The following is a 72,089-nucleotide window of genomic DNA, read 5'->3' as shown; positions in this document are numbered from 1 at the left end:
CATCTTCTTTATCCATTCATCCGATGATGGACACTTAGGTTGCTTCCATGTCCTAGCTATTGTAAATAGAGCTGCAATGAACATTTTGGTACATGACTCTTTTTGAATTATGGTTTTCTCAGGGTATATGCCCAGTAGTGGGATTGCTGGGTCGTATGGTAGTTCTATTTTTAGTTTTTTAAGGAACCTCCATACTGTTCTCCATAGTGGCTGTATCAATTTACATTCCCACCAACAGTGCAAGAGTGTTCCCTTTTCTCCACACCCTCTCCAGCATTTATTGTTTGTAGATTTTTTGATGATGGCCATTCTGACCGGTGTGAGATGATACCTCATTGTAGTTTTGATTTGCATTTCTCTAATGATTAATGATGTTGAGCATTCTTTCATGTGTCTGTTGGCCATCTGTATATCTTCTTTGGAGAAATGTCTGTTTAGGTCTTCTGCCCATTTTTGGATTGGGTTGTTTGTTTTTTTGTTATTGAGCTGCATGAGCTGCTTGTAAATCTTGGAGATTAATCCTTTGTCAGTTGCTTCATTTGCAAATATTTTCTCCCATTCTGAGGGTTGTCTTTTCATCTTGTTTATGGTTTCCTTTGCTGTGCAAAAGCTTTGAAGTTTCATTAGGTCCCATTTGTTTGTGTTTTTATTTCCGTTTCTCTAGGAGGTGGGTCAAAAAGGATCTTGTTATGATTTATGTCATGGAGTGTTCTGCCTATGTTTTCCTCTAAGAGTTTTATAGTGTCTGGCCTTACATTTAGGTCTTTAATCCATTTTGAGTTTATTTTTGTGTACGGTGTTAGGGAGTGTTCTAATTTCATTCTTTTACATGTAGCTGTCCAGTTTTCCCAGCACCACTTATTGAAGAGGCTGTCTTTTCTCCACTGTATATTCTTGCCTCCTTTATCAAAGATAAGGTGACCATATGTGCGTGGGTTTATCTCTGGGCTTTCTATCCTGTTCCATTGATCTATATTTTTGCTTTTGTGCCAGTACCATACTGTCTTGATTACTGTAGCTTTGTAGTATAGTCTGAAGTCAGGGAGCTTGATTCCGCCAGCTCCGTTTTTGTTTCTCAAGATTGCTTTGGCTATTCGGGGTCTTTTGTGTTTCCATACAAATTGTGAGATTTTTTTGTTCTAGTTCTGTGAAAAATGCCAGTGGTAGCTTGATAGGGATTGCAATGAATCTGTAGATTGCTTTGGGTAGTATAGTCATTTCACAATGTTGATTCTTCCAATCCAAGAACATGGTATATCTCTCCATCTATTTGTATCATCTTTAATTTCTTTCATCAGTGTCTTATAATTTTCTGCATACAGGTCTTTTGTCTCCTTAGGTAGGTTTATTCCTAGATATTATATTCTTTTTGTTGCAACGGTAAATGGGAGTGTTTTCTTAATTTCACTTTCAGATTTTTCATCATTAGTGTATAGGAATGCAAGAGATTTCTGTGCATTAATTTTGTATCCTGAAACTTTACCAAATTCATTGATTAGCTCTAGTAGTTTTCTGGTAGCATCTTTAGGATTCTCTATGTTGAACTATGGTGCATCTTTAGCTGGAGGTGAATCCTAATATCTCAGATTGTGGAGGCATTGGAGATGGCTCTATTCATCCACTATTAGACATAACAGTGAAGATTTCTAGGTATATAACATGGTCCTTTTGATCTCTCCCTTACATATATGTGATTATTTGATATTTATGCAATTCTAGTCACCTAATTTACTTACTTTTCAAGAAGCTATATATGTGTATATATATGTCTGTGTATGTGTATAAAGTTTAAAAAAGAGAGTGGTTAAATGGTAAAATAACTTATGATAAATTTATACTATTGAATATGATATAGTTATTAAAATGAATGAGATATGTCTGTAGGTATTAATATGGAAATAGCTCCAAGACATTTTGTTAAGTGACAAAATCAAGACCAGAACAAAAAAATATAGAATCAAATAGTCTGTATATCTGTAATCATCAAGAGTAGCCTGGGGAGTGTGTGTGTACCAAATCACAGACAGGGACTGCCTTGGGAGAATGGAGGGCTTGGGAGAATGATGCTTTCACATTTTGTTCTCTATACTTAATGTATTGTAAAGGATTCTTGTGTATCTATCGCAACATGTGTTTTGTGTTCATCTATGCTTTCTCCTAAAACCTCACCCAAATGACAGTAAAGACATACAGAGATAATACAGGGCCAATAGACAAGAGAGAGCACCATAGAGGATTAGAGACATCGACAAAACTTTGGAAGGTTAAAAGTGGAGAATAAGTGGTAACTAAGTTACCAGAATAGGGAAAACTGAAGCTTATGTTTCTGCAGAGGTAGTTTCCAATGAGAAGCAAACTGATTCACGACCCAGAACACCTGAGAGACTCAGAAATTAGAGACACCATGTACTTTCAGGAGGGGTAAGATGTGAGATGAACATAGGAAAATTAGCTGAGAGTTTGCATAAGGAGCAAGTAGACCCCTTGAACTTCTACCCCACCCCATGATGTCCAGTGATTACACCCCCAACCTCAGCAGGAAATGGGAGGTTTGGTCCATGGAGAGATGATGTTGAAGAGATGGTGAACTCAGGGATGATGACAGGCACAACTGAAGGGGATAAGGCACCAGACAGAAAACAGTGGGATTGAGTGAAAGGCTACACACTGCACATTGACACCCAGGCCTTCTCCCCTTCTCAGCCCCCAGAATGCTGGCAGGGAAGCTTATATGCCTCAGTCAGCAGACTGGATAATTTTTCCTTGGAGAATTTCCAAGAAGAAAGACCTATTGACATTTAGCGTTGTCCAGTAAAATGTCCATGTTCCACTTGATTACCCTACAGTGAAACTCACCATTCAACAAACCCCATTCATATTCCTAGAGCTTCCAATCAGCCTTTTAGCACCTCACATTTAATATGAACTGGCAGACTTTTTGAGGAAAGCCTCTGACATGAAAAAAAACAGGAAAAAAAACGACAGATAAAAGGAACTCAGAAGAATCAAAGACAGTACAAGGAACGGAAGGAAACTTCAAACAAATGACTAATATCCTCTGAAAGATAAGTGATGATATTACATCCTTGAGAAAAAAACAGAATGATGAGACAATGGAATAATTAACAAGAAAAAGCTTTAGAAATTAAAAATATGTTGATTTAAGTAAAAAATTCAATAGAAGGTTTAAAAGACAAAGTTGAAGAATCCCTGAAAAGTAGAACAAAAAACTAGAAAAGGAAAGAAAAGTAGGGCAGTTCAAGAGGTTCAATATCTGATTAATAGGGATTTCAGAAAGAAAACAAAAGAAGGAAGCAGAAATTGTCAGCTATTATATTAGTCTGGGTTCTCCAGAGGAACAAAACCAATGGTGTATATATTTATATTTATATAAATTTAATATATTTATTATAAGGAATCGGCTTACTTGATTATGGAGGCCAACAAGTCCCCAGATCTGCAATCAGCAAGCTGAAGACCCAGCAAAGTCAATGGTATATTTCCAGTTCAAGCCTAGTCCAAAGGCGGGGGAAGACTGATCTCCCATATGGAAGACAGTCAGGCAGAGAGAGCGAATTCTCTCTTACTCAGCCTTTTTTTTTTCTATTCAGGGTTTCAATAAATTGAATGAGGCTTACCCACATTGGAGGGCAATTTGCTTTACTCACTGATTCAAATGTTAATCTCATCTAGAAACACTCATAGGCACACCCAGAATAATGTTTAACCAACGATCTGGGCACCTTGTGGCCCAGTCAAGCTGACACATAAAATTAACCATCGCAGACATGATGCAGGAACATATCCCAGAATAAAGAATGTGACAGGTCCAAATGAGAATGAGAAATGAAAACGATCCATACCAAGGCACATCACTGTAAAATCCTCCATCATCAGGGATAATAAGAATCTAAAAGCTTCCAGAAAGGAAATAGAATGGCATTAGACCCTCAGCAACACCAGTAGCTAAAAGCTAATGCAGCAATGTCTCCAAAATTCTGTGAGAAAAAATTTCCAACCCGATTCTCTGCTCAAACTATAAAAATATGAAGGTAGCAAAAAAAAAAAAAAAAAAAAAGATGTTTTCAAGCAGGCAAATCTCAAAAACTTTGCTTTCTTTGTATCTCTTTTTCCAAGAAGCTTCTGGAGCATGTGTGTTACCAAAAGAAGGGACTAAACCAAGAAAGAGGAAGATCTGATTGAGAAAACAAGGATTCCAACAAGGAAAGAGGCAAGTTGAATTTCTAGAACGATGATGAAGAAATGTCCTAAGGTAACAAACTGGTTCTAGAGACAAACCGGTTCAGGCAGAAACTGAAGGATGGAAGGATCCAGGAGAGATGTCTCTATCAAAAAAAAAAAAATGAAGAATAACTGTTAGAATACTTAAGGTGCTTGACCATGTTGCTGGAAAGAGAATTGGAGAAGTATAAGCAAAGTATTTTATATCTGTATCTTCACTAACACAAATGCATAAAACAAAACAAAATGAATAAGTAAGCAATATTTAATTCCAGGAAAAACAAAAAATGCATAAGAAAAGAAATGTAAACAAAGTATTGCCTACTCATGAGCAATATTTGCATTATATTATAAAAACTATTCATTTAATTAAAAAATTGCAATTAAAATACATAGGGAGGGACTTCCTTGGCAGCGCAGTGGTTAAGAATCTGCCTGCCAGTGCAGGGGACACGGGTTCGAGCCCTGGTCTGGGAAGATCCCACATGCTGTGGAGCCACTAAGCCCATGAGCCACAACTACTGAGCCTGTGCCCTAGAGCCCGCGAGCCACAACTACTGAGACCATGTGCCACAGCTACTGAAGCCCACGTGCCTAGAGCTGGTGCTCTGCAACAAGAGAAGCCACTGCAATGAGAAGCCCATGCACCGCAAGGAAGAGTAGCCCCCGCTTGCTGCAACTAGAGAAAGCCTGCGCACAGCAAAGACCCAACACAGCCAAAAATAAAAAAATAAATAAATAAAAATACATAGGGAGGGAGAAGTTTATATGTGTGTAGGGGTGGTGAAAGGATGGTAAGTCCTTATCTTCCATAGTAAGAAGTGAGTAGATAATGTCTACAATTGCATAAAGTTATTAGTAAAAATACGGAGTTAAATATAAGAGGAGAAGCAGCTAACTGGATTAGAAGTTGCCTCTGCCTTTGGGGAATCTATTGTACTACTGGGGCTGAGTACTGTTTTGTTGCTGTTTGATTGTTATTTTAAATTTTGTAAGTAGTAGTTGACCTTTCAAACCTTTTCTGGGTACTTTTTGATTGCCAAAAATATTTTTATGACCTAAAGAAATTGTATATAAGGTGATATAAAACATTCGTCTTGGGCTTCCATGGTGACGCAGTAGTTGGGAATCTGCCTGCTAATGCAGGGGACACGGGTTCGAGCCCTGGTCTGGGAAGATCCCACATGCCGCGGAGCAACTAGGCCCGTGAGCCACAACTACTGAGCCTGCGCGTCTGGAGCCTGTGCTCCGCAACAAGAGAGGCCACGATAGTGAGAGGCCCGCGCATCGCGATGAAGAGTGGCCCCCGCTTGCCGCAACTAGAGAAAGCCCTAGCACAGAAACGAAGACCCAACATAGCAATCAATCAATCAATCAATCAATAAATCTTAAAAAAAACACACTAACATTCATCTTAAAGGTTTTCTTAATCTTTTTGGAATAGGCTGGGTCTAGACAAACAAGATATCTTGATGTTAATTACCTCTAGTTATTAATTACTATTTTTCCTTAATTCAAATACCTAATTCAAATGGCTAAATGCATTAGGGCTTGTACTTTATTATATTATTTAGAAAGTATTTCTATCAGAGTAAAATATTTTCTATTATAAGGGATGAAAAAATTTTTTTTCCTTCTACCCTTTCTAGGTTCTTGGTTGGGGCTCTGCAACAAAAGGCAGAGATGAACAAGAGAAAGCATTCAAATTTATTCAATATAAGTTTTCTGTGACACAAGAAGGAAATGAAGACCCCAAGAAACAGTTAAACCTGAATGTTTTTATACTAGGTTTGATGAAGAATGGAAAGTCACAGAAAAATGTGATAGGACAAAAGGGCATGAGCCGAGAGTACTGAACTGCGGACAGCTTAGCGAGGAGGCCTGTTTGTTTGGACTCCTCTCAGTGTCCCTCCTTTTCTCTGGGTAGAGGGAGAGCACTTGCCACATGAGGGTCTTTTCACCTGCTTCCAGCGAGAAAGGAAGAGCAGAGACTCCTTCCTACACCTGCCATTTCTCAAAGTCCTTCAGCTTAAAATATTCAGTATGCCAAGGTACCACCTTTGGGGGTAGCGTGTTCTTAACCCTGTTACTATCATAAATTAAATGTATTAACTCTTTGTGAAATATTGTTGCTAAGAGTCTTTATGTAGAATCAGACAATTCTGTAATTTTATTTTACTCTTTTTACATACACCTTCTATCACATTCTCACAGTAACCGTTGAAGGGAATAGCCCTAGATTAATACTTTAAAAGTTAATGAATTATTTAGACATATCCTTTTGAGATATTTAGATATATCCTCTCATATGATTTCCTCCTTCTAATCAGGGTAGAAGTATTAATATCCAATCTGTATATCTTGGCTTGAATTTCTTTAAATTATCTTTGTATAAGCAATTCTCTTAAACACGTAGTTCTATAGAAAACAATCTAGAGGAACATATAATAAAAAACTAACAGTGGATATCTGGGAAGTAGAATTGGGGAGGATTTTCTAAAATGTTTTACAGCCTTTGTGTGTTATTTTTATAATCACAATATATTTGTGAATGTGTATGTGTATATGTATATATGTAGGATAAAATAAGAGGTTTTACATAGTAGTTTTGGGCTCTATTGCAATTCTTTATTGTTTTCACCTTCATCATAAAGGGATTTCACTAGCACAAACCTGAGAGGATATCCTGTTGAACTTCACCTGACATTCTATGATCTGGTTTAGCTACTTTAACCAAATGACTCTGAACTGAGGTGACCAAAGGCAACTGCCCTGCTCTAGACTGTTTAGATCCAAATTGCGTTCAGCATGTTAGTGGTACAGCCAGGAATATCCAAGCTAGGCTAGAGGGCAATCACTTGTCAGTCCACAATCAGCCACAGAAAATACATGTGCAAGCACTGGAAATGAACTTTACAGATTAAAAAAAAAACCAAACAAATAAATTATAATGATTGTTTATTAATTAATAAATGGAGTACATTTCAGCCAGTTGTTTTTCCTCCTTTCCTTGTTAGGCCATTTTATGTTGACCAGAAAACACAAGTAATGGAGTTTCATCTTTTTGCTATTGTCCTTCAGGAGTGGGAAGCATCTTCTCTCAAAGTAGCCCTTCTTACCTGAGAAGACCCTGACCGGATTAGTTCTTTGTTTTTTAATTTCTAGGATTCTCGGTCTCATGTTCTCCAGATTTTATATTATTATTATTCCAGTCCTTAGCATGCATTTAGAGATGCTGCAGGAGGTTCTATAGGTAATTCATAGTAGAATTAGGAATAGAACTGTTTGACAGTCTTTGCTCTATGCCTGCCTCAAATGGCATAATGCTACAGACGGCATGTTTTTGTGTTCCTGCAATTCCTATGTTGAAACCTAATCCCCAATGTGATGGTATTTGGAAGTGTGGCCTTTGGGAAGTGAGGTGATTAGGCCATGAGGATGGAGCCCTCCTGAATGGGATTAGTGCCCTTATAAAAGAGACCCCAGAAAGATCCCTTGCTCCTTCTCTCACTTGAGGACACAGCAAGAGGACAGCTACCTAAGAACAAGGAAGCAGACCTTCATGAGACATCCAATCTTCTGGTACCTTGATCTTGGACTTCCCAGCCCCAGAACTGAGAAATAAATGGGGTGTTTAAGCCAGCCTGTTGGTGGTATTTTTGGTATAGCAGCCTGACCGGACTAAGGCACATGGGAAATTTTAAAATCTTTGAAGTGCCCTTTGACAACTGTAGGTCTCTCCTGACCCATGTCCTGTCCATTAGCAAGTCTTCCCAATTCTCACTCCAAAATATGTCTCTGATGGACCCACTTCTCCCCATCTTCAGCATCCCCACCTGGTCCTGGCTATCAGGAGATACGTCTGATGGAACCACTGTCACACCTGCAAACCGGTTTTTACTCTTGCTCCCTTCAGTCTTTCTACCATGTAGCAACACAGAGTGACCTTTCCAAAACAGAAGTTTGACCACGTTATTATAGTTTTTTTTTTAAAAAGGTCAGGTTGGTTGAGGTATAATTTACATAAAGTAAAATTCATCCCTTTAAGGTATATAATTCTATGACTTCTTTTTTTTTTTTTTTTGACCATGCTGTGCACCTTGTGGGACCTTAGTTTCCCGACCAGGGATCAAACCCGTGCCCCCTGCAGTGGAAGCTCGGAGTCCTAACCACTGGATTGCCAGGGAATTCCCAATAATTCTATGAATTTTAACAAACACACTCTGTTGTGTTACCTCTCACCATAATCAAGATATAGAACAATTCTATGCTTCCAAAAGTTCCCTAGAGCGCCTTTGTAGGCAAACCTTTCTCCACCTACAGCTCCTGGCCACTGATCTGTTTTCTGTCTCTATACCATTACCTTTTTCACAGTGTCACATAAATGGAACCATACACTATGTAGCCTTTTGAGTCTGGTTTCCTTCACTTAACGGAATGCATTTGAAATTTATTCATGTTGTTGCTTGTGTCAGTAGTTCATTCCTTTTTATTGCTAAGTGGTATTCCAGCAACATAACTCTTTATCTATCCACCAGTTGGTAGACATTTGCATTGTTTCCAGTTTTTGGTGACTATAATAGAAGCTATTATAAACATTTGCATACAGGTTTGTTGGATTTTTGGGGGCGGTGAGGGAGTTCATAGGTATCCACTTCTCTTGGTTAAATATGTAGGAGTTGGATTACTGGATAATACGGTAAATGTATATTAAACATTATAGGAAACCGATGCCCTGTCTTCCAAAGTGGCCGTACCATTTTGCGTTCCCACCAGCAGTGTATGAATTCCAGTTGCTCCACATTCCCCTCAGCACTTGGTATTATTGGGGTTTTTATTTGAGCCATTCTGGCTTTAATTTGCGTTTCTCTAATGACTAATGACATTGAGCATCTTTTTATGTGCTTAGTTACTATCCATATTTTTTCTTTGGTGAAGTGTTCAAATTTGTTGCCCATTAAAAAAAATTGGGTTGTTTTATTACTGAGTTTTATTATCATTGTTCTAAATAAAAAATTCTGAATAGGTAAAACATTCACATGGTTGAAAATCACCAAAAGTGATTTAAAAAATCATTCCTCAAGAAATGCCCAACTCTCTCCCCATTAACCTGACTGTTAGAGAATACTTTCATTAATTTGTGTTTCCTTCCAGAGCTTCTTTCTGTAAATATAAATACATATTCCTATGTCCTCTCCATTCTTACACTAGAAATAACATAATATATACACTGTTCAGCACCAATATATCCTGGAGAGCATTCTCAGACAGAATTTTTTTACAGTCACGTGGTTCTATTGTGGGGGTGAGGAGCAGCTTATTTAGACAGTTCCCTATTGAGGGGCACTGAGTTGTTTCCAATTATTTCTGCATAAACAACATGACAATTAATAACCTTGTACACAGGTCCTTTGTGTGCAGTTCTCTGCAGACAAAGATATATATATTCCAGAATATATCTCTTCTGAGATATATTCCAGAAGTGATCTTCAGATTACTATTTCTTAAAGCACAGACTTCCTTAACGCCTACGTAAACCTCCTCTGTTCATTTCAACTAAACTCGAGGGGCTTGTGTAAACCCTATTTATGAAAAAAGAAAATTGGTGTGTGTGAGATGTGTGGGTGTAGGATGGTGTGTGTGTGTGTGTGGGTGATATATGTGTGTGGGGGTGGTGTGTGTATAGGGAGGGTGGTATGCGTGTGTGTAGTGTTGTGTTTGTGTGTGTGATGTGTGTGGAGGTGTTCTGTGCGGGTATAGGTGTTGTGTGTATGTGGGGTGTTGTATGGGGTGTTGTTTATGTGTGTGTGTGAGGTGGTGTGTGTGTGGTAGTGTTAGGTCTGAGGGGGTGTTGTGTGTGGGTGTAGGTGTGTGTATGTGGGGGGTTGTGTGTGGTGTTGTGTTTGTGTGTGTGCGAGGTGGTATATGTGTGCTGTGTTGTGTGTGGATGTAGGTGTTGTGTGTATGTGGGGGGTTGTGTGTAGTGTTGTGTTTGTGTGTGTGATGTTGTGTGTGGAGGTGTTATGTGAGGGTATAGGTATTGTGTGGATGTGGGGTGTTGTGTTGTGTGACGTGGTGTTTATGTGGGTGTTGTGTGTGTGGGTGTAGGGTGTTTAGAGGAATGGGCAGGGGGTGAGGCTACAAACTGGGAGCTCTACCTGCCAGGAAAGGTACAGGAAGAGGGCTGTGAGGAGCTGCTGAGAACCACAAAGTCCTCCCATGATTGTGACTAAACCCTGCTTGCTGTTTTCTCTCTATTTATAGCAGCTATCTCGTGATTATATCTGTGCCTTTTGCTTCTGATCTCTGACTAAAGAAAGGTTTTTTTCTGATCTGTGTTTCAGTCTCACCAGCAATTTATGGCGTTGGCCCTTCATGAGTTTTTCTTTTGATCATCATTTGCCCTCAGTTAATTTGCTCTAGCGAACAGCATACTCTCGGGAGGAGATTAGCGGGGAGAAGGACACATTTAGTTTTACCAAATGAAGTGTTTCTGAATTTGATCACTCACTTCTCACTCAAGAGGAAATTTAGGAAGTAGTAGTAACCTCTTTGATATTTAACAATCTCATTGATGGTCTCTGTTATTTATGTCTTAAAGGCCCACACTGACTTTAAATACTGATTATTCATTTAAACCCTAGTCACAGGCTAAAAACAGAAGTTGAATGCAAAGCACAACCACTAACCAGACTGCCTTCTGGTTAGTTCTAAATTTAACTCGCAGCTTACCTTTAGTGTTAAAGAGACCTTCTAATTTTGGCTTTCTTATGTGCACACAGGTATTGCAGTAACTGGTGGGCTGGTTGTTGATTAGAAAGAGGCGATTGTAAAAGTGAGGTCAGAGAGCTTTCCTCAGGCATGTGCCACTAGGTCACCTCAACCGCACAGTTATTTTCAGAACAAAATGCTGCAAATAGAGACCGTAATATTTTTCTTTCCACATTGTTTATTTCAAGAGACATGGGAACCATCATGAAGAAGATTCATAGGCTTAAAATGTAAACCCTGCAAGGCTGCCTTGTTTGAGTTAATGAAGATGTGATTTTGGCGTCTCCTCTTCCCCGATCTCACCTCTGCCCTGAGAAAATGGCAGGCCCTGAAATTTATGGGAATTCTGACCTAAAGGGCCAGGAAGTGCAGGAGACTGGAGAAGGTGGGTAGAAAGGGGACTGGCCCCCCGTGGGGCACATTTCCCAGGAGAGAAAACAATATTACCCGCAGCTCTAGATTTTTAAACTTGCAGAGATTTGTTACTCCTCTTAAAATAGCCGCAGGCATGTGGAATTCACTAGATGTCATTTAATAGATTTCCCTTCCTTTCCAAGTTTGAAGGCTGATAGCCTGTCATTTTACCCAGGGAAAAAAATATTCTTGAAGCAATTAGAAAATCCCTAGCCCCAAAATTATAGACACAACCTGCACATACGTAGCCCAAACGAAGTTTTAGGGGAAAATGATTAGTTTTAATTTTAAATTTACTGTGAAAAATTTTATTTCAAAAGATCAATGTTTGCCAGTTCTATTAAGCTAACAGGGACAAGGCTAAAGGCTGAAAGAAGCCTTAGAGTAAGTCATGAAAGCTCCAGATTAAAAAATATTTTTTAAATGGTCTCATTGAGAAAATTTTCAAATGAGAGTCACACTTGAATGAATGAATGCTGTATCAAATTATCTGGAGACAAAGAAGAGAAGCCATTCTACCAGAACAAATGCAGCCTGCTTTGTCTAGAGGACAAACCATTCTTGCAGCCCGTTTGGAAATGTCACTTTTAAGTCAATGAGAGTTGTGTTCAAATAAGAGGGGGATGCAAGACCCTATTATATTCAGTAGGATGTGATGTTTTGCCTCTGAATGGTTTCTGCAGTGCATGAAAATTCCTTTTTGGGGGGAGGGGAGGGGAGTCGTCTATCTTGTTAATGTCTTAAACTGTTTTCAGGTTTTACAAAGTGCTTTAGTTTTTACACTGAAAGGGCAGACATGATTATGCTGGAACACCAGTTGTCCGGCTACATAAGTTCTGACTTTTGGGGCAAGTCTTCTGAACTTTTAACTTGGCTCGCATGAGGAAGTTGTCTTCTGGAAGTGATCCAGGGCTTAGAATAGTCCAACCCAGCCATTTTCTCTGTCCTTCCAAGATATCACCACTGGAGTGCTGTCCATAACGCGGTTGATTTGACCAGTGATGGTGTTCAGTGAAACAGGAAGTTCAGAACTGAGACTGAGCAGAACTGACAGGGAAGTCAATTCACTGCCTTACACTGACCAGATTGCCTGGCATCTTCAGGATTTATAGGCCAGCCAAAGCAGTTTGGCCTTCTTGGTTCATTTTGACCAACTATAAATCTTCTAATACTATTGGTAAGCTCATGAAATCAATTCATTTTTGTTGCTTTCTTTTCTTCCTTTTTTTTTTGATTACTAAAAGAGACTATATGCTGGGACTTCCCTGGCGGCCCAGTGGTTAAGACTCTGCGCTTCCAGTGCAGGGGATGTGGGTTCGATCCCTAGTCAGGGAACTAAGATCCCACATGCTGCATGCTGTGGCCAAAAAAAAAAAAAAAAAAAAAAAGAGAGACTATATGCTAAGCAACAGTCCAAATTCTTCTGGCAGATATAATAAAATACTTAAAATGACTGATGATGTATTTGTATCATTTTGATGTATGATTTTTTTAAAAGACAAGTTTCTCCATGGAGATAGAAGGATGTAAATAAGCTGGGCTGCCAATGTTGAGCCACCCTTGTTCAATGACAGCAAAGACCCCCAGCAGACACCAGCTTAGGGAAAAAGCAGATGCTCACTTTGATCTGTAAAATTTCTCCAGAAATACACAAGGGCTGACACCTTGTACAGAAACTCAAAGTTTTTGAATGATCCAAAGAAAATATCTCCTTCCGAAAAGAAAGCAGGTTTTAAAGGGCACACACTATCCACACTGTTGACAAAGATCAAATTCTCCACTTAATTGCACAATTTTCCATTTGGTTTTCTGGTAGAGGCAAAGCTTTAGAACAGTGATGAAGTAGTCTGTGGTCAGGAGTGTGCCTAACTTCAGCAAGAATCAGGAAATGTTCTCCGTGATGCTATTTCTCAAATATGAACAAAGACCAGTACCAAATTTTTCATTACAAGTCTAACAATAATATTGTTAGTAGTCATAAAAAGAATATTAAAAGTAATACTAACAATAAGCATATATTACATTTTACTATACGCCAGGCATTGTACTAAGTGCAGATGTGCATTTAGTCCTCAAGCAGTTTTCCTGGGGTTCGTGTTATTAGCCCATTATACAGATAAGGACACTGAGGTTAAGAAAAATAATTTGCCCAAAGTTAGCAAGTTATTTATTTAGCTTGGTAGAGCGGGTATTTGAATCCAGGCGGTGTAACTCCAGAGCCTGAGAGCTTAACACCCAATAAGAGCTAACACTGTGCACCAGGCAGGCACTGTTCTAACCTCATTATTACTATCATTTTACAGATAAGGCAATAAAGAGGTAAAAAAAAGCTTTCCCGAGGTCACGTTGCTATTAAGGGTGGAGGTCAGATTTAAAATCAGTCACTGCAACCCTAGACTCTGAGCACTTAGTGTCTAAGTTTGTCTAACTGGTTAGAATATACGTATTTCTTACGGGAATTAGTAAAAGTATTTTCATTTTGGATTGTTAAAAAAATGGGACCTGAATTGTTTTGCCTAAATCAGTTATTCTAATGAAATAGCTGTTGATCCCTGCTTAGGTAGTCTCAGGGCTATTCTGCAGCAGGCTGTGTGGTTGAACTTTTTGTTGGTTTATACTACCCTCTAGTGGTTAATAGAAAATTCTGATGATGTGGCTATTTGGTGACAAAGAGAATGTTGTCTGTTAAGAGGACTAAGTCCTGAACCTGGATTGATAATATTTGTACTTTTAGTATCTTTTGAATGTGGAGGTGGGGGGCCGGGGGGATACATAAAGACAAAAAGCTACTATGAATTCAGTACCTCTTTTATGTGGGTATATTTTATTAATGTCAAGACTATACATACACATTGCAAACAAGATATATACATATACGTGTGTGTATATGCACCATCTTGTTTCCAATGTACACATATATACACACACACATATACATTCACATACATACATATATACATATACATGTGTGTGATTTATTTATAATTTATGTGTAAGTCTTAGCTATAGACAATGCGTGGGGTACACTGATGGATTTGAAAGCCTCACAGCAGACTTCCCTCCAAGCCTCTTTGGCTATAATTTCAACAGATACCCATGCCTAAACCAATCACAGACAAGGGGAACAGAATAAACACAAAATCTTAGATTAATCAGCATATTCTCCTGAATTGGGCATAGGGACCCCTTCCCTGGTATTCTGTTTAGGAGGAAGAAGTCCTGCTACATGAGTACATCACAGTCTTACTTAAGTCTCTCGTCCCCCAATCTCCATCCCTGGCTGACTTTAGGAGGTGCTGGCCTACAGATGGGAGGGCAGTGGGAACAATCTTTCTCTTGAAGTAATGAGGTGCATTGTCTAAAGGGAATTTAAAAACAACAATAAAACCAACCTAAAACGTGTCTGCTTTTTATTATCTCCATCAGTGGGCAATTCTAAACAATGACAACGATAAAATAATTCTCCCTGAAAATTTTTTTGCTGGTCTAAATTCTAAACAACTATGGTTTCTGCTTAGTTTTAATAACACACTAACACATTAACATTTAATATGTTTCTAATTAACACATTTGTGTTACTTATCCTTTCATGAACATTGTGTTCTGTGACATAGAAGGTAATTTGGAGAACTTCTGGTTAATACAGTTGGCCTGTGACACATGCAGGCTCAGCTATAAGCATTTTTTTTTCAGGAGTAAGTTCATGATAAACTGGAATCATTAGACCTCACTTTGAACTTAGTTGAACCACATATTTCTGAGTCTAAACTACAGATTTGAAAGAATCAGTGATAACACAGTGATTATAAAGACTAACAGAATTTGAGTAACTTTCATTCTGTCATTCCCTGTAACCATACAAACATATTTGCAAACAGCCATAATCAACCTAGGACAACGTACAGTGAATGCTAAGCTTTAGAATTGTTCATTGAAGACTGGCACATAGAAAATGTGGAAAATACTATTAACTCTGCAAAAACAAAGCATAAGGAAAATGGACATTTCGAAGAAGAATGTCAGGAGAAGCAGCAAAAGATGCTGGTCTTACACTGCCAGAAGTAATCAAGAAGACTATGTTTGAATGCTTCAATCATTTTCACCAAGAAGGGTATAAAATATCAAATACAATCAATATTAACTATCACTCAGCCACTTTCTCTGATTTCTGTAAAACAAAAATTTAGGAAGTTTTAAACCAAATACAGTAGAAATTTATGATGAAGTTTTTGATGAAGATATTTTAGGGAATTTTCTTTGTGGGGGGGACTGCAGAGATATTTGAAAACTGCTACTATTCATCCTGAGGAAACAAAGACATAGACAATATTGCAATCTCTGAGATTTGTTGTGAAATAGGATTGCTATAATCTCTGCCAATCTCATCCTATGGTTAAGTCTTTTGCTAACTCTTTGTATATGTATTGCTTCATTTGAAAGAGGACCATCAAAATTAAAATAATTAAAAGGGTTCTTTGTTTAATATAAGTGGAGACAGCTATGCTGTCTATTAAACATGTGAAGAAGGTTGACTTTGACAATCATTGACAAATTTGCAGACGTGAAGGCTCAAAAATAGAAACTAATGCTATTCATTTCTGCAACACACCAAATGTAGGTATAAGTTTTAGCTCCCTTTTCAAAAATCCATTACATGTTTTCTTTTGTGTCCTGTGATATTTATTTTGTTTTTTATTAAAATTTTTTTTACTGACTTCGTTATATCGATGACTGCTGATGCCTGTGGAGGTCACTACCTTGACAAAGTCTTCACAGTGTCTCCGAAGAGGGAGGTCAGACATGGGATATTTATAAGGTATCGGAGTCTGGTCTAAGGTGGGTCTTTCAGTGTCAGGCTTGATTGGTATTGGGCAAAGTTCATGATATAATAATTTTAATATAATTTAGTATAATTTAGGATTTTGAAGTGAGTCTTCAAAAACTAAACAATCAGTTGCTAAGTACAGTTGAGTTAACTATTGCTTTGAGAAGTAGCTCAGTAGCTATTTACCCAGTGTTATGGACCGAGTGTGTCCTCCCAAAATTCATATGTTAACATCCTAATCCCCAATGTGATGGTATTAGGAGGTGGGGTTTGGTTTAAATGAGGTCATGAGAGTAGAGCCCCCATAACGGGATCAGTGTCCTTATAAGGAGAGGAAGAGACACCAGAATTTTCTCTTTCTCGTGCGCATGCACTGAGGAAAGGCCACATGAGTGCACAGCGAGAAAGTGGGTGTCTACAAGCCAGGAAGAGGGCCCTCACTGAGAACCTAAATCTGTCAGCACCTTGGTCTTGGACTTCCCATCCTCCAGAACTGGGAGAAAACACATGTCTTCTGTTTCAGCCACCCAGTCTACAGTATTTTTTTTACAGCAGCCCAAACTAAGACACCCACTAAGGGCAAATTGATGGTCTGTTGCTTGGATAAATTAAATTTTCAGGAAATTCAACTTGACCTTCCTGATCAAGAATCTTCTGGTAAATTAACAAGAGTAAAGTTGTGTTAATGCAGATAGTAAACTGTGGGGCTGTAGATGATTTCGTTTCTCAACATATGCAAAAAGTTCAATAAAGTAAAATGAATACTGTCTGCATTTCTCTTCTGGCTATCACTATTATTTATTTTATTTCATAATTATTTCCGAAAATAATTTTGTTGTTTAGAAGAGTGGTGTTAAAAATGTTCTGTTCTGGTTGCCGGTTACGCTAGGGAGGCCTGCTAGAGGGATTATATAAAAAGTCCCTGCAGTATGTGGGGTGGGAGCAGTAGCATCTTGGCCTCATACCCACAAAAGGAAATGAGGTTTATACAAGTAATCCCAGAGGTGCTCTCAAAGGCCCAAGCGAGTTACTTATCACGTAACACTTTTGGTGTGTTAAAAATATTAATTTGTACACTTATGTTCATACCAGCATTATTCAAGGTAGTCAAAAGGTGGAGGCAACCCAAGCTTCCGCCAACATATAAATGGATAAACAAAATCTGGTATACACATACAAGGACATATTACCCAGCCTTAAAAAGGAGGGAAATCCTGTCACATGCTGCAACATGGAGGAACCCTGAGGACGTTATACTAAGTGAAATAGGTCAGTCACGAAAAGGCAAATGCTGTATGATTCCACTTATATGAGGCTCCTAGAGTAGTCAAGTTCATAGGGACAGGAAGTAGAATGGTGGTTGTCAGGGGCTGGGGGAGGTACTAGTGGGGATTGTTGCTAAATAGGTAGAGAATTTTAGTTTTGCAAGATGAAAAGAGTTCTGGGCATTGGTGGTACAACAGTGTGACTGCATTCAACACTACTGAACTTAAATGACTACTGAATTTAACACTTAAAAATGGTTATGAAGGCACATTTTATATTTTAGCATAATTTAAAAAATACTATTTTGTGACTTGGAAACATTGATGATCTACTACAATTTGCATAACGCTATTTTGGCATAGCTTCCTTTAAAAAAAAAAGGGTAGCAAACCTCCAAAGCACCTTTGTGCGAGTAAGAAAAGGCACCTTTTCCTCAGACACCTTGCTGCCATCTGCCAGAAAGTTATTCTCATGCAGGTACAAGTCCACAAGGATCTCTGCACGAAAGGTGCCCCCCTCTAGAGTTGTGCAATGTGCTACCCTTGTGTCGTTCAAAGAATCCCTGACTAAGAGCTCTGCAAAATGCAAGGGCCCTGGCTTCCACACTTCTGAGAGGCTCTGCAAACAGTCCATGGTGTGAGTTGTGGCTTTTTGAAACTTTGGGAGATGGGAAAACACAAGAAATGTTTGATATGGAGAGTTTGGACTATACAGGTTGCAGTAGCTGAAAATGCTGTCATATCAATGTGAATAAGCCAAAAATGAAGGCTCCCAAGGGGCCCAGCTGGCAACTCAGGAGGCAGTTTTGAATCCGAAGTGGTGGGTGGTGATATGCCAGGATAGAAAGACGTCACCAGAGTTGGCCTCATTCACAGATAAACGCACAGATGGATGTTATACAGGACACTGGAAAGGCCCTCTGCACAGAACAAATCGTCCCATTAGTTGGGAATGCCTAGAATCCCAGTTACTTCCTTTATGACTTATAGATTGTCAGAACTACAGATAATCTTAGACATCACCTGTTCAAACCTCCCATTTCTCAGATGAGGGCCTGCTGTCTAGAATGTTAAATGACTCGCTCACAGCTGCACACTAATGGGGTTTAGTTTTGCTCTCCCTCTGGGCATCTGGAGAGGGAGAGAGTTCTCAAGGGGAGTGGGGAAACATCAGAAAAGAGCAGGTAGAAGTTTCCAGAGACATGGGTGTCCCACTTCACAGTCATCATAATTTCCCTTTTCCTATAACCCCTAAGCCCCAAGAAGCGGTAAATGGGGAGGGAAAAAGGGGAAGCACAAGGATACTGATAGTATTGAGAAGCCTCTTAAAGCTTAAGAAGAAACTGTAAGTACATAGTGTGAATTAGACTTTTCATAATTTATTCATTAAATATATTGAACATCAAATTATGACAGGGATTCTGTATCTGAGGATCTTACAGCCTAGTGGGGGAGAGAGATGTAAACAGATAACTTATAATAAAACCTGAAATATGTGGTATTAGACGTATGAATCCAGTGCTAAGAGAACTCTGAAGAGGCAACAGCTATCTTTCCACAGATGCCTTTGGGAAAGCTTTCCAGAGTAAGGGATATTAGAGTGGGTATTGAAGGGTGAATAGGAGTTTGGCTGGTGGGATGAATGTGAAAGAAGGTTCTAGGAATTCTGGGAGGAAGAAATTGCCTGGGGCAGAGCCTAGAGAGTGGCTGCAGCTATAATAACTTTAGGAATGACGGGAGGGTCATGTGACAGGAGCACTCTGTGATTAGTGGAGAATAGGCAGAACTAAGAAGTCGGCATTTATCCTGGAGCCTACCAAATCAACAAAGGCTGTGGAGCAGAGTGTGACAGGACCCTTTGCTGAAGAGGAGGATGCTGGCTTCAGTGCAGGACAAAAGGCAGTGGGAGAGCGCGGAGGTGGCTGGTGCCATAGCCAGGCTGTGCTAGTCAGTGAACTTGCCAGGACAAGCCAGGCAGGGCGTGGAGAGCGGCTGGGCCCCCGCCCCCTTGCAGCCATCTGTTCCTTCACACACAGGCTGGGCCTCCCCCTACTCGTGAGGCAGCAGAACTCCTGCCACTGACATGTGAAACAGTGGGGACAGCTCAGAACAAGGGAGGCCTGTGGTGAATGTCCCCCACCCCCACTCCCGCCTCGGGGAAGTAAGGGTCTGCATGTGTGGGGAAGGGTCTGCATGTGCGTACGATGTGATGTCTGTGGCTTCCATATGCAGTACAGGACTTGAGTAGTAAGCAGGTAAACAAGGAATGTCACTTTAGCCTTTCCAGGGAAACCAACAGCCTCTAATCCTGAGAAAAGCAGGAGGGACCAGGCATTTGGGTGCAAAGCAAAGAAGACTGCCTGTGGAAGAGAAATGCTTTAATCTGGTAGTGGCTGGATACCAGAATATATCAGAGCCAGCCCTAAGGTTGCCGCCAACTGCTGTAGGAACAGGCAGAGGGCCAGGGAGTCGGCTGAACCCCAGAGGCCGAGATGACCTATTGGGCCCTCAGCCTTTGGGCTTGTGTAGCATTAGTCTTACTAGCTGAGGACACTTAAAAAAAATTTTTTTTAACATCTTTATTGGAGTATAATTGCTTTACAATGGTGTGTTAGTTTCTGCTTTGTAACAAAGTGAATCAGCTATACATATATCCCCATATCTCTTCCCTCTTGCGTTGAGGACACTTTCTAGTTGAGCATGTAAGAACGGTCCCTTGTTTGGGAGCCCCCAGCTCAGCAAAACACTGGCTCTGTTGAATGATTCCTAAATGGAATTAAACTCAAGTGATTCACTTAACGAGAGTCTTTCCTTATAACTGTGTACATCTGAATATAGCCCTATGGCCTGTAGCAACATTTTTTGAAAAGCTGCACATTATTAATATTGGGAGAGGAAGGAACAAAAGGGTGTATGGGCTGAAACCAGGAGCAGAGGCAGGGAGTAGAGAGAGAGCTGGGCTGAGCAGGGTCTGGAGCCCTTTCTGGAAGCCCAGTAAAAGCGCTTACCCTTCAGCTGCTTGACAGGGAAAATTAAGTGTCCCAAGGGAGAGGTGGTGGGGAAGGAGGCACGTGTACACTAGAATGGAAGTTTCTCAGTATTTTAAATAATTATTATGGCCATCCTGGTGCACCTGGTTACTGAGGGTGAGAGGTGAGGGGCAGGAGACCTGGGGCAAGTGCCGGAGAAGGACTTGCCAGGATACGTTCGTGGCATAACAGATGGCTGCGGGGTCAGGGCTGGAGAAAAGAGATCATGATGATCGTTTTCAAGCTCTTCATAGTTACATAACTCTTTTAATTCTCACAACAATTCCATGGGGTAAGTATGTTTTTTATCCCTATTTTCCAAATGAGGAAATCAAGGAGTGCACTGGATCATAAACTTAATAGAATGAAAACAGAGAATAGAATGTAAAAACATCCTACTCTCACGCAGGAATTTCAGAAACAATAGCCCCCCCCATCACAACCTGCTCTCATGGCCCAAGGTCTCCAGCAGCTACAACTTACACTAAAATTTTGTTTTGTGATTGATGGATCTGAAGGCAGGAGATTAAAGTAGAATATGTGAGAAATTGCTTTAAAATTTGACAAGTCAACCAGTGAGAATTGAAAATCAGAGTTCTCTGTCTCTGGGTTAACTGATGCTGGGTCAAGCAGAAATAAGTTAGTTGCTTGTTCCAAGAAACTGTTACTCCTAGAAGATAAGAGTATGAACCAACTAAATATCTTCCCAATCAAGAATAACAACTTGCTCATAAAGATGCCCCTCAAGACCCTTGCCTCGCTGAGCCCGTGAATGCACAGCTATTGTTTCATAAATGCTGCCTAATTCCGAACAGTTCCTCACTTTGCAAGAGTCGCCTGAAAAATCACACAGCTCATGTCCAAAAAAACCTAAAAACATCCCACCCTAAAAGGTGATGTTTATCAACAGGTTTATTCTGGTGGTCTTTGGGGACTTAACAGTTGACATCAAGCATATATTTAACTATATATTGTGATAACGTTGTGACCTTGTCAGTAAGATGACCAAGTCTTAGAGCAGTCTTATGGGTATAAAACACATGCATTTGGATCCTTCCTGCTGTAGTGATATGTGCTCCAAAACTAGAGCCAGAGACTTATAACCTGGGGGGCCCAGCGACACTGCGTGTGGTAGAACATGGTCATTACAATGACCGGCTCAGGGACCTCCAAGTGCACACCATCCACAGTCTCTTGAGTTCCTGCCTTCCACCCAAGTTGTGTGTGTGTGAAGTGTGTCACGAGACCCAGCTAACCTGGCCATACAGATTGGACCAGAAATAAGGTTCTGACAAATAAAAACACTATGTCAAAGAGATATCTATCTTCACTTCCATGTTCATAGCAGCTTTATTTACAATAGCTAAGACATGGGAACAACCTAAGTGGCCACCAACAGATGAGTGGATAAAGAAGTTGTGGTATATATATATACATACACACACACACACACACACACACACAGTGGAATATTATTCAGCCATAAAGGAAGGAAATCCTGCCATTTGCAACAACATGGATGAACCCTGAGGGCGTTACGCTAAGTGAAATAAGTCAGACAGAGAAAAACAAATGATCTAACTTATATGTGGAATCTAAAAAAAATGAACTTGTAAAAATAGAGAGTAGAATGGTGGTTACCAGGGGCTGGGGATGGAGGAATTGATGAGATGTTGTTTAAGGGTAAAAACATTTATACGTAGAATTGCAAAAACATAACAATAAATCCCTCCCAAAACTCATAGAAAAGGAGATCAGATTTGTGGTTACCAGAGGCAGGGGATGGGGAATTGAATGAAGGTGGTCAAAAGGTGGTACTTATCTACCTTATACCTTCCAGTTATAAGGTAGATGAGTACTGGGGATGTGATGTGCAACACGGTGACTACAGTTAGCACTGCCATATGGTATATTTGAATGTTGTTAAGAGAGTGAATCTAAGAGTTCTCATCACAAGGAAAAACACAATTTTCTTTCTTTTTCTTTTTGTGTCTATATGAGATGATGAATGTGAATTAAACTGATTGTGGTCATCGTTCCACAGTATATGTAAATCTAGGCATTGTGCTGTACACCTTAAACTGGCACAGTGCTCTATGTCAAGTGTATCTCAAGAAAACTGGAAAAAGGAAAGAAATAGGGTTCTGACAAAGGCAACTCTATATGTTTTATGTAAGGAGAGCAGAGGCTTCTGAGGTGGCCAGACATGAGAAATCAGGCCAATTGGGGTGCCAAATAGAATGCTAACTCACTCCTCCAATCTTCCTCATTCTGGTGAAAAGAGAGGGAAGTGGGAAAATCAGAAGCCAAGAGAAGTAAAGACAGAGGTAGCAGTGGAAACGGCTGGAGACTTGAGAGAGGATCCGAGTCATGAGAGTGCAAAGGCACCAGGCAACAACAGATGCTCAGTTTGGATGGACCATAAAACGCTGGAGTCGTCGAGCTGCTGGAGCGTCCTGGACAGCTGTGAATCGTGTTCAGTTCTCCAAGAGGCCTGTGGTGTTGCTGGTGAGATGATTTGTTGGAATAACGACAAAGCAATAAGTAACATTCATTTATCTTTTTCAGATATACAATTTCACACAATAATATCCACAGATCTTAAATGTTCTGTTCTGTGAATTTTGAAAATTGTATACACCCATGTCACCACCACGCAAAACTTGATGGAACATTGTCATGACCCTAGAAAGTTCTCTTGTGCCCCTTTCCAGTCAATTCTTCTTGCACAAGAGCACTATAGACTAATGTGCCCTTTCTTATGCTTCATATGCAATGTCCTTGTGTCCAGCTTCTTTCACTCATTTGGAGAGTAATCCATGTGGTTGCAAGTATCAACAGTTGGTTTCTTTTCATGGCTAGGTAGAATTCCACGGTAGGAATGTGCTAAAGTTTATTTTTTCTCCTGTTGATGAGCATTTGGCTTGGTTCCAGTTTGAGGTCATTGAGGATAAGGCTGCTACAAACATTCATGTTCAAATCTTTTGGTGGATTTATGTTTTAATTTTCTTGGGTAAATACAACAGAATGGAATTTCTGGGTCATAAGATTAATGCATACTTACATTTATGAGAAACTGCGAGTCTGTTTCCGAAAGTGATTGTACCATTTTACACTCTTAACAGCCATAGATGAGAATTCTAGTTGCTCTGTATCACTGTCAACATTTAGTGTCATCAGTCTTTTTCATTTTAGTCATTCTATTGGGTGGAAACGGTATCTCACTGTAGCTTTACTATGAATTTCCCTGAGGATTAATGATGTTGAGTACCTCTGCATGTGTTAATGTCCATTTGTATTTCTTCTTTTGTGAAGTGTCTGTCCAAGTCTTTTACCCATTAAAAAAAAAAAAACAGCTGAGTGGTTCATCTGTTTTTGACTTGTAGCAGTTCTGTGTATATTCTGGATATGAATACTTTTTCAGATAAATACACTCTATGTATTTTTCCAATCTGTAGCTTGCCTATTCATTTTCCTAATGATGTTTTTTTACTTTTAAAATTTTATTTATTTATTTTTTGGCTGTGTTGGGTCTTCGTTGCTGTGCGCGGGCTTTCTCTAGTTGCGGGAGTGGTGGTTTCTCTTTTTTGCGGAGCACAGGCTCTAAGCACGCGGGCTGCAGTAGTTGTGGCACGTGGGTTTTGGTAGTTGTGGCTCGCGGGCTCTAGAGTGCAGGCTCAGTAGTTGTGGCGGACGGGCTTAGTTGTTCCGTGGCATGTGGGATCTTCCCAGACCAGGGCTCGGACCCGTGTCCCCCTGCATTGGCAGGTGGATTCTTAACCACTGTGCCACCAGGGAAGTCCCTAATGATGTTTTTTTTTTGATGAAAGAGCTCACACTGAACCAGCCACAGTATTAAGTGCTTTACCAGTTGTTTTATTTAATTAACTTTTTAAAGTTAGATATTCATCTTCCCATTTAACAGATGACAAAATGAATGCTGAGGGAGGTTAAATAATTTACAGACAGTTCACGGATGAGAGAGCCTGTATTTGAATTAGCCTCACTTCAGAGCCTGAGGTTCTAGCTACACACCAGCCTTTGGGTCTTTACTCTTTTGTTTTAATCACAAAGCCCCATCATTACAGAGAACAGAGTAGTGGTTAGGGGGAAGGGAAAGGGATGGGAGGGAGGGTAAAATGGGTAAAAGGGATCAACTGTATGGTGATGGATGGAAAATAAATTTTTGGTGATGCGCACGCTGTAGGGAAGACAGAAATAGAAATATAATGTTCTACACATCAAAGTTACCTAATAAAAAATACAATAAAATAATAAAGTTAAGAAGCAAAATCTAAAATAGGAGAATACAGAACAACATTGGAAGTTGTGAGCATCAAAAGACTGTAGAACTGACCTGGATGTACTATGATATGGGAAGTAGGTTTAGATCCAAGAGAGTTATCAATAAAGAGACTGTTATGAGTTAAAAAAAAAAAAAACCCAAACCAAAAACCTATCACTGAAGGCAGGACATCTGAGCCTTTTTCCCTGACAATCTGAAAGAGCCTCACTTGGGCAGTAGTGAACTCCATCCCTGGACAGTGCAGACCTGCTTTTGTAAACCCACCATCTGTTTTAACCACTTTGATGCAAAATAGCCACGGATGAGTTCTTACCTTGATCCCGGGTGCTTTACTCCACCATCAATTGTTCTAAAAGCAAGAAGTTCCTTATGCTCGTACTGACCAGCCATAGAATTACTGGCACCATAAAATTGCTTTGAAGTGAGGTTATAGAGTTCAGAGAAGAGAGGTTTCCTTCTGGGGAGCCATTCAGTTTTGAGGCTTGCCTTGTCCTTTTCTTAATTCTCCCGCATTATTTACATATGATAACCACTTCATCCTCTTAGATAGGGTCCTCTGCACAGTGCTAGCCAGACTCTCCCATGTAGGATGCTACTGTATAGGTAGCCACATTACTGCTGCTAAATATTTATGCTCTTTGGTTTTTTTTTCAAGAATCTCCTGTGTCCAGTAAAACATCATCATCTGAACTTGCATTACACAGTTCTTTCCCACAACTCAATGATTTATAAAGGCTTGATTGTAGTGATAATGGAACGCACATAACAGCAAGGAACACCACACGTTATGAAGTGCTATACTGGATAGAGGAGTCAGCACGAGCTATTAAACTTCAGGGACCAAAGGGCTCAGGAAAGCCTGAGTACTCAGAGCAGAACAGAACTCTGCAACAGAGGGAGAGAACGGGGCTTTCCCCAAATGATAGGTAAAGAGCGAAATAGTGGGTGGAAGGCCCTGCCCAGCAGGAGGTCTGTGAAAGAAAGCGTCCCATGGGCTGAGGAAGCTGTTTAATGTAAAGTTGACAAAGGGCAAAGAAGGTCCTGGAAATGTTTCCAGGGTGCTCCAGAATGTAACCCTCTACTACCAGTCCTGTGAGCTTTGTGCTCTGGGCTCCTAATGCGCAATGTAGAGACGGGATTGGGTTTGTCTCGCTTGAAATGATTCAGTGTTTATCTTGGCTTGATTGGTCTCAAAGTAATCGTTTTACAAAGTGCAATGCCTTGTACTGCTATTTCCCCAAACTCATGTTCCTTTTCATTCACTCTTAAATGTCAAAATTGGGAACCATAAAAGTCTACTCTTTCTGGCCATCTGGCTTTCTGCTGGCATTAGAATCCAGTAAAACAGACAGACAAAAACACCCAGACCTTTTCTTTTTTCCCGTTTAGGGTGAATATGAAAGCATTTTATGGGTAACTGATCAAGTTCTAATTCAAGAGAGAAGATTAGGGGCTTCCCTGGTGGCGCAGTGGTTAAGAATCTGTCTGCCAATGCAGGGGACACGGGTTCGAACCCTGGTCCGGGAAGATCCCACATGCTGCAGAGCAACTGAGCCTGCGCTCTAGAGCCCGTGAGCCGCAACTACTGAGCCTGCATGCCACAACTACTGAAGCCCGTGTGCCTAGATCCCGTGCTCCACAACAAGAGAAGCCACCGCAATGAGAAACCCATGCACCGCAATGAAGAGTAGCCCCCGCTCGCAGCAACTAGAGAAAGCCTGTGTGCAGCAATGAAGAGCCAACACAGCCAAAAATAAATAAATTAATTTAAAAAAAAAAAAGGAGAGAAGATTAAATATATGGTACAGCAAAAAGGCAAATGTACTGGCTGTGTGACTTTGGGTAACAATCTTTCTGAGCATCGGTTTCCTGGGGACGATGATAATACCTATCCTCTATGTTCACTAAGGACACTAAATGAGATGATAAATGTATAAAAAAACCACCTAGTACATAACAGTACTCACTAAATGTTAGTTCTCCTTTCTTTTCTGCCTGGGCTGGGACCTGCCTCATCCTTGCCTCATAAGGATCAAAGGAGAAAACCTACATAATGACACTTTGTAAGCTGGGAAGTGCTACATGCACTAGTTGTTACTGTGAAACAGGTCATTATATTTTCATCATATTTGAGTCAGTCACTCCTCTGTGTTCCAGATATTCCTTAAAGTAAAAAAAAAAAAAAAGAACAACAATGAGAAGTTTTCTGTGGGTCCAAAACCTCCATTTTGAAGGGTCTGGAATATAAAGCAGCAGGAATAAGAGCTTTAAGATTTAGTGGAAAAGAGAAAAACAGCATTTTAATGGGAAGAAAAAAAAACTTCCTAAACAGTCTTCCAGACAAGCAGCATTTTAAGTATTATCGTCAACATTCAGCTTGAAAAGTTATTGGATTATAAAACTGAATTGTATGTACTTCACAATGTTGTGAAAACTCAGAGACCCAGAGGTTCTCTAGTCATTGAAGAATCAGCTCTATTGATTTGTTTTGAAATAATTCTCTTAATTCCTTCTCACAATAGAATGTTACAATGGAAGTGTCGATTAGGTACAAAGATGCCATAGATGTGACATTCCAAGTGGAGGCCCCATCATGATCATCATTTGCAGAAATGGAGAAGCAGCTCCCTGACTCATGACACTTTACCCCAGAGGGAGGTGAACCCTGGGGGGTGGCGGGCTGGGGGAGGGTGCCATGGCAGGGATGGAGGGGGAATTGCCTTGAGAATGGAATGCATTCCATGCTTCCTGAGAGTTGTACCAGAAATTCCCAGTGATGGGACTCTCCAAAAAACCCACAAAAGGAAAAGTCAGCTGTGATCAAGCCATCAGCAAGAAACTTGGGAACCTCTCTGAACCCCTTTCCCCGATCCTACCCCACTCGAGTTAGCAAACTGGGGCCCTGAGGGGGATAAGGGGGAAGTTGACCCCATAGCAGATTTCTCCAGCAGAGCCCTAAATCCACCAGAATTTTAATTTTTGTATTGATCAGGCATCCTAATTGCTGTATAGAGACTGCGTGACCTAAAGGGAACATTAAACAATTGCTCCCTGAGGCCCTGAGAGGGAACAGATGAGTCAGGGGCCTGCCTGAGTTTTCTGCTAATCCCACCTCCCTAAGGATCAGGAGGAAGTTTGCAGGACTGTGTTTTGATTGTTATAATGCTTAGTGGGGAGGGTGCTACTGGCATTTAGAGGGCAAAGACCTGGAATGCTAAATATTCCAAAAATTGTCCCGCTTGAAATGCTAACAGCGCCCTCATTGAGACACATTCATGGAGGCAGGATCAGCCCTTCCCTGAACAAATCTTGAAAAGACTGTGGAAGAAAAAATAAAAGTACATTTTGATTATATCATCATTCATGTTCATTCACCATATCTGTTTCGTTTAGGTTGAAATGCTTTTGTGGGTTTTTTGCGCTGACCGAAGAGCTCTTCTCCACGGCTGTTCAACTATGCCCTGGCCGCTCTCGGATGAATTGGAGCAGAAGCGGGTTGTGCAGTTGGGGAAGGATCTAGCGGAAGGTGCACTGGCCGTGGGGTGTTACAGAGCCCTGGCCCAGGTTCAGTCTGCCACGGTGACCGAAGACCAGGCTCAGTCCCAGGTTTGAGGAGACACGGGCCTAGCTGGTGTGGCAGGCTGAACGACACGTCCTCAGCCTAATCCCTGAAACCCATGAGCATGTTACCTTATAAGGCAAAAGAGACTGTGCTGATGCGATTGACTTAAGATTTCAGAGATGTGAAGATTACCCTGGATTATCCAGGTGGTCCCAACGTATTGGGTTCTTATAAGAGGGAAGCAAGAGGATCAAAGTCAGAAAAAGGAGACGTGATGACAGAAGCAGAAGTTGGAGTGATACGTTTTGAAGGTGGAGGATGCAAGTGACCTCTAAAAGCTGGAAAAGGTGAGAAAACGGAATTTCTTCTAGAGCCTCCAGAAAGGAACACAGCCCTGTCGACATCTTGATTTGACTCATGAGACGGATTTCGGACACCTGACCTCCAGGACGTAAGACAGTCAATTTGTGTTTTTTCAAAGCCACTATGTCTGTGGTAATTTGTTATAGCATCAATAGGAAAATAATGCACCCGGTTTAAAGTGTAACAGAAACCTTCCTACTCAGGAGACCCTAATAGTTCTCAGAATTTTTCCTGAAGAGTTTCCATACCACAAAAGACCCCTCTCTACCAGTTTTGAATATTGCAAGGAGATAGGGAGACAAGTCTGGCAATATCTCCCTCCAGACCCTGTGAGCAATTTGCAGTCACGGTGCTGTGTGATATATCTGGACAAGAGTTCACATTAAATAAAAAGGATTTTTATATCATATATTATATTATATTTTCCTAAATATCCCCTCTCTATCTACATGGGTAACTGAACACTTACTCCATCACATCAAGGATATAAACTGTTTGCTTTCATTTTCAAAGGACTCCCTGCACCCCACAAATTCCTAAATTAGATCCAATGCAGCCTCAGATCTTACAGAAGTCTTGATTAGCAAAGTAAAATAAAAATTAAAGAAAAGTAAGTGAACATTGTTGGGAAGACAAAAAGAACCTCCCTTACTCGGCAGACCCGAGCATTTAAGATGGCAGTAATTGTGTCACCATCTTGCATAGTTTCTGAGGATGTGTGCAGAAATTCATTCTACTACGACCAACTGGATTTCCCCCTCTTTCTTCAGACCAGAGATGAATATTTAGCTACAAACCTCAAGACAGAATAAAGCCAGACTTTTCGTTTATTTGACAAGAAAGCTTAGTATCAGATACTTAAATCGTTAAGGAGAAATGACAGCCTAATGCTGTTGTAGAACTAAAGATTAACTAGGAGTCAACAGGTTCTCTTATAGTCTGTTTTCTACTCATATCGGTGGGAAAAAAATGTTAATTCACTCAGAATTGGATATCGTGGCACTGAGTCTGGATTCCTTGAAAAGGTCTGTTTTCTCTCAGGAATACTTCGTCTGGCACAGGGAAAATGAAAACAAGTTAAAAAAAAAAACATTCCTGGGTAGTAATTTTTCTCTGGAGACTTAAGAAAAAAAAAAAAAGCAGCATTTATGTTGAATAAAATGTTTTCTCTGCAACCTCATTTTGAATGTCAAGTAAAAATGCACAGAGCAGTCTCCCCTGGCAGCTGGGGTCCAACTTTAACTGCTTAAAAACAAAATTTTCAGAATATATTTCCTTTGTCAACTGAAAAATTGGGAAGGAGAAGTTTATATGTGTTTAATAGGAAACAAAGTAAGCAGTATAAAGAGTTACTATTGCATATGCAGATCCTAACTTTGCTAAAATCTGACAAATGTGAGAAACATAATCAATGTTATTAATCAATGTGTAATTATGTCAGTATTCCGTGTAAACCCACTATTCAATGTAACTTGCCTATGGGGCTGCATTAGATGAAGGTCCAGTTATAGAAACGTGTGGCTGACAGGTTCTAGTCACTGAACCGACTGCATCTGGCATCCGCTCAGCGTTGGGACGCTCTCTGGCTTTCCCTGAGACTGGCCCCTGACTCATGGTCCTCTTCTGTATACTACAACCCTTTTTATCCTGGTGATTTTTTCAGTAACCTCGTTCCCTTTTCCAGCTCCTCTTAGTCACCTACCTCCATGGCCACAGCCTAGAGCCTGCCCTCAGGGGGCTCTGACCACAACCTTCCTTACAGCCTTCCTCCTACCATGCCAGGGCACTGACCCCGTGGAGACCCTGAACCCTTGAGCCTTTTATAGTCTTCTTGTCAGCACGTTTTGTTTCTTAGCTCATCCAGATGGGATCGCAGTTACTCACCTGAAAATCAGGGCCAGATTAGATGACCTAGGCGCTGAAAAAACTACGGTGCCTTTATCCTAGATGTAATTCAAAAAGTATAAAGAGGGACTTCCCTGGTGGCGCAGTGGTTAAGAATCCTCCTGCCAACGCAGGGGACATGGGTTCGAGCCCTGGTCTGGGAAGATCTCACATGCCGCGGAGCAACTGGGCCCGTGAGCCACAACTACTGAGTCTGCGCGTCTGGAGCCTGTGCTCCGCAACAAGAGAGGCCGCGATAGTGAGAGGCCCGTGCACCGCGATGAAGAGTGGCCCCCACTTGCCACAACTAGAGAAAGCCCTCGCACAGAAACGAAGACCCAACACAGCCATAAATAAAAATAAATAATAAATAAATCAAAAAAAAAAAAAAAGATGTTCAGCTATAAAAAGTCCGGGAAAACAACAACAAAACACACACACGCACATACAAACACCCCCTGCCATGGGCTGTCAGGTTTTGTTTGGCCTGGACAGCATTTGAAGCAGCATGTAACTAGCTGCCAATATTTTCAATTGGATGACTTCATCTAAAAAGTTATATTTCTGCCTTCTCTTGGGGTCTCGGTGACACTGGGCTGTGACAGTCACCAGGACCCATTTTGGATAATCCTGACCGCCCCAGTTTGCTGAAGCCCCCTCTTGGCCCCTACCACACTCACCTTATGGCCCAGCCCCTAAGGGCATTTGTAACCTCCATCCTTGACAATCGTTTTCATTTACCCTCAATGTCCTTCCTCATCATACCTCTTAAAACTTATTCCAGATCTTTGCATTTTCCTTAAACTCGTTACTCTCCCCAACATTTGTTCCACAGCACTCTCATCAGATAACCTATTTTACTGACAAAACTGAGACCAAAGCTACTGACCCTTCTATCTGCTGTCCAACCTACAGAGTTTTCTATAACTGTCCATGTCTTGCTTCCACTCTCAGAGAATGCATGGTCCTCCTTTTAGACAAAGCAACCTCTTCAGTTATGTTATTTTAAAAACGTAATGCTTTTTATAATTATAGAAATGATATACCCTCATAACCATTCAGCCAAAGTTAAAAATAAAAGTAGTCCCCTCCACAAACCCACAATGATACTACTCCTCAAAAGTAAATACTGTTAAATTACTGTTAAATATTTGGACGAAGTCCTGGTTTGTGCACATGCACACACACGCACAGACATACACATCCTCATATATACCTAAACATATATGTATACACAAAATTTTATTGTATTTTTCCAAAACTATGATTGTATATTTTTGTGTAATTTGTGTTTTTCTACTTAACAGTGCTTGTGAATGCCTTTATGTGTCAGTACATGTAAATCTGCTTCTGATAGCTGTATAGTGTTCCATTGTTTGCGTATGCCATGCTTATTCAAACCCTTTCCAAAATTCCAAAAGTAGTGTATGCTTACTAAAAATAATCCAAACTACACAGAGTATAAAAAGTGAAAGATGCTTCTCTTCCCATATTCCCCAGTCCCATTCTCCAAGGGGTAACTATTATTAACAACTTGCTGGGAATCTTTATGAACTTTTAAAAAAGTCAGATTTACCGGAGTATAATTCACATACAGTAAAATTCACCTTTTGTAGCCTACAAATGTACAAACGCATATGGTTGTGGAACCATCACCATAGTTGAGATATGGAACATTTCCACCACCCCAGAAAAACTTCCCTCATGCCCCTTTATAATGACCTTCTTTCCAACGCCCAGCCCCCTCAACCACTGATCTGTTTTCTGTTCCCATAATTTTGCTTTTGCTTTTTCCACAGCATCATATAAACAGAATACACAATGTGCAACTTTTTGAGTGTGGCGTCTTTCATTTAGCATAATACATCTGAGATTCATCCGTGTTGATGTGTGTATTATCAAGTCCTTATTTTGCCTAGTACACAGAAATAGTTTTTGTTTCCAAAAATGTGATCATGCTACACTTGGAATTAATCTATTTTTTTTTGCTTGTTTACTTAAATATTATAAACCTACTTCCATATAATTTACTACATCTAGATCTAATTCTTTCTTTTGAATAGCTGCCCAGTATTCCATTATACATGTGTTACAGAGTGTATTTAGCTGCTCTTCTTGTATTGGACATTCAGGTCATGTCCAAATTTTCACCATTCCAGGAAAGTAAAAATGTATGAACCAGTAAAGCACATACTTGCTCATAATTTCTTGTGTATGTATAGAGTATTTCTATAAGATAGATTCTTAGAAGTGGAATTGCTAAGTTAAAAGTCAGGTACATTAAATATTTTGATAAATACTACCAAATTTCTCTATAAAACCTGTATATATTTAAATTCCATCAACCCTGTTTGAGAATGTCCTTTTCTCCATAAACTTACCAACAACAGGTATGAATCTTTCTAATTTTTGTTGATCTTATAGACAAATTGATGGTATCTCATTGCATATCTCTCACCTCTAATGACATTGATTACAAAAAATATATATTTATGAGCTATTTGATTTTTTTCTCTGAAATGCTAGTTTATAGCTTTTGACCATTTTCCTGTTAGGCTGTCATTTAAAAATGCATTTGAAGGAATTCTTTATATATTAGGTAGACTAGAAATGTTTTTTTTCAAGTATCTACTTGATTATGGGGTCTATAGAAACTGTATATTTTATTATCTATTCTGTAATACCTTTCTTTATGATATCTGTAAAGCATATCATACACAGGGAAACCTTTCCACTCTAAGATTTTAAAGCTATTCTCAACTCCAGAGCTTAACTAATCCTTTGCTGATAGACAAGTAAGTTGTTTCCAGTTTTCCCTGTTATAAGCAATGTTGCCTTGAACACTCTTGTACATCTTCTGCCTTTGAAGAATCTTGCACATTTTTTCCTCCTATGTGAGCATTTTCATAAGATTTTTTTGTAAGATAAATTCCTAGAAGCTGGATCAAAGGATAGGCCTATTTCAAATTTTGTTTATCTGTGCTCTTGGAGTTCATATCCTTCAGCCTATTTTGGGACCTCATGCTATCATGTATTCCCACTCTTGCACAAATATTTAGCCTCTCCCATTTTTGGGCTATTTCTGTTCAGCCCACAAGCATACTCCAGACTCACATCTTTTTAGAAACAAAGCAGAGTAAAAGAAAATAACTTCCACTGAGTCTGCACTGCTTTCTAGCTGCTATCAGTTTTTCCTTCTCTCTCTCTCTTTTTTTTTAATGTCTTTATTGGAATATAATTGCTTTACAATGGTGTGTTCATTTCTGCTTTATAACAAAGTGAGTTAGCTATATGTATACATATATCCCCATATCCCTTCCCTCTTGCGTCTCCCTCCCACCCTCCCTATCCCACCCCTCTAGATGGTCACAAAGCACCGAGCTATCTCCCTGTGCTACGCAGTTGCATCCCACCAGCTATCTATTTCACATTTAGTAGTGTATATATGTCAGTGCTACTCTCTCATTTCGTCCCCACCTTTCCTTATTGCCCATTACTGCTATCCACTGCCATCTGTTTTCTATTCTTGTACTCCACTGATGGAGAAGATACCCAGGGACCTTCAGATGGTGTATCCAGCTTCACCTGCAGCTCTTGACTACTCCCTCCTCCCTATTACTCTAGGCTCTCCATCTCCCTGACACTAGCTCTTTCCTGGTACTGCCCTTCTTGGTCAGACTTCCTTCTCCATCTCCTCTGGGTTCCTTCTTCCAACACTCACTCCTTTAACTTTGATGTTCCCAGTGCTCTCTTCTTGATCTAATGTTCTTCTCTCCATACACATCCATCCCATTGATTGTACATACTCTCATGAACTTAATGCCAACAACACATATAGTAGGCTGAATAATGGTCCCCAAATATATCCAGGTTCTAACCTTTGGAACCTGTGAATGTTACCTTTTTTGGCAAAAAGGACTTTGCAGATGTGATTAAGTTAAGGATCTTGTGATGCAAAGATTATCCTGGATTATCTGTGTGGACCCAGTGTAATCACAAGTATCCTTATAAAAGGGAGGCAGAGGGAGACTTGACTATAGCAGAAGAAACCAATGTGATGCCACACACGTTGAAGAAAGATGCTACACTGGTGGCTTTGAAGATGGAGGAGGGGCCACCAGCCAAGAAATGTAGGTGGCCTCTAGAAGCAGGAAAAGGCAAGGAAAGGATTCTCTCCTAGAGCCGCCAGAAGGAGCCAGCCCTGCTGACACCTTGACTTTAGCCCAGCCAGACTGATTTTAGACCTCTGACCGCTAAAACTGTAAGAGAAAAAAGTTGTATGGTTTTAAGCCATTAGCTTTGTGGTAAGTTGTTACAGCAGCCTCGGGACCCTAATACAATGCCCAAATCTATAGCTCTAACATCAGAACTCTCCTCTGATCATCAGTCATAGTCATCTGCCTGCTATCTTCAATTCAATGTGACCCAAAAAGAACTCATCACCGTCTCCCTCCTCCTTCTGTTTCCCTGTTTCATTTAATGGAACCACCAGTCCCTGAGTCATGCAACTGAGAACCCATGGGTCTTCCTGGCCTCCTCCCACCCACAACCAATAACCATCCACCCCTACAGAGTTTGTTGTCCAAACCCTTTTCAAATATGCTTCCTCCTCTCCATCCTTATGTCTCTCTGCCTATGGATTGATCCCCTCCTCCAAGCCATCCTCCACATCAAAGTCAAGAGAAAGATGAGCCTTCTAAAAGGCAAACATGCCAAAGCTCCTTCCTTTAACAACCGCCCAGAGTCAAGTCCCAGCTCCTTGGCAAACCATACAAGAGCCTCCCCTTTCCAGCCACATCTTCTGGTATTCCCTGCCTTGAATTCTAGTGGCACTGAGTTGTTTGCCATTTCCCTGCCTATACTAGGTACTCTCACGTCTTCAGGGACACAGACCCAGACCCAGGAGCTTGGTCTTCCTGTGAAGGATACCTGTTAGCTAATTATAATAGCTGTGGCCTGAGGGTCAGGCTTCTAACTAAACATGCATCTAGGGGTTGACTCTAATCCTTTCCAGAGACCTTAGAGGAAGGCGTTATCTTTGCACTCTCCCTCTGTCATGCTTCAAAGCACCAGTGTTCCTTCCCTAAAGGGGAGATTTGCATGTATCTGGCACCCTGGTTTTTATGTCTGTTGCCCTAGGTTTTGTGGCAATTGCCCAGGGAATGCCCCTTGATTGCCTGGCTCTGGTGGCCAGAGGGGCTTGCGTTCCTGCGTCCTGCAGGAATTGGAGTGATGATTCTTGGCAGGCTGCCACCCGCAGGATACTGTACAGACAGCAGACTGGGGCACTCCCCACGATCCTTCTGTGAAGGAGGCCTCTTTGCCTGTGCTGGAGCTCTGGCCTGAGGGGCAGGCTTTGTGTTGGGCACACATCTAGTAGCCTACAGAGCTGCTCTCAAGGAATGTAGGCTGTAGATGTGATCTTGGCCTTACTCCAGCTTGCTGTTATCTCCCAGAGAAGAACTTATATACTTGTCTGGAGCCCCTATATTCGTGACTGCTGCCCAGAGGATACCTCCAGATTGCCTGGCTGTGGTGGCCAGCAGGGCTTATGCTTGTGGTACTACAGGATTGTATATTTTTGTATACTTTTAAAAGCTGCTTGCTGAAAGTCTGGCTTTCAATCAGCCTGAATCTAGGTGCTGAGAGCCTCCCCTTTTGAACACTGAAGTCTTGGCACATCCTCAATTACTGGGAGCTACTGAAAATATAACAGGCTGCTTAAATAATTACCAAAGTCTGAGAGACAACTATGAGCTAGGGGAGGGGTGAATGACAAGATTCATCTCCTACAGGAGGCCACTCCTTCAAGACTGGAAAAGGTGGTTTTTTTATCTACTGCATAGAAACCAAAACAGAGAGTCAAGCAAAATGAAGAAACAGAAGAATATTTCCCAAACGAAAGAACAAGATAAAACCTCAGAAAAAAAACTTAATGAAACAGTTGTCATTTATCTGATAAAGAGTTCAAAGTAATGGTCATAAAATTGCTCACTGAACTGGGGAGAAGAATGAAAGAACACAGTGATGGAACAAAGAGATGGAAAACATAAGAAAGTACCAACTGAAGTCACAGAGCTGGAGAAGACAATAATAGAACTGAAAAATACACTAGAGGGGTTCAAAAGCAGATTAGATGAAGAAGAACGAATCAGTGAACTTGAAGACAAGGCATGGAACTCACCCAATCAGAGTAGCAAATAGAAAAAAGAATTTAGGGACTTCTCTGGTGGCACAGTGGTTAAGAGTCTGCCTGCCAATGCAGGGGACACGGGTTCAAGCCCTGGTCCGGGTAGATCCCACATGCCACGGAGCAACTAAGCCCGTGCGCCACAACTACTGAGCCTGTGCTCTAGAGCCCACGAGCCACGACTACTGATCCTGCATGCCACAACTACTGAAGCTGGCATGCCTACAGCCCGTGCTCTGCAACAAGAGAAGCCACCACAATGAGAAGCCTATGCATCACAATGAAGAGTAGCCCCCGCTCGCTGCAACCAGAGAAAGCCTGTGTACAGCAACAAAGACCCAACGCAGCCAAAAATAAATAAATAAATTTATTTATTTTTAAAAAAAGAATTAAAAAAATTGAAGATAGCTTAAGGACCATATGGGACAACATCAAACAGACTAACATTTGCATTATAGGGCTCCCAGAAGGAGAAGAGAGAGAGGGGCATAAATTTTATTTGTAGAAATAATGGCTGAAAATTTTTTTTTTACTTTGTTGAGCATTCTGCTATGCAATGGAAAATTTCCTACAAAAGCCCCTTATTCTTTTTTTAAAAAATTTATTTATTATCTATTTATTTATTTTTGGCTGTGTTGGGTCTTCGTTGCTGTGTGTGGGCTTTCTCTAGTTGTGGAGAGCAGGGGTTACCCTTCATTGCAGTGCGCGGGCTTCTCATTGTGGTGGCTTCTCTTGTTGCAGAGCACAGGCTCTGGGCGTGAGGGCTTCAGTAGTTGTGCCATGCAAGCTCAGTAATCATGGCTCGTGGGCTCTAGAGCGCAGGCTCAGTAGTTGTGGCACATGGGCTTAGTTGCTCCACGGCATGTGGGCTCTTCCCAGACCAGGGATCAAACCCATGTCCCCTGCATTGGCAGGCATATTCTTAACCACTGTGCCATCAGGGAAGTCCATGTTCCCTATTCTGTCCTTATAAAGATAGAGGTGTCTAGTTCCCAACATCTGCCCTCTTTCCTTTTTAAATGATCACTGGCTCCTTGTTTCACTGTACAGGTCACTTCACCTTCCTCTCAAGTGTATGCTGTGGAAAAGTGCGGTTGGCTAGGTTTTTAAAAGCTTGGAAGAACTGAGCAGCATGTCGGCCAGACCCAGAAGTGTGTCCTTGCTTCAAAATCTGGCTCCCTTAGAACCACTTGACCCATGATGTCCTCTGTCAGATGGCTTGTTTCTTCATCAGCCCACAGCCAAGCTCATGGCTCAATCTTTCCTTACACTTGATGAGTTTGGTTAAACCCTTCCATTATCTCTAGACTCTCCTTTGGTGCCTTATTCTGCCCATTTTAATCTTGCAACAATCCTCTCTCTTCTTTAGCTTTCAGAGGGAGTAGTTTTGTTCTGTGACCTTTTTCTGCTCTCATCGTCTCCATTCTGTTTTATCTGTTCTTTGATTTCACTGTTCCTGCCCCAGTGTCTTTACCTTGATTTTAGCTGTCTGCGCTCTCCCTTAAATGCCTTTGTGACAATATCTATTTTACTCTTGAAAACCTTTGGCTGTATTTCTTTGGAGAGCTCTCTTTATGTCATTAAAAAATGTTTCACTTCTCTGAAATCTTTAAAGGGGAGCACTACTTCGGTTCTTCACCTCCCTACCCAATTCCCTATGTTTTAAGAGATTAGTTTCAACCTCAATCATTGCATGAATAGAAGTGATAAAATCTTTCACTTCACATTTTATGACCTCTAGCATTTTTGCTTGTGATACTCAATTCTACTATATTCAGATGGCTAGCTAGCATGGACAGCTAAATAAATCTCCCTCTCTCCAATCTAGTAGTTTTAAACTTGAATAATTGATGGACCCTTTTTTAAAAAAAAGAAAAATTCTCTTGACCTACAGTATTGATCTAAATTATTTTATTTATGCTAAATTGCTGTTTTAATACAGATATGGTTCTGGCTAGTATGGGTAGTTTCCTGACTTTAGCAAGCCTATGAAGAATCAATTCTCTCACATTCTTTTCTTTTCAAACTATCCTAAAACTTTTGTTCACGATGAACATTTATGTGGTAAGCCTTCCTTTTTTTTTTTTCTTTTCTCATAGGTCTCTGATAATTATAGTAGTGATATGATTGACCCCAGTGAGACTGAGCTTGAAAACACCAGTGCAAACTTGTGCCTGAGGTCTTGTTTAACACCTGCTGATAAAGTGGGCATACAGGTCATCCAAATACGCTTTTGCAATTATTCAGATTGATTTGGAAAGCTCTTATAGAAGACATTCACATCTCTGTATCTACCTCTTATGGGCTGATAACAAATACCTCACTGAAGGGGTCACCTTTTGTTTATCCACTGCCCCAGCTCCTTTTCCAAGATGCACTTGACATCTCCCCCAGCCTCATGCCTTTTCTGCACACAGGAGAGGCATCCTGTGCACATTTTCCTTTCTTAGCTTTCATTCTTTCTTTTGAGGGTTCAGATCTAAAAATTGTATCTTTTCTCCCAACCTGGTTGACTTCCATGACCTTTCCAAACTTTTAAACAAAAATCTGGAGATCTGAACTTAGGTGGCTCTTCTCCCATTGAGGAACTTGATTAGTCCCAAAGCAGTCCTTTCATACACTGATTTCTCTCTTCAAATTCAGCTCTATTTCTTAAGCCCAAGATACATTCAGATCCTCTCTTTGGGAGATTTCTAAGCTTTAGCTCCAGCCTGTGTTCTTATGGGGTAATGGAGACAGCGCTAGATTTGAGATTACAAGATTCCCAGAGAAGTTCCACCACTTAACAAGCTATAAAACCTTGGGGACTCTCTTAACTTCCAGGAGACTTATTTTTCTCATCTATAAAATGGGATGATAGCTACCATCTCTCATGATTGTTGTGAGGATTTCATGAAATACTGTACTCATTCAGTTAAAGATCTGCTTACCTTAGTCATGTGTGTGTGTGTGTGTTTTCTTTTAGTCTTCCAATGTTTCCTTTGCAAGTTTTCCTCTCTTTCCTTTGGCGTTTCATTTTTCTTGGCTCAGGTTCTCTGTCACTTTGCTTTTTCTAATTAACTAATTAATTGATTGATCATTCATCCATTCTATTGTATTTGGATGAAAATGTTGACCTCCTGAGAGTTGATGTAAGACTTGCTGGAGTCAGGGAGATGATTTGGGGGTAAGGTGACTCCCTAAGGATGTAGTTTTTCAGGAGTCAAGACAACTACAGAAATACTAATTGCTGATTTGGGATGGAATAGAAATCAGGAGGAGGGGGAGAGGAGAAGAGTGAGGAAAGGGAGAGTGGGAGAGATGAAAGCATCCAGGAAGATGTTGTGAGGAGTAGGAGACTGCCAAGGGTGCAATGAGCAGTGAACAAAATCCAGGTTGCGGGAGAGTGAGAAGTGAGTGGGGCTATCTAATACTCTATTGGAAGCTGTCTGGTTCCTGTGATGTAAATCTATGCCAAATCTTTGGTAAGGCTTATCATGGAAAAGGGCTAACTAAGTCCCAAGCCCAGAGCAGGGTGGTAGGATATGGGGACAGCAAGGAACAAATCTATTGGAAATCAGAAGTGACCATGACAATGTAACCCCCTAGAGGCTCATGGGGATACCATGGGGAGGGCTTTGAACATCTAGTAGAGGCAGGATGGGCATCTGAGCTAATCTTACTTGAAGGGAGTGGCAGTTCCTGCTGACATCTAGACATTCATTTTATTTTTAAAATTAATTAATTAATTAATTTATTTATTTATTTTTGGCTGTGTTGGTCCTCGTTGCTGTGCATGGGCTTTCTCTAGTTTCCCCGAGCGGGGGCTGCTCTTCATTGCGGTACGCAGACTTCTCATTGTGGTGGCTCCTCTTGTTGCGGAGCATGGGCTCTAGGTGTGCCAGCTTCAGTAGTTGTGGCCCGTGGGCTCAGTAGTTGTGGCTCATGGGCTCTAGAGCACAGGCTCAGTAGTTGTGGCACACGGGCTTAGTTGCTCCATGGCATGTGGGATCTTCCTGGACCAGAGCTTGAACCTGTGTCCCCTGCATTAGTGGGCAGATTCTTATCTACTGCACCACCAGGGAAGCCCTAGACATTCATTTTAAAACATAATATGTACAAATGCCATAGCCTCCTTGGACTTGGGTTCCAACTAAAGAAAGCCTATTGCACAGGAGGAACTTGATCGATGTTTGTTGAATAAATCGACTTTAATTTCTACTGCCATTTACCCTCCTTTATTCCTATCTTACCCTGCTTTTTTTTAATCTGAGTGACCTCAGAACTAGCTATTTTTTTTTTTTTTTTTTTTTAACTTTGGGTTTATTTATTTATTTATGGCTGTGTTGGGTCTTCGTTTCTGTGCGAGGGCTTTCTCTAGTTGCGGCAAGTGGGGGCCACTCTTCATCGCGGTGCGCGGGCCTCTCACTATCGCGGCCTCTCCTGTTGCGGAGCACAGGCTCCAGACGCGCAGGCTCAGTAATTGTGACTCACGGGTCTAGTTGCTCCGCGGCATGTGGGATCTTCCCAGACCAGGGCTCGAACCCATGTTCCCTGCATTGGCGGGCAGATTCTCAACCACTGCGCCACCAGGGAAGCCCCTGAACTAGCTATTTTTAAGTGTTCTCTTTATCCTTTTCCTCAACAAGAACTAATTTCCCTAGTGTTTCCTTCCTGTACCTCTTGTTAACCCCTGACAACTGCATGTTTATCTTTTTCTTTCTTTCCACCTGAAAGTCATCTTAATTTTCTACTTTCCCTCCAGAAGTTCCACTTCTCACTGTTTTCTCAAATTCCACGGCAGTCATTTCTGTGGCTGTTACTGTCTCAGCATTCTCTCTCTTGCTCTCTCTCTCTCTGTTGTTTTTTGGGTTTGTTTTGTTTCTGGTTTCTGGCTCTTGTGGCTAGCCAGTCTCCTTTTTATGGTGAAAGATTCTTGGATGGTTTACATAAATACTCCCTTTTGCTCTACAATATTTGTAAAATTCAATTTAGAGAGAGAGACAGAGACAGAGAGGGAGAAAGAGAGTGTGAGCGCACACTCATGCACACATGAGCACTTATCTCTTGGGGTAACATACTGAAGTATTTCTAGATGAAATTATTTAAGGTTTGGGATTTGCTCTAAAATAATCCAGAAGAAAAGAGGGAAGAGGGAGAAAAAGTGGCAGTGGGAGGTGGAGGGGAGGGGTGTTATAGATAAACAAGATTGGCTGCATTGTTGAAGTTCTGTGATGGGTACCTGATGGTTCAGTATGATATTCACTCAACGTTTTTGTAAGTTTGAAATTTCCATAATAAAAAGCTCAATTAAAGTCTGTTTATTAAAGATCTGCATGGGAGTCACTGATCTCCACAGCCAGCACATTATTTTTTCCTGTACATGACCTCATCCCCAGCACATCCCTCGCCCCCCACTGAGCCATTTCTAAACTTTCCATATGGGTTTGTTGGCTTGCCAACTTCCCTTTGGCCTAAGAGCTCCTGGTGGGCAAGGGCTAGTAGTGTCTTACTCATCTTGGTAGTGCGTAGGATACAGCCTGTTGAACTGAGGAGGAATGAGCTAAATTACCTGCCAGTAAACCCCCAGCCCTTCACTGACGGACGCCCCCTCCCCCATCGTCCTGGCTTTGGCTGGCTCTGTGACCACATGTAGGGGCTTCTAACTGCGTGGGGTCACAGCCCATTGGTGCAGGGCTGCATTCCCCAGGAGGGAGAGGGAACAGCCCCTGTGGCTTTCTACATGCACAGCCCTATCACCACAAATTTCTCTTATCAGCCTGGTTCTTCTTCAAGATATTTCCAGTCATTCCAAGACAATCTCCAAGATAATTCCAGTTTCCTGTCAGATCTGGAGTTCACATCAAACTTCTTCCTATGATTCGGTGATTCAAGTGACTGCAATTGTGGGCCTGGGTTAATGTGCGGGTCAGTCCTCGCTGTCTAGTGTCCTTTTGAGCAGCCTCTCTTGCCCTGCAATTCACCTTCTGTCTCAGGACAGAGAGAATGTCATCCTTTTCTCTTTGCACTTCCTTGGGGTGGTTGGCCCTCACATCACCCTCTGGAAAGGCAAACGTAGCAGTGCTGCCACCTTTGCTTCCCATGTGTCTTATCACCCTCCCCAGTTTCCTTCCTGCTGTCATCTAGCCCAAATCTTCAGCTTTCCTATTCTAGGTTCAGCTTATATCATCTCTCACAGTTCTCTGCAACTGCTACAGTTCTGGTAGCTTCTAGGACAATCATCCTGGTATCACCTTGCTCTCAATACCCTTTAAATGGCTTATTACAAATCCCTGTGTCCATTTTGTCTTCTTCCTATTACGCCACTCCGAGGGTTCAACTGAGGGGTCAGATGTTCTTGTGCTTGTATGACAAGGAGCAGAAAGGTTGAGTGGCTTGCTTGAGGTTTATGACCTAGTAGGGGTCAGACGTGGAACCCCAGTTTCCTTATCACAGTCCAGTGTTATACCCAGTACCCACCATCTGGCTTAGACTTGGCTACTGTCCCCTGGGAAGCGATGGCTCACCTTGAACTTCTGTGCATTTATTTGCCTTGCAACATTTACCTTTTTGGAATATTTCTGACAATAGTCCCAGAGGACTGAGAACTGAGCTAAGCCAGCGTGGGGTGGTCAGGACTAACTGCCTTATTGATTCATGGGGGCGCTGACTGAAGCTTGATATTGTCTCAAACAGTTCTCTTAATCCTGAAAAAGAGCTAAACAATGCAGGAGAGGAGGTGCAACGTCATGACCACTGGGCCTTCGCCAGGTGCCTTTGGATTTCCAGGAATCAGAGACAGTCTTGGCATCAGGTCATACTCCAAGGGCTGTCAACCTGTAAAGTGATGGGCTGGAGTGCTGACCCCTTCCTTGGGTAGAGAGAAATGCTGATTGTTGGATAGCATTATTAGTTAGAGGTGCAGAATGGTGGAACTATGAGTGGCCGCTAACTTCTGTGGGAAAAAAATGTGGTTGTCCCCTACTGTCACCTGAGGATGCTCTTGGCTATTCACCTGTGAGCATATGTAGTGTGTGTGTGTGTGTGTGTGTGTGTGTGTGTGTGTCAGAGGGTAGAAGAGCTAGAGCAGGTTTCCCTCTCACCTCCACCTCCAGTTAAAACCAACTTCTATACCCCAACCACAATGTCCTGTACCATCAGGGTCCCTCAGTTCTAGACATCAACTTTGTGGGAGGCCCTGAGCAAATCTCCCCTTGAAACTAGAATTCTACTTTCCGACCTTGATTGCTTTGCAGAAGAGAATATGTCTGCAATAAATCTAATACTTTCATTTTCCCTCACCAAACCTTCAAAACAAACTATGTATTTATGTGCGAAACTGGAAAAGACATTTCACCTCAAGTGAAAACTTGATCATGTTATACAAACACACTGAGAAGAATCACTCCTTACGGTTGCATAGAATGTTGGCCTTTGCAAGGCTCAGTGTACTGCTTTCTAACCTTTGTCTTCAAGGAGAACTCACTGTGGGTGGAACCACTCGGTCTGCATCAAGGAGAAAAGAGCTTATCCAGGGAGGTGGAGTGGATAGTCCAGTATTCTGGATTCTCCACTTATTCAACAAAATTACACACGTAAACATCAATGGGATCCTGACTAGGACCAAAATGAGGCCCAGGAATGAACCGGATTTGCAATTTTGGATGCTTTATTACCTAAAGTCAGAAGAGAAGATATAAACGCTATTTTATTTACCAAGAAAGTGCACTAGACCTGTGGAAAGTTGGTCCTTTTTGCTAAGCTCTCAGATATTAGAGGCAGTTGGCTAGACGGCTGTGTTTTACATCCCAGCTTAACATTTTCGAGGCTGCTGAATAATGTAGATCCTTTTCAGTGGAGTGACCTTCTCCAGAGCAGGTCTGGGTTTTTGATGTGCCATGTGCATTATTGCTGGAAATTTATGGCTGAGCTAAAGGTGAGGAGGAAAGAAAAAAATGAGCATATTGGATCTTTTTGGTCATAAAGTATTAAAGTAGTAGAAAACAAAACAGCTGGTCAGAGGAATTTCACAGTTTTGTTTACTTCTTTGATAGTATCTCTTTTTTCCATACCACCTCTAGCTCTGTATCCACGGATATACTTGTTAACCTGGGTTTTCCCTCATTAGTGTGTTTCTAATTTTTTAAAATTATAAAATATATTACATAAATTATATATATATATATATATATATATATATATATGTTTTGAAGTGACTTTTTTTTTTTTTTTTTTTTTTAAGACCCTGGGGTGAAGTGACATTTTTAAAGGTAGAAATATCTTCATCAGTCCTCCAATATTAGAAATTATTCTGGCACTACTATGCATATACGGAACACTGTATGCTAAGAAGGCTATGGGGACATTGAAGAAGGTCCTGGGGTGGGGAGGAAGAACGCCTCAGATGTCAGAAGATCAGAAATAAAGAACCTCTGAAAGAAGTTACGATGAGTTAGGGGTTTTTTAGGTTGAAGTATGTGAAATTGGCCATTTTATAAGGTTCAAACTAAACAGTCTGGTAAAGAGAAGGCTGAGGAATGCCTTATTAGCTTCAGGTAACAAAAGTTCTCACTAGTCATCTCTGCAGAAGACATCTATGAGGAAATGAGCTTAAATAGATTTAAATTAACACAGACTGAGACTTTGACAATAAGAGGAATTTCATATGGAACAAAGAGACCTTATGGAATTTACATTAAGGACAGCTTAAGATGGAAAGGATGCCTAATGTTGCAAGTCTTTCAGGCATAGTTTTCCTAGGGGGAGAATTTGGACCCAGAGGCCTTTTGGTTCCATTCCAGTTCTTGGTTTTCAAGCCCACTGATTCAATATAAAGGTACCTAAGAACACCTTCCCTAGCCAGCAAGGAAGGGATGCCTCAGCTCACTAGGAATTTAATTTATCACTATTGAACTTAGATGCCCTTGCCTTGACACTCAAATAAAAGGAGAGATAAACTGTTCATGACCCCAAACATCACACTGTTTATGGTTTGTTTGGGCTCTTCTAAGCCAGGGAAAACATATGTGCCTTACATCACTTCTCAAATGTCCCTGAGCTCTGAGCACACAGCATTCCCTTTCATGTGAAACTTGGCTCCAGAAAGTTCTTTCTTCTTGGTCTTAAAAAAATTAAACATACTGGAAGAATATACACTGAAGTGTTAACAATGATTATCTCTGAGGGGTAGAATTATGGGCAATTCCTAGTCTTTTTCTTTACTTTGCCTTTGTTTCTCTAAAAGTTTTCTTTTACAATGAGAAAGTAAAAGTTGTGTAATAATTAAATCCAAGGACGGTCTATGCTGGCATTCTAGTAGAAAGGAAGAAACATAATTGAGGTATTGGTTATAAGTATTACTTTACAATCTAACAAAAGAGCTGCTGATTTATTTTTTTGTCAGATCAGTTATCATTGGGCCACATGACATGCATTTTATAGTGTGGTAAGGGCAGAGTGTTTTGTTTTGTTTTTCTTTTAACGTTAGAACCAGAAGGAAACTTAAGAGGTCATTGACTTCGGTAGTTTTCTTCCAGACTAGGTGTCTTTAGTGTCAACTACAACAGATGGATTATTTCAGGTTAGCTCTAAATCACATTCAAGAGATTACAGGTAGGAAGATCTACTTGGCAAGTTACTTACAGTCAAATGTAAGGTAAAGGGGGGTGAGAAAGGAAATGAACAAATAATTCTGATATAACAGAAATCTGGGCAATTAGCCAAGGTGAGATGGATGGGGCAAGATGACAAGCTGAGAAAGAAGAGGGAAAACCACAATGTTGATTGCTGCTCTTCAGGTGTCAGAGTGACGATGGGTGGAGGTGGGAAAGGAAAGGGGAGAGGAGAACGGTGTGAGAGGACACACTTATTGCTCAATTTGGCACTAACTCATTATTTGATCATTTCCAGGGTTATCTCCACAATTCAGGGGCTACATTTTTTGATCATTTAAAAAATTGCGATAAAATACATATAACATAAAATTTACCATTTCAACAATTTTTAAATACACAGGTTAGCAGCAATACGTACACTTACATTGTTGTATAACCATCACTACCATCCACCTCCAGAACTTTTTCATCATAGCAGACTGAAACTCTGTACCCATTAAAGAATAATTCCTCATTACCTCCTCTGCCAGCCTTTGGTAACCACCATTCTACCTTCTCTCTCCGTGAATTTGACTACTTCATGCATCTCATAAATGTGAAAGCATGCAATACTTGTCCTTTTGTGTCTGGCTGATTTCATTTCACATAATGTCTTCAAGATTTATCCATGTTGCAGTATGTGTCAGAATTTCCTTCCTTTTTAAGGCTGAATAATATTCCATTGCATGTATATAGACCACATTTTGTTTATCCATTCATATGCTGATGGACACTTGGGTGGCTTCCATCTTTTAACTATTGTGAATAATGTTGCTATGAACACTGTTGCACAAATATCTCTTCAAATTTCTGCTTTTAATTCTTTAGGCTATATATTCAGAAGCAAAATTGTTAGATCATACAGTAATTCAATATTTAATTTTTTGAGGAACTGCCATATTGTTTTCTATAGTGGCTACACCATTTTACATTCTCACCAGGAATGCACAAGGGTTAGGGGCTACCTTTCAACTAAGGCATTTAACTGAGGTTGTAAAAGCTCTGCTCAACTGCTTCTCAAAAGAGGAATGCCACAGATCAGAATGAATGGGAGACTGCCCCTGGGGGCTGTTGGCCATCTGTGAACTGGTCTGGCAAAATTTAGGGGGAAAAAAATCAACAGGATTGAGAAAATAGTGGAAACAATTCCAGCAAGGATAACAGCCTTAGATAAACTGCCCATAATTATTAAATTACAAATGTACAAGTTGCGGAGGGTAAGGGCTTTATAGGGACAGGTGAAAATACAACCAGAGAGTCAAGTTCTCTTTCTCAAATACCCCACCCCCTCAATCAGGAGCATCCTAATATAGAAAGACTTGGGGGTTGTGGGTGGAGAGTCTATAAAGGGTCTACCTTCAGATGATGGAACTGTAAATAATAGTCAATCATTAAATGCCCTGATTCTTTGCTGTAGATTTTATACCAATGGAGATAGGAACATTTTATATTCAAGTCCAGACTAGAAATAAGTAGGAATAGCTTTCTAACCTACAACCTGTGCTTTAGTCTGACATCTTAACTTTGGGGACACTTTGGATTTTTCATCATTAATCTTTGTAAAATGATAGGGTTTGTAGAATGAAAGGTGTTTGCCTGACTCATTAGGGTAAAAGAATCTAGGTTAACCCCACAAGAGAAAGAAGGATATGTGTAAGGATTCTTCCTGGCTGTGACTCCATCCCATAAGGGGCAAAATATTGAACTTGAAAAGCAGATCAATAGAAACTTCCACATTGAGAATTTACCTTCATCTTGGGAAGTTGTGACCTCAGAGACTACATTTTTCATTTCAGAGAAAAAGTCAAAGAAGTATGGTAAAAGTCTTTATGATTAGAGCTATGAAAGAAATTCTGGAAATTAAAAAGTCGGTGGCAGGTTTTGTTTTAGAGCCTGAAGTCAGGTGGTATTAGCAGACTGGCAGCTCTTCATCTTTCCAGGGTGTTAACTTCCAACTTGAATGTTGTCACTTAGATTTCCACACCCCGTTAAGCAAAGTGCTTAAAACAAAACATTCAGCTTGAGTCAATGAAATTCAAGGATCATCCTACACAGAACAAGAGAAACCTTTTTAGATTTGCAGATGCCTTTGATAGTTTCCTTTCCCCCAGGATCCCATTTCACATACATCTCACTAACTTTGGCCCTGGTGACATAGCTGGCAGCTTGAAAAGTGGCCCCAATTTAACTAGGCTTCAACATTCCACCCCCGTCCGCACTATAACCCAACCCCATTACTAATGGTTTAACTGGATACTTTTATGTTGGGAGAAGCTTCACAACTATTGCCAAACTTAACTTCTGTAACTATCCGGAGAATGAATATATGTGGCAGTATCATTCTCTCTCATTCCTTGCCTTAAAATAATTAAGTAAACGAGCAATCATAGATCTCAGGGGAGCTACGTGACTCTAAGGAGTAGATGGAACTTGGTCTAAGACCAGGTCTCCCAGATTTTTCTCTTAGAGAGCTTTGGGGTTACACAACCCCTCTTCTGCAGGAATAAACATGTTATGCAGCCTGTCAGTGGGCAACATGAATTCTCTCAGTATTTAGGGCTGGAAGAGGTGGGAAAGACTGACTAGAGAAGAAGGGAGGGTCTTACCTACCTAGAAAGGTAGTGGGGAGTGAAGTCTGTGTGGAGATGAGTGGGGGAAAGAGTGGCAGGGAAAATTTTAGGCTGCTTCCCACTTAGATTTGTACAATTCCCGCCTCTTGGGAATTGTTTTCCAATCTCCCAAATCTTAAACCCTAGGTTGGCTTTAAAGTAGGGTATCCAGACATGAATAGCATATGGATAGAAATTTCCTGCCATGATTGAATGGTTGCTGAGCTCCTATGAATAGGGCTATAACTCTCACTGTTTTGGACTCTAAGTTCTTAAACTGGTATGAGAATTAACATGGGTTCTAGGAACTAGACATAATTCTAGCTGAGGGCATGAAGGAATGTTAATAAATGCAGAGGCTATGACCCTCATTTCTGCTACTATATTTCTTCTGGCCAGTTGTATATTGTTAGATCTTCACGACAATATACATTGTTGGGAAAATCATTGTAATGCAGATGAAAATTTATCATCAGATATCTATATCTCTCTCTCTATTTTTTTAATAAATTTATTTTATTTATTTTTGGCTGTGCTGGGTCTTCGCTGCTGCGCTCGGGCTTTCTCTAGTTGTGGAGAGCAGGGGCTACTCTTCCTTGTTGTGCGTGGGCTTCTCATTGCTGTGGCTTCTCTTGTTGTGGAGCACGGGCCCTAGAGCGCGCAGGCTTCAGTAGCTGTGGCACGCGGGCTCAGTAGTTGTGGCTCACGGGCTCTAGAGCGCAGGCTCAGTAGCTGTGGCACATGCGCTTAGTTGCTCCGTGGCAGGTGGGATCTTCCCGGGCCAGGGCTCGAACCCGTGTCCCCTGCATTGGCAGGTGGATTCTTAACCACTGCGCCACCAGGGAAGCCATATATCTCTATATTTTATATGTCTTATTTTTTTATATTAGGCTGTATAGTTATGCATTTCTTTTTTTAAAATTAAATTTATTTATTTATTTATTTATGGCTGCATTGGGTCTTCGTTGCTGCTAGTTATGCATTTCTTTTCATTAAAAAATTAAGGTATAATTTATCTACAGTAAAATAGATACCCTCTTTAGTGTTTAGTTCTATGGGTTTTCACAAGTGCATACCATCTGTGACCACCACCTCAGTCAAGATATAGAACCGTTCCATCACCCCCCAAAATACCTTCCCGTCACTTTGTGGTCAACCCCTCCTCCCACTCTCTGGCAACCACTGATCTCAGCAGGTCTATTTCTTAAAAGGCATTGGTCTTTCCACCCCAGGTTGACCTTTTTTATTATGAAATTCTATTATGTTTCAGGTTGAGTTATGGATTCAGGGAAGATTTTTCTTAGCTATAAGGGACCATGTGGATCCCACCAACTTCCAAATTCAAGACAGTGACTTATGGTAATCTTGGGACTTGATTTTATTGCTGGTCTCTTATCCTTTGCCTGGATTCCAAGTGACGCCCTGTAGGATATCTCCCTGGGAATAGAAGCTAACACTTACTGCGGGCTAACTGTATCTGGCTCTGTGCTGAGCCCTTTGCACATGTTCTATACCTTCATTTTATTCTCACAACATCTTCGTGAAGTGGATACTATAAACCACATTCTCATTTACAGGTGAGGAAACAGAAGCACAGAGAAGTGAAGAAACCTGCCCAAAGACACACAGCTAGCAAGTGACAGAGTCAGCATAGGACCCAGGCACCTGATATCTGATGCCAGAATGCCAGAACCTGTTCTAACCAGTAATCTATGCAGTCTTAGCCACAGACCTACGCCAGTAGACATGGAGCTAAGTGTTAAAGGGGCTTTTTTTAAAAAAAAATAGATATAATTGCTGTTAAAAATATTTGTAACAGCACACCAACTCAATATTTTCTTATGATTTCTAAATACAACTTATTGTTGTTGTTATTTGTTTCTTCTGTTTATCTTTGAAAATCAGAAGTGATATTTTTAACTGAAAGGGAAAGAACCCTTCATGTCATAGCCATATGCACATGTGTCTATAAAAAACATTAAAGGCTCTGGCATCATACCTAAAGTACAGCATAATCAACCTTTACTGACCACTCTCTTTAAACATTTTATTTTGGGTTAACATATATTCTAGAGGAATATATCTGTTCCACTTAGCTCTACTTACTGTGGACATTCTATTGCCCCTGAGGAAGAAGCGTTTAGTGGGCAGGGGCTGGAGAACGTGCGTGGCAGGTCATCATCCGTCCCTGCCCTTCTTCTAAAGTCAGGAAGGCAAAGAGTCACTTATGACCGCCCCCCTTCCGATCTATCTGATGGGAGAACCGAGCCCCCCTACGTGAGAAGGCTCTGTAGCTTTCGTCTATCATTAAGATCTTGCCTGATACTAGTTGCCTCATGGGCTTCAGACACACCTTTTCTTTTCATTGCCATAAAACAGATGTTACTAATTAGAGCAGAGAGTGCAGGCAGGTTACTCTGTGTCGGGCACTGTTCTAAGAACTTCCTGTGTGTGAACCTCATTGATTCCACTCAACAGCCATCTGAAGTATATATATCCTCTTCCTTATCTTCATTTTACAAATGACGAATCAGAGGCACGGGATCAGTAACTTGCTCCAGACCTTAGAGGTAGCAAGTGGAGAAGCCAGTGCCAAACAGGGGTCTCAGAAGTCTAGCCTCACAGTTTCTACTCTAATCATTTTCAGACCCCTGATTTTGGTAATAACAGCAAGTCTTCCTTCTGCAAAGGACACCCGCCCAGTCCTGTCTTTTCAATAAATATGGGGGCAGCAGAAAGAGTGGTCCTTCAATGCCTGAATTCAATGCACCCGCCCCCTAGAAGTAGAATAAGGACCCTCACTCAGCTCACTTACAACATTTAAAAACAAACGATTGAATCCAAAACTAAACTACTGTCTACGTGGGAAGAATTTTCTGAGTTTCCTGAGCTACTTAGAAAGAATTCAAGATACGGAAATGAAAATAGCAATGGTCAACCACCTTCATAATTAGACTTCACTAGATAAAGCCAGCCAATGCCCAGGCTTCCTCCAGCCCCCAAATAGGCAACCCTCCACCACCCACCCTGGCCTCAAATCAAACATTTCCTGTTGGGAGTGAGTGGTGGGGAGGAAGTTCAAAAAGGGCTGAATTCCCAATACACAGGCTGCCTTTTTTATAACAACAGGCCAACATTTCCAATAAATATTTGGGATGGCAACGTCAGGTTCTGCCAATTTGGCATCATGAGTCTTGCTTAATTTACTATCTTATTTTTGAAATGATTTATTAAATAGACACTAGGAATTTGGGAGCATCAGCTTTTCTCATCAAAACCACTTCGTGTTCCTTGAACTGAGAGCAGATTCTTTCACAAGGACATCAGACCTCTGAGTTGGAAAACACCCCAGTGGTCATCAGCTCATTCACCCATGCAGCCTGACCGGCGGGGCGGCTGGGTGAATACTGGCTGGGAGCATCACGTGACGCACCTCACCCATGGCTCACCTTCTCCAGAGTATCGTGCAGGGCATCCATCGTCTGTATTTTGGCAGCATTTGCAATGGCACTGTGAAGATGAAAAGAAACTTCACATAGAAATGGAAACTTTCCCACTAAAGAGGCTAAACCATTTTTACAGAGGGTTTTCTACTTGGCCTTTTAGCTTTCATTCTGCTTCTTGGCTACTTCTGGAAGACAAAAAAAAAAAAAAAAATCCTACCCTGTGTGCCCATGTACTACAACAAGCTTTGCAGGCCAACTTATTATAATTAATGTTTTTAAACTTTTCATCAAAGTACAGCATACATGCAGAAAGGTGCACGTATTATCAACGTATAGGCTGGTGAACATTCACAGACTTGTAACACTAGTCAAAACAGTTGCCCCTAAGGATAATCACTACCCTGACTTACAGACCCATATATTAGTTTTGACTTTATTTGTATATCATAAAATGTACCATACAGCAGGTGCTCTTTTGTGTCTGGCTTCTTTTCTCAGGCCAAGTTATTTGCTAGGAGAGTTTCAATGAGGGCTGAGCTTACAGTGCGATTTCTTGAAGGGAACTCTGCGCTTGGCATACTTTTTTCTGGGTGGTTTGTGTTGGTTAGTAGAAGTTATTGGGGTATGGACACAGATTGATGATGCTTAGAAATTTATTTTCTACGCTATATTTTTTAAAAGCTATTCTCCTAGAAGATATAAGGAGGTGTTTGTCCACAAAAAGGAGGAAATCCTATCCATGCAAACACTCACGAAGCAGATAGAAAGAGCAGAGGTGACTCATGGGGGAGCTAGGGAAGCTTCAGGGCTTCTCACTGCACAGTCTCCTTTCAAGGCCCTGGGAGGGGCCCTGGCCATTTCATATTTGTAATTTTGTATTATTTTTCCTTAAAATGGTCCTCCAATTCTATAAGATTCAGCTTCCACATACCTATATCTATCCCTGGTAAACAGGACAAGAGAGCTATTTTTCTGCTGTTTTAAGTTCTGTAGTGGTCCAATTCCCATCTTTTAATGACTATTAGAAAACAATTGAATTTTTTTAAGAGGGTTCCAATCAGCACTTTATGACTCTCTAGGCAGCTCCTCTTCCTGCAGTGTTTACCTGATGTTAGAATTAACAGTAAGTCCCTTTTGCTGAGGTGCAAAGAAACGGATGACTCGTCCATGGCTGCCAACTAGAAGGTCATTTCCAAGCTATGACTCTTGCTCCTGAGCCCCTGGCCCAGGCATGTTTACTGGTGTCACACTAAACAGGGCTTACACTTGAGTCAGGTTTTTGTAGCGGGATAGGTTTTCGAAGTTAACCAGCTGGCAATTCAACGACAGTGTGACGTCATTTACAGAGTGCTTTCTCTATTCTAGGAACTGTCCTAGATGCTGGGTCAGGAGATAAATAATATGTGACTCCCACCCTTGAGGACTTATAGCTTTGCTTTAATTATGCTATAGTTATTTTCTGATTCAGAAGAAACAAAAGCTTAATGCCAAAGGGGCAAATTTTTAAAAATTGAGGTATAGCTGACATATAATATTACATTAGTTTCAGGTGTACCACAAAATGATTTGATATTTGTATATACTGCAAAATGAGCACCCAATAAGTCTAGTTAACACCCCTCGCCATACATAGTTAAATGTTTTTTCTTGTAATGAGAAGTCCTAAGGTGTACCCTCTTAGCAACTTACAAATATACAATACGGTATCATTAACTATAGTCATCATGCTATAATTTCATCCCCAGGGCTTAATTATTTTATAACTCTAAGTTTGTGCCTCTTGATCTCTTTCACCCATTGTCTACCCCAGACACCAGTCCCCTCTCCCCCCAGCTTTGGCAACCACGAATCTGCTCTCTGCACCTACGAGCTCGAGTTTTTGCTGTTGTTGTCCTGTTTATTTTTCTTCTTAGATTCCACATACAAGAGAGATCATATGGCACTGCCTTTCTCTGTCTGACTTATTTCACTTAGTATAATGCCCTCAGTGTCCATCCACGTTGTTACAAGTGGCAGGATGTCCTTCTTTTTTAGGGCTGAACAGTATTCCTCTGTGTGTATGTATGTGTGTGTGTGTGTGTATCACATTTTTTTATCCATTCATCCATCGATGGACACCTGGGTTGCTTCCATGTCTTGGCTACTGTAATAATGCTGCAATAAATGTGGAGGTGCATGTATCTTTTCAAGTTAGGGTTTCATTTTCTTCAGACAAATACTCAGAATTGGAGTTGCTGGATCACATGGTAGCTGTAGTTGTAATGTTTTGAGGAAACTCCATACTGCTTTCCACAGTGGCTGCACCAATGTGTATTACAAGCTATCAGTGCACAGAGGTTCCCTTTTTCCCACGTCCTTGCCACAGCTTGGTATTTCTTGACTTTTTGTTAATAGCCATTCTGACAGATGTAAGGTGATATTTCATTGTAGTTTTGATTTGCATTTCCCTGATTATTAATAATGTTGAGCACCTTTTCAGGTACCTGTTGGCTATCTGTATATCTTCTTTGGAAAAATGTCTATTCAAATCTTCTGCCCAGTTTTAAACTGGCTTGTTTGCTTTCCTGCTACTGAATTGTATGCGTTCTTTATATATTTTGGATAGAGTATTTCATTTTTAAAAAATTTAATTCTTATATTTTAATTTTATTATCTTTTTATTATTATTACTTATCTTACTTTTGGCTGCGTTGGGTCTTCGTTGCTGCGCGCCGGCTTTTTTCTAGTTGCGGCGAGAGGGGGCTACTCTTCATTGCGGTGTGCGGGCTTCTCATTGCGGTGGCTTCTCTTATTGCGGAGCACAGGCTCTAGGCACTCAGGCTTCAGTAGTTGTGGCGCACGGGCTTCAGTAGTTGTGGCTCGTGGGCTCTAGAGCGCAGGCTCAGTAGTTGTGGTGCACGGGCTTAGTTGCTCCGCGGCATGTGGGATCTTCCCAGACCAGGGCTCGAACCCATGTCACCTGCATTGGCAGGCGGATTCTTAACCACTGCGCCACCAGGGAAGCCCAGAGTATTTCATTTTAAAGTAGAAAAATCCTCAAAAAATTTCCCTCCCAGAAATTGAGAAGAAAACTTTTAAAGTGATCTAAAAAGTAATTTTATACAGAAAGAAAAAACCCACAAAAAAACCCGAGAAATTCCATAGCCTATTTCCCTCCACACTTTCTTTCTGAGACTGTTACCACTTTTACTCTTAAGGACGTATCTGAGCATCCTCTAATTCACTCCTTTTGAATCACTCATGAGGTCACCTATGGAAACCATCCTGAAATAGGCTCTGAAGCGCCTCTACTTGGAGGAGCTGGTTTCACATGTTCACTTCTTTTTGAAGGCACTATTTTTCTTACCCAAGGCGTAGAGGGGCTGGGCCATTTGTACATGAGATCCAGCCCTCGGCTCTCTGCTTAGCTCTGAGAAAAGTGCAGTGTGTCAAGGTTACTGCGGAAGGAGCAGGGAGAAAACAACCTCCGTATCCAAATTCCTTCCAGATGTGCCAAATACAGTGGCCATTATTTTCTAAATAACTGAGTGAGGAATTAAAAAAAAAAAGCAAAAAAGCACATTTATTTTTAATTCAGATTTGCTTCAGCAGAAAGCTTATTGCAAACACAGGGCCAGCTTAGGGACAGTACTTTAAAGGCTAAGGTGAAAATAAGATACAGGGACGTGAGTCCTGTTTGGATGCATTCAGGACCTTGCTTTTTAAGCAGGAGGCAATTGGGCTGGCTGCAGGGAAGAGGAGGATGGGCAGAGAGAGTCCCCCAGAGGGTAGTTAACCCCCTCTCCCATGCTGACCCCCACCCCTCCCCCACCCCACCATGCCAGCTGCCTCTAACTCTGGTTAGTAAGTGCCTAGGGAGCCTTGGTTTGTCCTAAGATCCAGCGAAGCCTCTGACTTCTGGCAGTAGCGTCACTTAAAAATCAAGATGAAGAAGGAAAAGAAATTAAGCAGTCCCCTACCTTGTTTTCTCTAATCCCATTTTCTTGGTGTGTCTCTCCAAGACGCCAAATTCTTGTTTTTTGGAAATTCGCTTTCCTCCAGCTTTTACTATAAACAAATAAGCATCAACAAGGGAGTCATATTTAGGGCAGCAAGAGACAGTTTGCTTTGTTATTCAAGGTATGAATTTATTGTAGATTTGAAGAATTTCAGAACTTTTTGAAGAGCTAAACTTTAATCTAAAACAACATAATCAAAAGGTACCCTGAGCTAGCATAACAGAAGAAAAAAATATTTTGGGCAAACAAGGTGGGAAGGAGAGAAACGCTAAGGTTTTTGCTTGTCTGTGTTCGGAGAGGGGGACCTGAGGCTAAAAAAGGCAGAAGTGTTTATTACATCTTCGATTTGGGGAGGAGATAACAATTTATTCCCTTAGGCATTTTACTGAAAAACATTTTTTCTTATTATCAAATCAATTACATTCTTCATGACAGCAACCGACAATTACAATGTGACCCTTCTGTTTTCCCACAAGATTAAAGTGCAAGGCTTGCAAAAAATTTTTTTCAACCAAAGCTTTCAAAAGCTAGATTGGAGAATGAGCCAAAAGTCAGGGCATGTGGTGATAACAGGCATTTAATTCAAGAGAGATGCTTCTGATCCCACCAGATGCCCACCTTCCATCCCAGACCCCAAACCTCCGATGTTGGAGGAGCTCAGATGTTCTAATGAGTAATTAAACTGCATTAATAATCCTGCCATTCAAGAGATCAATTAGTGTTAATTAGGCTACAGATGACCTAACAGCAATTCAAGTGTTTAACAATGTCAGATGAAATCAACTTTTGAAAAGGAGCAGCCCATTTCAGATTGCAAGTCAAAGCAAATACTTTTTTCTGTTCCCAGGAAATTTGCACATCTGAAATCTGACAAGCTCAAATGAGAAAAAGCTAAATGGACATTGATTTGTTTGAACCTGTTAATTCTTTTTACGGAAATGTCAGATTGGCAATTTTCTAAAACTGGCTCCAATAAAGTGAAAAATAGGAAAACCTATTTCTCAATGCCCTCGTGAATTGACTTCATCATTTTTCTTTTAAAATTATTATTTAATTAATTTTTTTGATTATGTAATAGTACATGCATAAGGCACACAATTCAAAAATCATGGAAAGGTCTGCAGTCTCCCTTCTACCATTATTTTTAGGCCTACAGTTCATCTCCCTAGATACTGCTAACGTTAACAAGTTCCTATGTATTCATTGATAGACATTCTATACACATACCTATACATTTTTTGAAATGGCAGCATACGTTGTTCTACATCTTGTTTGTTTATACTTTTCATTCAGTCATGTACTTTGGAGTAAGTTCCCTATCGATATATATCTATAGAGAGAATGTCTTTCTTTTTAACATCTGCTTTAAAATTTCATTATATGAACATTCTGTGTTTACTTAACCAATTTCCAACCGTTGGACATTTTAGATGTTTCTAATCCATTGTTATCACAAACAATGCTACAATGAATATCCTTTGCATATACATAATTCTGCACAAGTGCAAGTATATCCATGGGATAAATTCCTAGAAATGATCTTGTTAATTCTTAAGAGTATGTGCATTTGAAATTTTACTAAATCTTGCCAAGTCACCCTTCACAGTGGTTGCACCAGTTTACAATCTCACCAGCTACAATGACAGTGATTGTTTCACTATATCTCAAGCAACAGTGAGAATTAGAAAATGTTTGGCTTTATCAACCAATAAGAAAAAGAAAAGTAATTTGTCTTTCTTATATTTTATTAAAAGTTGAGCTTATTTCTGTGTTTCAGAAGCCAGTTGTATTTTCTTTTATAAACTGTTCACATTTTTGGTCCATTTGTCCTGTTGGACTTCTGTTCCATTAATCTCTCTGTTTATATGCCATTACAACTTTATTTTAATGATTGTACCTTTATAACATATTTAAAAAAAATTTTTTTTTGGCCGCACCACGCGTCATGTGGGATCTTAGTTCCCTGACCAGGGATCGAACCCGTGCCCCCTGCAGTGTAAGTGCAGAGTCTTAACCACTGGACCACCAGGGAAGTCCCTAACATATTTTAATTTTGATAGTCCTTCTTTGCTACATTTTCTTTGCAGAATTTTATTAGCTATTCTTATTTATTTTTCCATATGAACTTTTGAATCAGTTTGTCAATTCCCTCCAAAAAATCCTGCTGGTAGTTTTTTAATGGTCTTGCTTTAGATTTATAGATTTTTTTTTTAAGGGAAAATTCGTATCTTTATATTCCTGGTTGCTCTCTATTCAAGAACATGGTATGCTTTTCCATTTTCTACATTTTCTTTTGGGTCCCTCAGTAACTTGTTCACATAAATCTTACACATTTATTGTTAGGTTTATTCCCTAAGTATTTTCTCTTTTTTGCTGCTGTTGCAGTTGTAGAGAGGGTCTATTCTTCCATTATAGCTTTCACAGATTGTTGTTCTTATATTAATATCATTGATTTTATACCCAGATCTTATTGAATTCTCTTACTATTTATAATATTTTTGTTGACTCCCTTAGGTTTTCCAGGTAAAAAAAAATTTATATAATCTGCAAATAATTATAATATTACTTTCTCTAGAATAATATTAAATAGTGGTGATGATGGACATCTTTGTCATCCTAATTTTTAATGGATTGCTTTTAGTGTTTTCCCATTAAGTATGATGTATACTTAGTTGGATATACACACACACATATTTACAATATATATATAATGTATATTTAAATATATTTCTTTCATCATATTAAGGAAATATCTTTCTATTACTGTTTCATTGGGCTTAAAAAATTACAAACACATGTTGAATTTTATCAAATGCCTTTTTATTATCATGTAGATAATATGGTTTTTCACCTTAATGAGGCTAATTATATTAATAGATAAAAATTTTATAAATATATATTAATGAATATTTTACTATCAAACCATTCTTGTGTTCATGGAATAAGCTCCACTTGGTCATTTTGAATCACCAAGTTTTTTTTTATTGATTATAAAGGCGTCTCACTAGAATTCTGTAATATTAGATACAGTCCAGGAAAAAAATCCTATTTTCATACATGGTTTGCTTTAAATTCACACACACACATACACACACACACACACACGAAAAAAAGGCATACAAAATAATCAGCGACAGAAATGAAATAATGTGGAAACACCTTCTGAATAGCCCTGAAATACAGAGATGAAATAAACCAAGGGGTGGCTTTTTCTGGAAGACTGAGAAGGGTGTGCCACTGTATGAGGAGTGGTGTCGTCCATAGTCTCTTCCACCAAGAGGAATCAAATCACAATAGCTCTAGACCTAGAGCTTGCGCCTTCAGTATCTCTCCCAGCAGTATCTTTCATCCTCCTTATGACAAATGCTTTTAAAACATGGAGTGCTATAATTATTTTCTTATTAGTGTTCCTTTTGTTTTCTCTGATGCTTTTGTTTTTGCATGTTTTCTTCCACTGGTTATTATAGCCAACTGTAGAAGCACACTTGTTATAGTTAAAATAAGCAATAGTTAAAAGTGAGAAGACCTTTGAAATGTTGAGCTCTGTGCCACTCATTTGAAAGAGCACAGACAATTTAGAGAATGTCCAGATGAGAGCAACCAGAGTGGAGAAGGAGCCGTGTCAGACAAGGAACTGGGAAAACTGGAAAGATCGTTTCTGAGGAAGCAAAGACTCAAGGGAAGCTTATGGTGCCATCTTCAAGGAGTTTAGGGGCTGTCTTGTGGTGGAGGAATGATTTACTGGCAAGGAAATGTTATCTAGGGTCAGAGAGCTCTACCCCCTCCTGTGCTCTGTGACCTTGGGCAAGATAAACTCCTCTGAGGCTCAGTTTCTGCATCCCTCAAAAGGGAATAATACTGATTGTTCAGGCCGTCCTAGGGAATAGAGGTGACATAAGAAGCTGGTACATGGTAGGCACTTAATAATTGGTAGTTATTATTATTTATATTTATGTTTTTCCAGAGGAGAGAATGGAAAGCAAAGAATGAAAGTTCCAGAAATGCAGAGTCTGGCTACATATAACTGTGTTAATCAAAGTGAAGAAGATTGCATAGTACAATAGTATATCTCTGGTCCCTTAGTGTGTTAAAGTAAAGAAAAGAAGTGTATCTGCCATGAATATTTTAGAAGGATTTTGGGGAATTTGGTAGAAGTTGAACTAGATCATTTTTATTGTAAGGTCTTTACTGTAATTCCAGCTCTTCCCATCTACCTACAAAAGAAAATCTATCATGTCCCTCCCTTTTGAAAGAATATAGTGTACTCAGAGAAACAAATCCCAAAAGAAATGTAAAGAGAATGTAAAGGACTTCCCTGGTGGCCCAGTGGTTAAGAATCTGCCTGCCAGTGCAGGGGACATGGGCTTGAGCCCTGGTCCGGGAAGATTCACATGCTTCGGACCAACTAAGCCCGCGTGCCACAACTACTGAGCCTGCACTCTAGAGCTCGCGAGCCACAACTGTGGAGCCCACATGCCACAACTACTGAAGCCCGTATGCCTAGAGCCCATGCTCTGCAACGAGAAGCCACCGCAATAAGAAGCCCACGCACCACAAAGAAGAGTAGCCCCCGCTCGCCGCAACTAGAGAAAGTCCACGTGCAGCAACAAAGACCCAACGCAGCTAAAAATAAATAAATAAATTTATTTTAAAAAATTTGTAATCACTTACATAATTCCATGTTTAGGTCCTTTCAATAAGCAAAATGAACTAGAGATTTAAAAATGTAAGAGAGAGATGTTTTGGATAGTTTTGTTAGAAAATCTACATTGATGTGGAGAAAATGAAACTTTGCTTTCCTATATCTGAGTAAGAGTTATAATTTTGTGGCGGCATTTGTAGTTTATAACTTTTCGAAAGTTGACCCTTGAGTTTAGAATGCTATATACTAATTTTCCAGTTCAGATTTTCCAGGCATTTTGCACAGTGTTTGGTAGAGGGTAGTCAAGATAAAGAAAGATAAGCCTGCAAGAAAAATTGAGCTTCTTTCCTTCATTAATCAGTGGAGAATGTGTGTGAAAAAGCTGACCACCACAAAGGTTTGGGTAAACTCTGCCTTGTGACTTAGAACGCTCATTTGAATTTAATTAAAAGGTTAGATGTTTGCAAAACGCTTACTTTGCATTCACCGTTGAGTTTTTGGCATATTCTAAACCGTCAGTCAAGACAAAAGACTCTCATCAGGAAAAGGAAGGAGAGAGGGCTTCAGAGGGAGAGGGCTTGACCTGGGCCCACTTTACTGTCACGTCTCTGCCCCTTCTCACCAGCTATGTGGCATTGGGCACGTCCCTCGACCTTGCTGACTTTCAGTTTGCTCCTCTGTGAAACAAGGATGAGGGTACATCATCAGTCTGCAGTACTGGTGCTGTGTCTAGAAGGCTCTGTGCAGTGCCAGTCACACAGGATTGAGTGAATAGCAGCTGTTCTTGTCATCAAACCCCTGTCCCTGTGACCTGTGGGGTAGTGGGTCTCGCAACCTCTCTGTTGAACCTCACAGATCAACTCCCAGAAGTTGACATGAGCAGACTGGAGTTGAGAGAATTAAGCCTCTGGTGTTTGCTTTTTAAAAAACCATACTAGCCCTTCTGCAGCTATGGTTTCCTCCCCATTTTCTGAATTAGTTTCACCCTTGGGGATACACTCCCCAAACTTCCGTCTCTCTTTAATGAGCCAGAAAATGGATTCTCTCTGGGGGTTCAGTGGTGACCCCTTTGATGGCTCTGACTCATTTGCCTTAAAACAAATTAAAGTGCAAGGAATATACAAAAACTCATGAACTGCTGCTTTTTCTGGTTCATCACATATGTACTTGGTTTCCTTGGATTACCTTCTACTCACACATTTTTGGCTGTTCAGGTAATGGAGTTCTTATAAAACTGAGAGCGAGGCAAAGCAAAACAGCAGAAAATCCTTAGCAGAAAAGCTAAGCTTCCTAGAGCCCAGGCCGCTTCATGTTTAATGTAGTCTTGTTTTACAGCATAGATTTATAACCAGGATTCACAGAGGTACAATATATTATATTAATATACATCAAAGAAAAACCACTAAGCACCCCCTGTGTAGGTGGGAAAGAGTTACAGCTGCTGGCTGACTCTGGAGTGGTTTCCCACTTTTAACCATGACGGAGCAGGCACATGTATCTTTCCCATTGCAATTTTCTTCTGCCCTGACGACTGCAGTAGTGCCGAATGCAGCCCGTACACATCAGGAGGTCTTGCAATTGAGGAGAATCATTTCTTTTGATGGCTATGTGTTTTACTAGGCCTGCATTTTACAGGGATTAACATTCATGTGCTGGGTACCTTGCATAGGTTATCTCCTCTCATAGTCATAACAACCTTACAATATCAATGTTACTTATTACCACCTGCTTTAGAGGTGAGAAAACTGAGGCTCAGAGATGTGGAAGGGAAGCAGGGTTTAAATCCAGGACTGTCTGATTCCAAAGACCATGTCAGACCTTTCACAGACCTTTCATCATGTCTGTGTCCTACTTTCAGGGACCTGTCTATTGCCTATAAAAATCAGGTGAAATTTAATGGAATTCTGGCAATGAATTATTTTTGTTCTATAAATAAAATTTTGTACAGTAGCTATCTGGTTCAGACTTAAAATATATAGCGAGACAATCTGAAGGATGAGGCTTCTTTGCTCCCTTGTTCTCAGTGGGGAGGCAAAAGTCTTCCTTCATCTCCATTCTAATTATCCCAAACCTCTTATCTGTAGTGTCACAGTTCATAATAATTAACTGTCATGCCAGAGGCATTGTGACATGCTTGATGGCGTCATGGTGTGCTATGTACACAGAGTAATTAGCAATCATTAGTGGCGGAGACAGAAAGTTCCTGGTGGTTTCATTCAAACTTTCACTTGGTTAAGTTTATCTCTGTGATCTTTGTGTATAAACGTCATTTAGCAAATAAAGTGTTAGCTGAACTGTTTTATGAAGGATTGGGGTGGAAGTGGCGGGAAGAGAATGGCGTTTTCTTTTGTCCTTGTGTAGAAACTTCTAATAATTTGCATCGATGGTTCTTGATCATTAATTAGCATCATTAACTTTAAATATAGATAATGTTAAATATTCCTAAATCCAATTACAAACATAAAAAGTCAGGAGTCTGCCACAGGAGACCGGGACAGGGTGCTGAGAAATGGAAACTCAGAATTAGTAGTAAAAATTCTGACTTTGGCTGGGCTGCTCACCAGAAAGCCACTGAACCTTGTGTCAGTTTTTGATGCTTTGTGAAGTTTATACCTGCCATCATCCTCTGCAGCAAAGATGACTGAAATAACCTTGGCTTAGAGAAGCCAAAGAATGATACCAATAAATAAATTTTGTTAATGGAGAAAGGCAAGAACAAAGAGGTCAAGTTGTTGAGATATTTCTTAAGGAAAAAAGAAGAAAGGCAGTTAAAAGAACATCAAATCAGCTAAAAATAGGCCTGCATGCCTCAGCCAATCTATATGAACATATGGTTAAGTACAATAAAACTAATTTCCATATTCCAGGGAGTTGATATAAATAGCATACCTTTTTTACAAAAAGAAAAGAACTGTGGATGCTTTGCAAAATGCCTTGATAGCTACTTTTCCAGTCAGCCCCTCCCATGCTAGTGTCCTTATTAAAAAGTGCTCCTCAGCTTGGTGACAGACAAAAGACATTACTGATCACACTGCCCAACCCCAAAGCCTGAGAAGGGAGAGAGAAATTGGGTTGCTCTCTTCTGTGTGGAAGCTAGCTTGGCTGGGTGTGAAGTCAGATGATGTACAGGCACCTTCGGGAGACTGAGTCCGAAAGCTGGGACCTCCAGGGAGGAATGTTTCCATGGCAGTAAATTACCTTCCAGGTGTGAATGGGTCACTGCTAACCTACAGCCAGGGACGGAAGGTCCAAGCTCACCTCCTGCTCCTTTCCACCAGCGCCCAATCCCTTTTACTCCCATATAGAATTAGGTTTTAATTCAACAGGGCCTGACAAATCCCCAGGTGATTTTTACACAGAAGCCTAAAAGGATCAAAGACAGGAGGAACTCAGGTTGGAGGAAGTTAAAGGAACAAGGGGAGGTTGAGAGCCTTTGCTCTGTTGGGGCACCTCTGTGGAAGGCGCTGCGTGGAAGGAGGGGTCTTGCTGTCTGCAGGACAGAGGGCAGGTGGGCAGCCTACCTGCAGGAGGATGCCCCCCTTTCAATGCGGAGAGCTGGACTTGCATTTCACTTGCCATAGCGCGTGCCAGGGCCAGGGCCAGTGCCGGCGCTCTGGAGGCTGAGTGCAGCTGCCCCACTGCACCCTGGCTTTATATGGGCTGGGGGCGGGGTCCCTTAAGGGCTTTGCTGAGCAGCAACAGGGCTTGTCATCTAGCTTTTCTGGGAACCTACATTTTGGGGGCAAGTTTTCTCTTACAAGAAAACTTTCTTCATATTCCCTTCATCTGAGAAGTCAAGGTAGCCAGCTAAGGGGACTCTTTCTTTCAAAGGAGGAAGGGGAAAGGATCAAGCTCAGTGGAATTCTTTTTCTCTCCAACTATTTATCCATCAAGTTTGTATGGTGCGCCTACAATGTGACAGGTTTTGTCATATACTCGCATGACAACGAGGGCAAGACAAGATCTTTGCTTCAAGACAGCAGTTGTTTTTCTGGGGAGGCAATTATAAAACAAAGTGTGATGCCTTTGTCTTAGTCTTTGCAATTTTAAGCATCTATACTAAGAAAGTAAAATTGGGGATGTGCACAGAGATTTCTGCAAGGGATGGTAATCATATATTTCTCTCTCTCTTTTATTTTCTTTTCAGTATTGATTGGAATCCACATAAACACCCCCAAATAGAGAGGGATAGTTAAATAAATTAAGATATAGCCATGAGAGTACTATGTACACATTACAAATTGTGTTTTTGAATAATATTTAATGATGTGAAAAATATTCATGATAAGACAATGAAAAAGCAGGCTATAAACCAAGAGATGCCTGCTTTGTTAAAGAGAAAAAGTACAAATGTAAGCTTAGGCATTATTGTATCTCCAGTGCTATCAAAGTTCAGCAAAAGGCAGGTGCTTAGAAATGTCTCTTTGTTCTTCAACACAATTAAAAACTTCCACTCTTCAAAAGACATTGTTAAGGAAATGAAGACCAGCCCCAAACTGGGAGAAAATATTGGTAGAACATATTTCTGACAAGTACTGGCATCTAGAATATATAAAGAACTCTTACAACTCAATACAAAGAGAACAACCCAATTTAAAAATGGGAAAAAGATTTAAACAGAAACTCCACAAATAGAGATATTGACAACGTGTAAGCACATAAAAAGTTGCTCAACATCATTAACTATTAGGGAAATGCAAATTAAACCACAATGAGCTACACCACATATGTATTAACATTAGAATGGCTCAACTAAAAAAATTGGAAAATACAACATACTGGTGAAGATGCAGAGCAACTAGAACTCTCATACATGGCTGATGGGAATGCAAATTGGTAAAGCCACTTTGGAAGTCTGGTATTTCATATGAAGTTAAACATATACTTACTACATGACTAACAATCTAATTCCTAGGAATTTTCCTAAGAGAAATGAAAACATATGTACACATAAAAACCTGTGTGCAGGGCTTCCCTGGTGGCGCAGTGGTTGAGAATCTGCCTGCCAATGCAGGGGACACGGGTTCGAGCCCTGGTCTGGGAAGATCCCACATGCCGCGGAGCAACTAGGCCCGTGAGCCACAATTACTGAGCCTGCGCGTCTGGAGCCTGTGCTCCGCAGCAAGAGAGGCCGCGATAATGAGAGGCCCGCGCACCGCGATGAAGAGTGGCCCCCACTTGCCACAACTGGAGAAAGCCCTCGCACAGAAACGAAGACCCAACACAGCCAAAAATAAATAAATAAACCAAAAGTTTAAAAAAAAACAAAAAAACCCAAAATCCTGTGTGCAAATGTTTATAACAGCTCTATTCTATAATTGCCCAGAGTTAGAAACAACCCCAAAGTCCATCAACTGTAAAATGCATAAACGGTGGTATATCCATAGAATAGAATACTACTCAGCAATAAAAAGAAATGAACAGATATTTGCAACAACATGGGTGAATCTCAGAAGCATTGTGCTAAATGAAAGGAGACTAAAAAAGCCACTTAGACAAGTCTATTTATATGACATTCTTGAAAAGTCAAAATTACAGAACAGAAATCAGACCAGTGACTGCCAGAGGAGGGGGTGAGGAGAGAGGTTTCATCATAAAGAAGCAGGAGGGGACTTTTGGGGGTTGATAGAAATGTTCTGTATCTTGATTGTAGTGGTGGTTACATTCATCATGCATCATACGTACATCACACGACAATGGTGAATTTTACTGCATGCAAATTATACCTCAGTAAATAAAAATATCTATTTGTTAAATAAATGAATGAGAAGACTCCAAAATGTTGAGTGGTTGTCTGTAGGTGAGAGTATTACCTGTTGATTTTTACTATCTTTTCTCAGTTTTTCTGTATTGTTTTTAAAATCAGTAAAAGCCAATACAATTTTTTTGGGGGGAAAAAGTATGCTATAGCATTGACCAAGGTAGGTACATGTTATGGGAGCAAAGAGAAGGGATCATCCATGTCACAGGCAAATATTTTGTGAGTGGCCTTCCCTGCAGTGCCCTGGACTAGGAGCCGGGTTTCAGAGGTAACACAACCCCTTCCTTGTTTTCAGAGAATCTCACAGTCTCATGGGGGATGTAGAAGGTGAGGTGAGAAGAAGGCTAAGAGGATTGCTTTGATGATTGACAAGGGTGAGAGCGGCAAGGTTCAGTAGAAATTTCTGTATCTGCTCTGACCAAAAGGGTAGCCACAAGCCACATGTGATGCGAGCACATGAAATGTGGCTGATGCAACTGAGGAACTGAATTTTTAATTTTAATTAAAATAATTTAAATATAAATAGCTACATGTGGCTTGCGGCTACTGTTTAGAATGGCTGTAGCATAAAAGCTAGACGTGTGACTGTCGCCCAGATCTCACTGATTACCCTCTGCTTCTACAGGTTGCAGATGGCAAGGAGGACATCAAAGGGCAACCACCTCTTAGGAAGAGTCTGTACTGAGGACAGCCCAAGTGATGGAGCTAGAACATAATGCATATGACCAAGCGAGGAAGACTTCTTCTGAGCACATGCTGCTTTACTGAACCATGATGTCATATCAAATAACTTTCCTTTTCACCTCATTCATATGCAAAGCCTTCAAGAGTAGACACATGTTGTGAACCTCCATAGGGGGAGTTAGTAGGCAACATTTTCAGAGTTGTTTTCATTATGAAACCTTTGTTCGCACGGCTCTGAATAACAACTCTTAGAGGTCGTGCTCTTGAAGCCCAAGTAGGAAAACTCTGATCTAAGGTGACGGGAGTGATGGTGTTCAGGGGGTGGTGGTGAAAGAGAAATAACCGAGGAAACAGAAGAATTGATTAGAATCCACAGGGCATCCTCGATTCTCCTCCCAACCCTACACGTTGAACATGAGCCTCATGGAGTAATAGGTAGTAGGCTAACTTTTGTTGCTCCTTTTACCCCACCATGGAAAATATGTATAAGTTAATAACATGACTATAAATGAGGATATATAAAAGACAGCATGACTTCTAATGAGACAAACAACTGTTTTACTGTAGAAACATCTGTAGAGGAGGGGGAGAAGGAAAAATGAGGCCACAATGGTTTTCCTCCTGGGTGGCCCCTTCTAGCACGTTCCTCCCCACTCTGCCACCATCTGCTTCCACAGGAATAGGAGGCCCAGAGTCCCAATCCTGACTCCCTTGGTGCACGTGTACCCCACGGGGTAGCCCTCTCGGGGGGTGGGGCTTCCTTGCTCTGTCTTATATTAGTCACTGAAAGTCCAGCCCTGTTTTGCACACAGTGAGGTGAGTCGGATTATTTACTTTGGGGATATACTAGAGCCTCCATTAGGATGAAAGTCTCATCCAAGGAAAGCAATATGTTATTACCCTTTAAATGGGCTTGTAAACCTCATCTTAAGAGAGGCATTAGTCTAGTTAACTGCAGGGAGAGAGTAGTTCATGCTAGGACCAAAGTATTTGGGATTATGCTTCGTAACGCTAAAAGCCTAGTAAAATGGCTTCTCAGGATGCTGAGGTTGCCAGAGAGCCTTCTGTCTTTTTGAAATGAAAGGACAATATAACACTAAAGACATTAATAATATTTTAAGATTATACAACACCTTCATCGTATAGTACTTTCTTCTTTTAATTTGTGTGTGGGGAGCCATTATTTTATCTTCTTCAAGCACTTGCAGCTTTGTAGTCTGTATCTCATGTTTGTATTTTACTTCTTCTTCTTTTAATATTAGTTACATACTGCATCTAATCCCCAGGCATGATTAGCAAGAAAGCTAACCAGGAGGCTGGTGACTTTCACGTGAGAGGGTGTTTTAGAGGGAAGGCCCCTGCAAGAGGCCCTGTCCCCTGTTTTGAAAGATGTCTCTGGGCTTCCAGTGCCTGCCTGGGCTCACCAGCTTCCTTTGTCTGTTTTTTGTTTTTTTTTAAATATTTATTTATTTATTTATTTATTTATGGCTGCGTTGGGTCTTCGTTTCTGTGCTAGGGCTTTCTCTTCTTGTGGCAAGCGGGGGCCACTCTTCATCGCGGTGCGCAGGCCTCTCACTATCGCGGCCTCTCTTGTTGCGGAGCACAGGCTCCAGACGCGCAGGCTCAGTAGTTGTGGCTCACGGGCCTAGTTGCTCCGCGGCATGTGGGATCTTCCCAGACCAGGGCTCGAACCCATGTCCCCTGCATTGGCAGGCAGACTCTCAACCACTGCGCCACCAGGGAAGCCCCCCTTTGTCTGTTTTTAAGAAGTAGCATGCCTTCCTCTCCCCTCTCTCTCCAAAACACTGGGCTTTTCCTCTCCTCCAGGCACATTTTTAATTCCTGGTATTCTTTAGCAGTAAACTTGCTCTGTTGTCTCTCTCTACTTGTCAGATCCGAAACAAAGAATCCATGAATAATTGAGATGTATGTAGGGATCTTTCTTCTGAATTGTCACACAGACACACACCTTTGCAGATGGGGGATTTCCCCAGCAACAAACCAAGTCTTGGCTCTGTGTGCAGGATGGCATAGAGGCATAGATCTGAAGTGAGTCGACCTTGATAATGAGGTAAACAGTGAAGAGTATACTTTCTCTTGCCTTGGGCCTTGACGTTTTAGTGGTAGGTGTTAGAGCAAAGAGGCAGATAGTCTTCAGTAGAAGACGATAATAGTGACTTGTTGGGGTTTCCCTGGTGGCGCAGTGGTTGAGAGTCTGCCTGTCAGTGCAGGGGACACGGGTTCGGGCTCTGGTCTGGGAGGATCCCACATGCCGTGGAGCAAGTGGGCCCGTGAGCCACAATTGCTGAGCCTGCGCGTCTGGAGCCTGTGCTCCGCAACAAGAGAGGCCGCGATAGTGAGAGGCCCGCGCACCGCGATGAAGAGTGGCCCCCCGCTTGCCGCAACTGGGGAAAGCCCTCACACAGAAACGAAGACCCAACACGGCCATAAATAAATAAATAAATAAATAAATAAACCCAAAGTTAAAAAAAAAAAATCTGCGGAAATATGGAATAATTTTTTTAAAAATAGTGACTTGTTTATAGAAGCACACTTGAGTAGATAAGTGAAAACACCTATTTCTGCAACCCCCAAACTTCCCCAACTCCAAAAAGGTAAAAATGTAGTTAGCCCATTTTATAGGTGGGAAAAGGCCATAAAAAGAGATACAGAGAGGCAAATTAGTTGTTAAATATTATTAAATGGCAGAGAAATGATTGGAAGCTGCTACTGATCCACTGGTGGCCTAATCTTTATTATTGTCCAGGTGCTTGACATGACCATCAAGCATCTGAAAAGTCCTACTGGGAATGTGTATCACACACTGGGGTAAGCAAACAGCCCAAGAGCAGCATTACTCTCTGAGCAGCAGATGCTAGTCATAGGTTATACATCACAGGGATGAGTGGTCCTTCCATGTGTTAGAGAGTTCCAGGTACCAAAGATTCTGAAAGAAGTTCTAACTGTGGCCAGACTGGCCATGGGAAAGAGATGCCTTGTGGGGTTGCCAGCCACCAGGCTTTTGTGGGCCAGTGTTTGACTGTATCTGCTCTGCTGATGGCATCCCTCCCCTCCTGCCCAAGGCCCTCCCTGCCTTTCCTGTTAGAGGGAAAACTAGAGCTGGAAATTCATAGACATTGTTGTAATTTTTTTCTTTAGTCTGGATTAGTTTTAGTGCTTTGTTTTCTCTTTTGATTTCATTTAGTATTTTCCTGTTGTTTCCCCATTAAATGTGCTCTAGGTGGGAAGTGGGGAATGGGGGTGACTTTATGGAGAAAATGTTCACTTGGTCCTTTGGCTTAAAGGGCTGAGACATACTTGCCTATGGGGGCCTTCTCTTCACGCCACACAAGATAGGGAGTGGATTTCTTTTCTTTTTTTTTTAATTAATTAATTAATTTTTATGGCTGTGTTGGGTCTTCGTTTCTGTGCAAGGGCTTTCTCTAGTTGCGGCAAGTGGGGGCCACTCTTCATCACGGTGCACGGGCCTCTCACTGTCGCGGCCTCTCTTGTTGCGGAGCACAGGCTCCAGATGCGCAGGCTCAGTAATTGTGGCTCACGGGCCCAGCTGTTCCGCGGCATGTGGGATCCTCCCAGACCAGGGCTCGAACCCGTGTCCCCTGCATTGGCAGGCAGATTCTCAACCACTGCGCCACCAGGGAAGCCCGGGAGTGGATTTCTGAGCCTGGGAATCCCTTCACATGAATTCTGAGACCCTTCAGTCATGTGATGGCCCCCTCTGCTCTGTAAGTCCCATCCTACTGTTCGGAGAAAAACCACCCATTCAAGTAAATATTTATTGTGTGTCTCTTTATTGACAAAGTCCTGTCTTAGGTCTCCTACAAATTAGTCATCTAACTTAACATCTCCAAAGACTTTTACGCTTTTACTTATTGAACAAGTAACACATCCCTACAATTCAAAACTCAAAAGATACAAAAGGGTATATAGTGAATCTATATGCCCTTCGTCCCCTATCCCTGTCCCCCCCCAGGTCTCTGAGAGCAACCAAGGTTATCAGTTTTCCTAAGGCATTTTATACATTTAGAAAAAATTATATATATATAAATATATATATATTTCTTTCTATAACACATATGGCAATATGTACATATACTGTGTACCTAACATTTTTCACTTGCAGTATATCTTGAAGATAGTTCCCTAATTAGACATAAAATCTCTGCTATTATTTAGTGATTTTTATAGCCTTCCACTTTTTGGATGAATCAGAATTTATTTAACTGGTACCTTTCTGATGAAGATTTAAGTTGCTTCTAACCATTATTATTCCAAGTAATGTTACAGTGAATAATCTTGTACAAATGCAACTTTGCCTGTGTATGCCAGTTTATCTGTAAGATAAATTCCTGGAAGTAGCTTGCTGTATCAAAAGGTACATGCATTTGTAATATTGATATTGCCAAATTGCCTTCCATAAAAGTTGGAGGGCAATTCCCACCAGA

At 40.8% G+C, this 72,089-nt stretch overlaps 1 protein-coding gene across 1 annotated transcript; it reads right to left on the bottom strand.

The window, feature by feature from the left end:
• Positions 1–41,434: 41,434 nt before the first annotated feature.
• DAPL1 (death associated protein like 1) lies at positions 41,435–69,979 on the bottom strand. Its single transcript, XM_082465233.1, has 4 exons — positions 64,700–69,979; positions 56,498–56,585; positions 52,542–52,602; positions 41,435–44,760 (listed from the first exon to the last, which is right to left on the bottom strand). The coding sequence occupies exons 1-4, from the start codon at positions 64,755–64,757 to the stop codon at positions 44,644–44,646; spliced, it is 324 nt and encodes a 107-aa protein (XP_082321359.1). The 5' UTR covers positions 64,758–69,979; the 3' UTR covers positions 41,435–44,643.
• Positions 69,980–72,089: the final 2,110 nt, after the last annotated feature.

Source organism: Balaenoptera physalus (assembly GCF_965194825.1).
Source record: "Balaenoptera physalus genome assembly, chromosome: 6".
NCBI lineage: Eukaryota > Metazoa > Chordata > Mammalia > Artiodactyla > Balaenopteridae > Balaenoptera > Balaenoptera physalus.
Note: the sequence above shows the minus strand (reverse complement) of the source record. Positions and strands in the feature narration are given on the sequence as shown.

Bases quoted from the DNA above. Each gene is read 5' to 3' on its own strand.
- DAPL1 (XM_082465233.1), bottom strand. From the start codon at position 64,757: ATGGCAAGTGAAATGCAAGTCCAGCTCTCCGCATTGAAAGGGGGGCAT. The intron at 52,603-56,497 runs GTAGGGGACTGC...TCATCTTCACAG, and splicing joins ATGGGATTAGAGAAAACAAG to TGCCATTGCAAATGCTGCCA. The intron at 44,761-52,541 runs GTGAGCCATGGG...CCTCACCTTTAG, and splicing joins TGCACGATACTCTGGAGAAG to CTCAGCCATAAATTTCCAGC.